The following is a 72,089-nucleotide window of genomic DNA, read 5'->3' as shown; positions in this document are numbered from 1 at the left end:
TAATGTTGATGAGGTGATATTGTCATCTTCACTTGGTAAGTTAAGTGGTAAAGAGATGATGAGTTTGATCCGGTACTTGGGGAAGTGGTTGGAAAAGTATGAGAGGTTTCCTCAAGCCATTCTATGTCCGAAGGCTTCCTCTGCTTTGGGCTTGAAGGCCTGTGATTGGATTCCCAAGCTTGAAGATGTTGTGAAATGTCTTGGGTTTGTTGTGGATGAGAACTTCTCTTCATTGATGTTGCATCCCGAATTCCATGAAGAACTTAAATCTATAGAGGGATTGGTTAGTTCCCTAGCCTTTGAAGCAAGATTTTGTTGTTTGATGGCAAATGTAATTGAGAAGTTGAGAGCTGGAGATATGCTGAGCTAGGAATCATGGTAATGTTATGTTGACACTCTTTCTATCATCTGTACTGCTGTTTTTCAATCTATCTGTGTCAATGAGACTTGTGTTCCATTTGGATTTAATGGAACTTTTTTTTTTTTTACTATTTTGGGCTGCTCATATTTAACCATTGATAGCTTATGGTTGCTTTGTTAGTTTTTTATCTTTTGTCAAAACTGTCTATCTGTAAGTTGAAAGATCTTTATCTTGGATAAGTTGTGTATCCTTGTGTCTATTTCGCGTAAAACATGTGTAAAACATAAAATTGTCGTGTTAAATTAATGTCCCGTGTCAAATACAAAACATATTATTTGGTTTTTGTCAAACTCATACGGATTTTGATAAAATTTTAAACCTTGTCACTTTCATATTCTTCTTCATATCGTTTTCACCTCCTATCTTCATGTTGTGTTTAAAAATTTGTCATATCTAGATTAAGTTTATTAGTTTGCTCATGACACTGGGATTTTAATTGTCCATTTAATATCCACGAGAACTCCTAAAAGTACTATGAATAGAGAAGCCAGGCATGCTTTATTTCTTCAGTTTTATGATCATTAGCTAATCAGCAATTTCCCTTTCATCCTCATAAAATGTGATCTCAATATGAAGAACCAAGATCAGTTTTTGTATTAATAGAATCCATCCAAGTTCCTCACCTTAGGACGTTGAAGTTTATTAAAGATGATGACTTACAGATAAGAATGGGCTTCACAGATCCAACCATTGATCTTGTTGGTAGAAACTACACCTATCTACAAAAGCAACAAATTTGCCGAGAGCTGAAAATTCAGTGGAGACCCATTTGATGTTAACCAGGAGGAAAAAAGGGAACAATTTTCATTAACTGATGAAATAAAACAATTTAATTCAGTTTCTTTTTCATCCATAAATGCCCAAGGCCTCAAACCACTTTTGCAGAATAAAAAAAAATTGATAATAATAACACTTTTGCCTGAACCTATCATCAAATTTGAGTAAGCATAATTGCTACACTACAAAGTTCCATAATGCCTTCTAAATAAAATATTAACTCTTAACAACAACAGGACAGAATTATGGACCACATAGATTCACTTGCATAATGACAAATATACAAGATCAAATGAGAGATCTTATTCTCAACTCCACTCCTTTAGAAACCTTCTGTAAGTGCAAAAACTCGGCCAGCCAAAGGTGAAGGCAGCGCAGAAACTGCTTCCTGGATAGTCTGAGAAAACGGGATTGAAGAATTAACTTCTTTACCAGAACATACTATGACTGTATCAACTGCAATCTTCTCGCAGACGAGTTGATTCAATCAGAAAGCGTCTTTGAATTTTGTTGATAAAAGAAAAACATCTTTGAACCAGAAGAAATTTGGCAATACTTGATTATAGATAGGGTACAACACACAACTTGAATACAATTACTGAACTATCTTGGTCACAAGAATGACACCTTCAACTTAATATCGAAGGTTGCAGATAAAATGAATCAGATACACCAGAACTGTCAGGCCATACCTCTAAAGCATAACGAGCAGAGAAGTGAATCAAAATTATGGCTCTGTTTTCAAACTTGTCTGCATAATTAATTATCTAGAAGCCCATCCATAAAAACAACACAAACACAGTTAGGCGTCCTGAACCGAACTATACATTGTCATATACATAAAATACAAAAGGATTTCTACAGACTCAGAAGTCTTACCTCGGACAGATGAACGTGTCCATAATCTCTAGCATGCTCAACTGATACCGAGTTATCTACGAATGTGCTCGCAGGTCAACACTGATTCTTAATATCTATGATTGATAATCTAATACATCAAACAGTCACCATTTCCAAATTCCTTAAAAACTAAACTCATTTTTTAAAGCTAAACCGCAGTTCGGAACTCCATTATTTTAGAATTTCATTGACACTATGGCTATACGTGTAATAATATGAGTTTCCTCACTTCCTCAATGAATTCATTACCAAGGGCATAAAACATGATACTCTCACAAGTACTACCCATAAAACATGATACTCTCACAAGTATTACCGGGTATGCAACCATTGTGAGTCAGCACACTCAGCAAAAGAGGTGGAAAGGATTGAAGATTTCACTATTTGCAAAGGCAAACTATAACCATTTAATACATGCAGGATTGTGTTCTGGATATCATTAAAATAAGAATCACAAATTGTATCATTAAGATAAATTTGTAGCCTATGCTTAACGTTTATCAAGAGTACAATTCAAGATTGCTTTTATGGGAGTGGTTTCCCATTAGAATTCTAAGTTTGGCGTTTAAGTAGCCTGCTTACCAAAGGGAACTGACTTATCTCTAAAATTCAGAAGAACAAAGCAAACCAATTTCTAACTCAGAAGTGGCAAAAATAAAAGAATCCCAGTAATGCATCTCAACAACAAGAATACTTGCCCTCAAAACATCAATATTAGCTTTGTCAAGTATAAAGTTAGACGTTGTATCTCCAGTAAAAGCAACTTCTGGTGCTGTAATAGTGTTAGTAATCTGCCAATACATGAATTCAACCAAGTTAAATACAAGCTTTATAAGAGAATTAAGTGCAGATGTAAAAGGATGGATAACATTTCGTATACAATGATGAGAAATTTTAAACACAAGTAGTTTAAAAACTCTTTGAAAAACCACTTGGGTAATTTTACCAATTATTATCAGATATAAACTATAAAGTTCCAATGATGCAAAAGTACTTCCAAATTTCAGAAAGAAAACAGCACTCATAAAATTAACAGATTTTTTTTTTCTTGAAAGCACATACAAATAGATATTATATTGATTAATCCTTCTGCAAACCAATTTTTGGAAGTTCGACATATCATACTTCTCTCTGTCTCCCTCCTAAGTTGGTTTCCTATTTGAACGAAGATGTTTTTGCATTACTTTTGAATTTATCTTAATTCAGGGTATAATTTGTCAAAGCAATTAAAGACAGAAGGCAGACTTAGCAGAAGTTTAAAGCCTGATACTAAATATGATGGATAACATATTCTTAAACTCTGCACCAGTTGTAATCTTCTTATCTGAAGAATTTCTTTTATATAAATAAAGAAAAAAAAAAAAAAAACAGAAAGAAGTTTTCTGGTTGACGAGACCAATACAAAAAGGAACAGCAGTAACTTAAGAAGTGAAGGAAACAAAAGGCTATCAACCATCTTTGGAACTTTAATTAGTTTATAATTATGATTATCAAGACAAACCTCCACACCTGATGACTTCAAGTTCTTGATCTCATTTCCAGAATGGCCAAAGTACTCTCCTTTAAGTTTTTGTTTTATAGAGTAAACTACATAACCCTGCTACAATTACACCTAGGAAATGTGAAGTAAAAGTAAAGCCACAATCAGGATCCCAAAAAAGAAAGAAATATACTAGAACTGGATTTATCCACCTGGCTTGGTATGACATGATAAGTCCTAAAAGCTCTTACTTTCAGGTCCCTTCTCAAGAAAAACTCTTCTCCTGCAAATATAAGTGGTATGCAATTGAAGAGAAAATATATGCAAAAGAAATGATGAAAAAAAGGCTAAACTTTTTAAAAATTTGAATCACAGTTGCACATTACCAACATCCAAGCCTATCAAATTATGCTTTAGCTCTGATTGATCGATCTTTCTGTGCACCTCAAAGAGTTTCTCAACATCTTCTTTTATAGCAGTAGGTACAATAATTGTTGGGGGCTTCATACCATATAAACCCCGTGTTGCAACATACATTGGTAGGCCACCCTGATAAATAAAACCTGATTTACATAACTAGCACGCAAACAAGATAGATAGCAAATAAACATTCATTGGACATCAAAGTATCATAGGAATCATCATGAAGACAATGGGACATCAAAACGAAAGGAAAACTAGGAAAAAGCAACAGATTTTTCTTTTCTGACACAACTGAATTTCTTTAATTTTTTTTGGTGTTTTAAGTTATCATGATTTAAACTCTGATTACAGAAACTAAGAGTCCATTACTCTACCACCAAGCTGAATTTCTTTAAATTTGAAACAATCTAAAGTACATGCAAACAGAGACTAACAAGAAAAAACCTTCCAATTCTACATTCAAATAAAAACATGAAGCAGCACAGTCTCACTGTCAAACAGTTAAAAAAAGGGGGGAACCCAATTGTAATGAACAAGAAACAAGAATTAGACTACCAAAGCAATAAAACAAGAAAGAATTAAAACAGAAGAGAAAGAGAGAGGGAATAAGTAACTAACAATGTGATCCATATGGCCATGAGAGAGAAAGAAAATCCTGAGAAAGGGCACGTTGTGGGCATCGACCAATAACAAATGCTAAGTTAAGAGCAGGGAAAACAATGCAAGTTTCATGCCCTCCTATTGACAACCCTTCCACTTGGTACCCCACTATTTGCGTTCCCTTTTTCTTCTTCTGGTTATTGTTTTCTTCCTTTCCTGATTCTGGGTTCTTAGATTTTAGGCTTCTTTTATCCATTTGAAAGTTTTAAGAAAAAGAGAACAAGAACTGGCTTCAGTTCAGTTCTGGAAGAGCAGAGAGTTGAAAAGGTTTTTGGGTTTTGTTTGATCGACGGGACCGTTTTACATTGCTTTCCTGAGAATATGGAAATTGGAAAAGATAACTAACGCTTTTGTCCGGTCGCTGAGTCTTGCTAGAAAGATAGAGGTCGTTATAGAAAATTTGTTAATTTTATCAATAAAATTTATAATTATATTTTGTTTTGTAATTTAATTATAATATTAATAAATTTTTCATTATTATTATTATTATTATTATTTTTTAATCGAACAAAGCCTAAACTAACGGTTGATAAATCCCTTATTATGGAGAACTTAGTGCAAGGGTTTTTTTTTTTTTTCCTTAGTGAAGTTTAAAATTAGGAAGTCAAGTAGTATCCATATTTGTAGGGTTAGAAAAAAATTTGAAAAAAATTAAAAAATCGATTCAATCTAGGTGATTCGATTTGAATTTTTTAAAATTCGATTTGGATTTAGATAAATGACATTGTCAAAACTGCCTAAATTTGGATTGGATCAGTTATTCTAATTGGATTCTAAAAATTCAAATTAAAAAATTTAAAAATATTAAAATTTCAAAAAAGCCCAAATTTTCCTTTTTTTTTTAAACCCATTTACTTACCCAGTGCAATGCCTACTTGCCCATTTACTTAATTCATTCATGATTTCATTCAGACATTCACTCTCTATGTGCCGACACAATTCAAGTTTTAACTCAATCCCTAAATTAACTACACAGTTCTTACTCTCTCAACTACACATTTCAAGTTTCATTCACTATCTCGATCGTATGTTGCATCGAAGTTCAATAGCTCATTATCCTTCCATTTCATCGTTCTTTTTCAACTCTCTCAACAATGTTCAACAATGCATCTCGATCGTTCCTTTTACACTCTAGCTTTTCTCCTTCAAAAGAACATCACGGATCTTCAATGTAAACCTAATTTTTGGTATTAATAAACTTAAGTGTAGTTACCATATGAGTTTTAGATCAAGGGGTCGAGATATGGTTTAACATTTTTTATTTTTTTATAAATAAATAAACTTAGGTAAACCTTAGTTTATAAATAAACTTAGGTAAACCTTATATTGCTGCCATTATTTTGTTTTTAAGATATGTATAATATGTTATTTAACATGTTTTATTTGGCCCTTATTTAGATAGCTGGATAGATTCAACAGTATCAACCAATCCACCTAATAGTAATGCTATGCTCGAGAGTCAAAGTACTTGTAATGAGTCACCTATCACCAAGAACTTGCCATAAGTGATTGAAACTCATAATTTTGGAGTAGCAACAGTAGCAAATGATATAGGAAATGCCACTATTCATGTCTAATCAAATGTTAAAAGACTAAGTGGCCAATTGGGATGCTTAACATCTAAGGTATAGGATCATTTTACCAAGTTACGTTATAATAATAGAGCTAAGTAAAAAGCATCATGCAATTATCATTGTAAAACCATGAAGTGTCTTAGTATAATGAAACTACTGTATTGCGTAATCACATTATTAGATGCCGAAAAAACCTCTGAACAAACTTGATGAGAATAAAAAGATCGTAATATTTAAAGCTCTATCCGAGGATAATATGAGGAATAATAGGGGTTCATCACTTGCTATATGAAAATTTGATTAAAAAACTTGTAAAAAATATTGTGCTAGGATGATCATTTTGAATGAGTTACCTTTTAGGATTATCAAGCATAAAGGATTTTGTGAGTTTTGTAGTGTTATGCAACCTCAATTTCAAGTCCTTTAAGATTCACTACGGTTAAAGATTGCTATGACCTTTTTTTTAGTGAGAAAGAGAAGCTTTTTATGTATTTAAAAAAAATCAAAGCTAAAAGTTTGTCTTATTATCGAAATTTGAATTTTTAAGCAAAATTTCAATTATATGTGCCTTACAGTTCATTTCATTGATTAAGAGTGAAAATTACAAAAATGAATTTTGAGTTTCACTTTAATTCCTAATCATTCTAGTGATGTTATTGGAAAATGCATTGAGAAACATTTGCTTGAATGGGGAATAGATAAAGTTCTCACCATTTAGGTAGATAATGCAAGTAGTGATGATCTTGGTATCTAATATGTAAAAAAAAAAAAAAAGACTTAATAATTAGAAAAGTAGTATTTTAAAGAGTTAGCATTTGTATATGAGGTGTTGTGCATATATTTTCAGTCTTACCATGAAAAAATGTTTGAAATATTTGATGATTCAATCCATTCTGTTGTGAGGCATGTGAGGTCATCCCTTTCAAGGTTAAAAAGATTCAAGATTTGTGTGGAGGAAGAAAAAATAACAAGTAAAAGACTAGTTTTGTTTAGATGTGGAGACTAGGTGAAATTCAACTTTCTTAATGTTGAAAGCTGCTTTGAAGTTTCAAAAAGCTTTTGATAGCTTAGAGGAACAAGATGACAAATATAAAATTGAGTTTAGAACAGGAAAAAACAAAAAGCTTGCCTACTGAAGATGATTGGATTTATGTTCGTGGGTTGTTGCTTTTTCTGAAAAGCTTTTATGATTCCACTTTTTGTATCTTTGGTTATTTGTATGTCACTAGTAATAATTATTTTCATGTGGTGTTTGGTGTTGAAATATAAATTATTGATAGATTGTATGATCCAAATTCATTTATTCAGTTAATAGCTTCTCGAATGAATAAGAAATATTAGGGAAATGAAAAGAACCTCAATCCCTTGTTATTCATTGCTGTTATTTTAGATCTTAGATGCAAGATGGATTATACTATGTTTATTATTGATGAGGTTTATGATGAAAAAAATACTGCAGAGTTGCTAATCGGGTGAAGGCAGCTTTAAATACATTATATTAAGCATTATGTTTTAGTTGTTAATGACTTTAATGGAGAAACAAGTTCTAGTTCTCAAGCACCATTGAAAGTAAATGAGAAATTTAATGTTAATGATGTAGAAGCATATGCCTTGTCAAAATACAAAAGGAGAAGGGCAAAGTCATAATGCAAAGAGGGAAAGTTAGAATTAGAAAGGGATTTAGATATATATGAGCAAGATGATAAGAACTTTGACATTTTACTTTTGTGGAACGTAAATTGTTGCAAATATCCAATACTTGTTGCGATGGCACAAGAGGTATTAGCCATTCTTGTATCTATTAAAGCTTTCAAATCTATTTTTAGCATTAGAGGGCGTGCTCATGATCTACTTTATAGTTCTTTAACTTCGAAGATGGTTGAAGCCCTTATTTGTACATAGAATTGCCTAAAATCTGCACATTTGCCAGTTGAAAATAAGAAAAAATCGAATATTTGGGAAGACATTGATTGTAGTAAATATTTATAACTTAATTAGATATATTTAATATTTATGTTATTTTATTCATCATCTATCATTCCTTTAGTGATTTAATGAATTTTATCTATATTTTTTTTGTAGATTTTAAGGATTTAATTCTTAATGAAACAAAGATGGTCATTGATAATTGACTTGAAAAGAAAGAGGTAATGCTTTGATTTCATTTTCAATTATTTTCATTGCAAGTTAATTTTTTTTCTTTTATTATGGATATTCTTTTAATTTTATTTTTTGGAAATTAAAGATGGAAGGGATTTTTCAACAACAATTCAACTAAATATGAAATTATGTTTTATAACTTATTGTTATTAATTTCATATCATTGAGTGTTATAGTTATGTTTTTGGATAGTTATTTTATTTAGAACTTGTTTTCTAGTAGCCTAATAGGTTGATATAGTTTGGCACTTTAGCTATTGTGGAATGGAGCCTATTTGGTGTAATTGTTTGTAGTGTTCCATTGTGTTTTGTTGTCTTGTTTGGAATCTTTTTAATCTATTTTATTTATGGATGATTACATGTTTATTGTGAAATTATTTGTGATGTTTATTGGCATTGTTGGGTTGCTTCTTGAATTATTTGTTTATAATGGTGTATTTAATCAAATATATTATTAGTTTGAGAATCATTCTTAAAGAAAGAGAAACTTTAGCATTATTATTATTGGTTTGTCAGTTGGAGCTATTGTTTGGCTTATAATTATAATTTTGTCTTACCTTATTTTATGCAAGGAGAAGAAAAAACATGAACAAGGTATAAGATCAAGTTTTTAAAGTTTAGCAAATCTTTTGCATAAATTAGCTTGCTTGACATGCTTAATTTTTTTTTTTATTTATGGCAAAATAATTACATCATTTGGTGCCTCTTACATTGATTTTGTTGGGTTGTCTTTTACATTTTCTTGAAGGAAAATATGGGGAGATAGAATGATAAAGTATGATGGAAAGGACTACTTCAAATATGTCATATTAATTACCAAGCTTGGCACCATGAGCTTGATGTGGGTTTTTGGTTTATTGATGTTCTTCCACTGTCATAAAATGTGTCTATGAAAACTTATAGGTTCACTAATCCTAATTAAGGGAAAATAGATCACTCTCATGCATCTTTCCACTTTTCTTCCCCTTCTTTTAACCCAATTAAAGCTTAGGATTGATGTTCTGTGTGTGTAGACACCTAATTTTATCCGAGTCAATTGAGTTTGTTTGACTTTTACTCTTGATTTGATTTGACTCATTTAGATTTGATTCGAATTAACTGATTTGGGATTATTTTTGCATGGGATTAGGTCCAATTCAATTATTGGATCAATTTTGAATTCATAGTGGAAAGCCCAATAAAAAGGCTTAAAGTCTAGTTATGAGTATGGGTTTCTTAAAGCCCGATTCAAGTCATTAGAGCTTGAAAGCTCAAAAGTCTAAAATCTGATATTTGATATTAGATCCCAAATTAGTTGTTAATCTAGTTATCTTAATTAATTAAAAATCAATACAAAAATCAAATACAAAAAAAAAGGGAGATCAGTGGGTCAGCTATTATGAAGTAGCCTCCCTTCACTTTCTCTTCTTTCCAAATTACTTTTTCTTCCCCCCTAATTGTCAACCCCACTTTTAGCTAATATGTTTTTACCCCTAAATTTTTATCTATGGAACCATTGCAAGGATTTGTCTAAATCCATCAACCAAGAATTGCAGTAACCATTGCTATAATATCAAGCCCAAAACCTTAATTGCCTTTTCAAAAAAAATTAAATTAACATGTAAAAAGGTGAAAATTTTTTTGTGAGGTTCTTGAAAAAATCCTAAGGGAATTCATAGTAAAAAAAATAAGACTCAACACAAAAAAAAATTGGGCCACCATTCGACCAAAGGAAAACTGTCATCTCCATCCTAGCTAACAACACCATCCATACTGGCCTAACACTAGTCATTACTGGAACCCATCACCAATCTCACACCAAAACAACCTACCAAACCCACCCAAAAAATTTTCAACTCAAAACAACCCTTTGTGAATTACTTACAACCTAATTTCCTTGCAGAGCTATAACCACCATAGCTTCCAAAAATCTTACCAACATAAAATAAAAACCACAGTCCTTACCAGACCTAATAGCAAAAAATGTTTTAAAAAATTCTTGTTTGGTGATTCTTTGGGCACCATTCAACTACAACCAATAAAAGTAAAGAAAAGAAAGAGAAAAGAGAGAAAAAGAAGAAGAAAGAAAAAAATGATGAGAAATGAAAGTTGAAAAGTAAAAAAAGGGAGATTTTTTTTTTTAAAGGTGAAAGGAAATTATGGGGAAAATTCTGTTAGCTTAGGAAAGTAAAAAAAAAAGAAAGCTTTGGAAAAATATAAAGACTTTGAAACATGTAAAAAAAAAAGAAAAGTATTTTTAGAAAAGTAAAAAAAAAAAGGCTTTGAAAACTAAAAAAAAAAGTGCTTTAAACTAAAAAAAAAAGAAAAAAGTAGATCAATCCTACTAGTGGTTTAATTGGTTCAGGGATTTTTTAAACAGAGGATTTCATTTTAGACTCTAATCCAAAACTTCATTTTAAGGTATATTTTATTTTATTGTATTTTTTGTTTATTTATGTTATCATAGTTTTGATATCTATATTCTTATTAATTTGTTTATGAATGTCATAACATATAGATCCATGGACATATCGCTAGACATGGAATAAAAGAGTTGCCACCAATCTTTTTTGTTAAGGTGTGATTGGTCACTTGATCGAATTTGATCCATAAAATCAGATTTTGGGTTTGAGAGCACAGTTACGTGTGAGGAAGGTTATAACACTCTTATAATGCCCATCTCTAAGATGGTACCAGTTTGATTCCAAATTATCCAAACTTTAAAAATGTTTATGCTTTTACAAAAATATTTAACATTGAGAATTAATCTTAAAATTACTCCAATAGTTTGATAGCAATTTAAGATAATTCTCTTACTTCAGGAGTATTCAGAGAGACTAGTGTCCCACTCTGAAAAGGCTCTGTTGTCGGATTTGTTAAAGTTTTTTTTTCATTTAAAAAAAATTAGTAAAGTCTCCCAATAATTTGATAGGACTTAGTTAAGGCAGATCTCTAATAGTTTGACGAGATTTTATTGTAAAAGTATTTATAAAAGTTTTATTTATTATTTTTTTAGAAAATTTATTAAATCTCCCAATAGTTTGGTAAGATTTAATTTAAAAAGCAATCATTTAATCATTTGGAAGATAAAATTATTTTTTTTATTATTTTTTTTGAAAAAAAATGATTTATGAAAATTTCTAATAGTTTGTGGATTCCATTTAAAATAAATAAATCCATGAAAATTCTTCAATAGTTTTGTAGAATTAATGAATCTATTTTGTAGGGATTTTTATTTGAAAAAAAGATTTTTTTTATTTTTTTGTCTTTTAAACTTATTTGAAAAGGTTTTTTTATTTATTATTTTTTTGTTTTCCTAAAAGAAAAGATTCTTTTTTTTTAATAGATATTGAATTACTAAATGCAAGTAAATAAAAAATTATAAAATAAAATAAAATAAAAACTTAAAATAATGAAATAAAATAAAATGAAAATGAAAAAAGGATACCTGCGATTCGGGTTGGGTCAAATGAGGGTCAATGGGTCATGTGTGGATCTTGGGCTATCAAAACAACATCGTTTTGGCAACCTATAAAAGCCAACCTTTGACATTTTTTGGTTTAAAAGCCTTGGTCCTTTTTTTCTCTACCCTCGATTCTCTTCTTTCTCCCTAGAATCCATCAAGAATACCCACTAAAAATTGGGAATTCTTGCTGATTTTTGGAAAAATCATCAAAAATTCATTGAAAAATTCAAACTTTCACTTGAAAAATCATTGAAAAAGTCATGTGTTTTTTAAAAAACTATGATTTCCTAGAAAATCCTAAAAAATCCCAAATTTTTTCCAAAAAGCTTCAAAAATCTTCCAAAACTTTGATCTAAACTCTAGAAACCTAAATCCTAACCCCAAATTCCAAAAAATAAAAAAACTTTAAGATCAAAATTTAGAAACCCTATTGCTAGAAAATTTTCTAGACTTGTAAAACCAACAATTTTTTTTATTCAACCATAAATTAATTATATGTTATTTTGTGGTATCTTGTCTAATTTATAAGCCCCTTCAGTATAGATTTTAAGAATTGAACAGAATTAATCCGAGCTTGAATCTTGAGACTGAATTCTGCCCGAGCATGATCTTAAGCTATATCCTTGCTAATTTGCCTGGGTGGAATTAAAACTTCTGATTTGATTCATTAACCATTGATGGAATTCAAAATTTCAGTTTCAATTTCCTTAATTCTTGCCACTGATCGAAACAAGAAAGGAAAAAAGGAAATAATAATAATAATATCATGATGGTATAATAACATAATATAATAAAACAATTCACTATACTATAATAATAAAATAATAGAAAAAATGGTATTAGTAACCAAAATCGATCTGACTGACCTTAGACACAGATGAATGTCTATAGTTATCCTTCTTTGCATATCTCTATGAGACAAGGATGATGCAAAGACCTAGACACTCACTCTATTTTGGTCAAAAAATGATAGTCAAATCAATAAGCAGGAATGACAGAGACTAAACCACAAGTCAGAAAAATGATCTAGGCTAAGTTATAATCGAAAAGCCAAAAAAATGATCTAGATTGAGCCAAGATCGAAAAGTTAAAAAGATGATCTGAATTAAATTGAGATCAAATAACTGAGACAAAATAGCAAGTTTGAAAGATAAAGTAACCAGAACTGTGTCGAGGTCAAAGATGAATGAACAGGACAAAATCGTGAGTCAAAAAAATGATATGAACTAAACCAAGATTGAACAACTGGGATGAAACCATGAGTCTAAGAGATAAAGCTACCAGGACTGAGTCAAGGTCGAAGACGAATGATAAGGATGAAATCATAAGTCAGAAAAATTATTTGAACTAAGTCGAGATAAGACGATTAGGATAAAACTGCAAGTCTAAGAGATAAAGCGACCAGGACTGAGTCGAGATCACAAATGAATGATCAGGATGAAACGTGAGTCAAGAAAATGATCTAGACTGAACTGAGATTGGACGACGAAGATGAAACCATGTGTCAGAAATATGATCTAGACTAAATCGAGATTGGATGACCAAGATAAAATCACAATTAAGAGATAAAGCGATCAGGAATTAGTTAAGGTTGAGAATAAATGATCGAGATGAAATCATGAGTCAAGAAAATGATCTAGACTAAGCTGAAATTGGACGATTAGGACAAAACCACAAGTCTAAGAGATAAAGCAACCATGATCGAGTCAAGGTTAAAAATAAATGATCGAAATAAAACTGCAAGTCAGAAAAATAATTTGAACTGAATCGAGATCAGATGACCAGGATGAAATCATGAGTCTAAAAGATAAAGAGATCACGACTAAGTCAAAGTCGAAGATGAATGATTGGGATAAAATCATAAATAAAAAAAATGATTTGGACTGAGTTAAAATTAGATGATCGAGACGAAACCATAAGTCTAAGAGATAAAGAGATCAAGACTGAATTGAGATCGAATATGAATGACTAGGCTAAAACTACGAGTCAAAAAAATGATTTAGATTGAGCTGAGATCAAATGACTGAGATAAAATCGTGAGTTTAAAAGATAAAGCAATCAGAACCGAGTTAAGGTCGAAAATGAATGATCGAGATAAAATCGTAAGTCAGAAAAATGATCTGGACTGAGCCAAGATCAAATGATCGAGATAAAATCGTAAGTCTAAAAGATAAAATGATCAAGATCGAGTCGAGATTGAAGATGAATGACCAAGATGAAACTACGAGTTAGAAAAATGATATGGACTAAGCTGAGATCGAATTATATGGGTGAAATCACAAGTTTAAAAGATAAAGTGACCAAGACTGAGTCAAAGTCGAAGATGAATGATTAAGATGAAATTACAAGTCAAAAAAATGATCTGGACTGAACCGAGATCGAATGAGTGATAAGTGATAATATAATAATGCAAATGTATGTTTTATCTATGATGCAAAGATAAATGCAATGTATGTAATGTTAATTCATGAAATTTCAATTGTGGTGACAAGTTTTTTAAGATTCCACTAGTCTTTCTTAACTTTTCAGTATTAATAATCTTATAGTAAATTTTGTTAGCTGATCAATGTCATATTTCTTATCTGATCACAACTCATAGGTATTGTTAAACAATCTATCACTGGATTCATCTTTAGGTCATTTGTGTCACTTTATTTACCTAATTTTAAATTATTTTCTTAGGCTTCTTTCACTTATCTCATCTTGGATTCCTTTTAAAAGAATGAAAAACTCTTTACGAACATTGTCGTTCATTTATTTATCATTATTCAAATTAGTGATAGACATGATACATTTCCTTGATTCATTAAGAGGATATTCATTTGGTAAATGATAAGAAAAATGGGGTTTTATGAAAAGAAATGTGGTCAAAAGTGAACCAAGGAAAAATATCGACTGTTCAAATGGGATATCAACATCCAAAAAAATGATTGCTTAGACAATTTTGAATTCTAACTCAAAATTCTCTTTCAAAAATACATTCTATTAATATCTTCAATTTTTGAGCCAATTATCATTCTTATTCTTGGGACCCTCACATGAAGTTATGTCTTCGAGTTTTTATATTTACTTAAACTGCTTTTTCGAGTTTTCAGTTTAAGTTTTCCTTTTTTCTCATTTTTTTCTTTTTTTTTTTCCTTTTTTTTTCTCTTTTTTTACTTTTTTTCTTTGGGTTTTCTCTTTTTTTTTTTAACACTTCTTGCTTGTCTTTTCTTTTTATTATTCTTTTTCTTATGGTCCATCAGTGACATAAAGTTTCAAACAATCTAATGGTAAATCTGCCTTAACTCAATTCATGATTCTCTAAATTTAGTATTCAAATTCAATCAAAATAAACTTTTAAGGGACGTAATGTAGGTTAGGGTAAAAGATTATGAAAGAAATGGATGGAATGGCCTAAATTGTATTTGAAAGGTAATTATACCAAATATTATTTCTTTATATGAAGCACATTGATTTTACCCCATCAATTTCTCTTTCATTTTTTTATTTATTTTTTTTTTTATCATTCTTCAAGAAACTTGAGCATAAAAGGGTTTTGCCTCTGAAATTACTAAATATGAATAAACGTTTCAACTTTTACCCTTTAATTTTAGGGTGATTCTTGGTTAGGGTTCCTCGAAAAAAATTTTCAACAGGCTCAAATAGGGTAGTAAAAGATAATTTTACTTTTTTTTAAAGGATAGAAGAAAGATTGGCCACTTTTTATTTTGAACTTGAATACTCTTAATAAAGAACATTTATTGACCAAAAGCAGATTTATGAACAATTGCAAAAATCATGTGTTGCATCACTTTTAAAATTCTTTTCTAGATTTATCTTTTTATTTAGTAGTTCTGATAAATCAACAATTTTCATCTATCAATCAGATCATCAAATGATGTTGTCAAAATTGAAATCTAAATTATTGTCACAACTGTTTGAATGTTCATTATTGGGATTGAAAGAATGAATATGTGCAAAAGATATGAGAAGATTAAAGTAAATAATGGTGATTCACACAAAAGAGGAATACCATGAAAATGCATCAAACATGTAACTTTATTAAAATGGTGAAAAATAATATGAAATCCAAGTACATAAGAAAAATTCCTATTCTCAAGAATCTTAAGAGGATAAGTATTTCCAATCAACCTCCCAAATTCATGCCTCTAGATGATTAGACGATGAGCTACTACTAACATTAGATGTCATGTTTCCATCGATGTCAAAGTTTATCAATCATTCTTTAATTAGACTTTGCACTTTATGTTTTAAAAGGATACAATTTTTAGTGGAATGGCTAGTCATTCTATAATGATAGTCATAGTGAGCAATGAAATCATACCATTTAGGATAAGGATGTTCAAGTTGTTTTATAGAAACATGAGCAATTAGGTGATTTTTGTAAAGTTCTTGGTATAAATCTATATAGCTCATAGGAATAAGGTCAAATGTAGGGTTTTCCCAATTTTGTGATTTTTGCACACCACTTGTTGGAGTAATTAGATGAATAGAGGACCTTGGTATGGATGGATAAGAAGGTCATGTCGTTGATTGGTAGACTATAGTAGAAGCATAACTCATAATAAGATGATATATGGGATAGAATGACTGAGGGTAATTTCTGAATTATTGCCTGAAAAAGTTTATAGCTTTACTCTCACTTTTTTTTTTCTTAGACATCTTTTTAGTAGCAGAAGATTTTCCTTTTTTCAATTTACCGTTCTTGATTGCATTTTCAATAATCTCCCTTGAAATCACTATATCGATAAAATTTTTAGTCACGTTTCCTATCATTTTCTCATAATATGATGACTTTAGAGTACTTACAAATAGCATTATTATTTTTTTCTCTATTAAGGTAGGTTGTACTTGAGTAACGACATCTCACCACCTTTGGGCATATTTCTTGAAAGATTCAAATACTTTTTTCTCCATTTCTTGTAATGAAAAGTGATCAAAAGCCATATCTATGATGTGATGATATTGGTTGATGAATAATCGAGTCAAATCCTTTCATGATTTTATGTAAGTCATATCTAACTAAACATACCATCTTGTAGTAGACCCAGTCAAACTATCTTGAAACACATGCATGAACAGTTTCTCATTGCTAGCATGTGTTGCCATTTTATGACAATACATTGTGATGTGTGTAATTGAGCACTTAGTACTATCGTATTTTTCAAATTTTGATACTTTAAATTTTGGAGGAATTACAACATCCAGCACCAAACAAAGGTTTGCAACATCCATGGATCCGTAGAAATTAATGCCTTCTACAACTCGTAATCTTTTCTCAATCATGCTCATAGCTTGATCGGTCTTAGAGTCTTTTAAGGGTGTAACAATTTGTAACTTCACTTTTTTTTATCTTATCTATTTTGGAAATTTGGATGGGCCCATTTACTTTTTCAGTGAAGACAGGATAGGTATAACTCTAAACATTCCCTTGACCAAATACATAAGGCATTTTGTAATTCGGAGATGTGGTTTGCTTGGCTAAAAATTTGGAATGATCTAGGTTTGGTGTGGTCCAAAGCCTGTAAGGTATAGCAATTCAGTATCTTCATGTGAGGTATCTTTTTCTACCTATTTTTCTTTGTTTATCTTTTTTAAATCTTCAAGGATCTTGTTTAATTTTTCTTCAAGTATCTCATAGGCCTTTTCTATTCTTTGAAGATGATTTGCATTATCATGCTTTATTTTTTTGGCTCTAGCTTGAGTATAATACTAATATTGAGCTACCCTCAAACCTTGATTTCCACAATGTGCAGATTTAAAATGATGTTTATGAATGCAAAAACATAATATATGAATGCAATAAGGAGAATTTACCACAAAACAATTGTTATCAATGAAAATCTTTACTAAATTAAAAGTTATTTTTATTACATCCATGAAAAGTCTAAAACTACTAAGAAAAGAAACTTATAACCCGTCAATATAGGCTTTGCACTTCATTAAAGAAATTTATCACCTTTTGACTATATGCCTCCACTGGTGGCATCTGTACCTTCCATTTTCCAATCATTTCAACCATGTTTTTGGCTTTGTAAACAATCACAATGATTCGATCCTGTAAAGACTTCAACTGATTATGTTTTTTCATATATGCTTCCTTCACTTGCTCATATTCTTCAGTCATAGCCTTCATTTGTGCTTTGATTCCCACCACTACTCCATTTAGCTTTTGAATATGCTTTTAGGCTTCAAAGAGCATTGCGTCTATATCTTATAGTTTTTGCTTGCAACTGTCTATTTTCTTGCAAAAGTTGAGTCAATTATTGATTAGTGGATGATTAAGTTGGATTAAGATCGATGCAAAAACTCCTCCATCCATCTTTTTCTTGTTCTAGTGTTTGGACTTCCTATTTTAGCTTTTTGTTTGCAAGCTTCAACTTTTCAAACTCCCTTTTTAGGCCAATAAAGAACTTTGCTAGGCTTTCTATGAATATAACTGAGATTTTCCTTATTAAAAATTATTTCATGGCAAATATTCCTTATGATAAATCTAATGACATGAGTGCATGGTAAAGAAGAGGGTTAGTAAATATATAAATACAAAGGCTAGCATACAAAATTAATAAAAAAGATACACAAAAGACAATACATAAGCTTACACGTAAAATAAATACCCAATTGTGTGCTTATTTTGGAAGATAGTTCTAAGTACTGTTGCTAGAGATAAGGAATAATAACATTTTCCTTCTTTGTTATGCAATTGTTGAATAAGAAAATAAAGAAACTTGGTCTTGGTTCTTGAATTTGCTACATCAAGAACTTGGTAGTTTTACTAAATTATGATTAGAATTTATATTTGACCAAGAAAAAGTATCAATTGTTACCGTATTTAGTTGCTATGTTTTAGGCATGTTATATATTTTATTATATCTTTTTTATATAGGGTTTAGATTAGATATCTGAAGAAGTGTACCTTCAAATTGAGCACAAGTTCTATTTGAGGCATTTATATACAAATTTCAAAGTTCACTTTAAGAGAAAAGAATATAAAAATGTTTTTTGAAAGGCAACAAATTTAAGGTTAGTGAAAGAATAAGAGAATGTTCTGTTGGTGCTGAAAGAGCTTGATAGAATAGAGGCAACACATGTTTGGGTGAGTAAATTAAATCTAAAAACTTGGACAAGGTCTCATTTTAGCTCTATGAAGATTGATTTAGTGGTTAATAATCTTATAGAACCTTTCAATACTTATATATTGAAAGGTAGGGATTTGCCTATCTTTAACATGTTAGAATGGATAAGGAAAATATTGATGAAAATGTTCCATTCTAAGAGGGTTGGTATGGAATCTTATAATGGCCTTATATGTTTAGATATTCAAGATAAGCTTGAGAAGATTAAGAAAGACTCTTTTAATTGCTTTTTGATTCTTGGTAGTAGATTGAAGTATGAAGTTGAATGTGGCACAACCTTGAATGTTGTGAATTTGGCTAAACAAAATTGTACTTGCATGGTTTGGGATTTGACTCAAATCTTTTGTAAACATGTTATTTTTTCTATTTACAGTAATAAGAAAAGACTAATTTATTATGTTTATTCTTGCTACTATAAAGAGACATACATAGCTACATATGATGCCATTATTAATTATATTTCAAGACAACATGAATGGACTACAAATAGTAACCCTACTTCTGTCTAGACCTAGTAATTTTTAATCACGATATGAAAACAACACAAAACAAATCATATGTATTTTAGAAAAATATGTTTTGTGTTTACTTGTGTCAACATAAATTTTAACACATCACAATTCGTGTCTTATATATATTGACACATCTAAATATATATAAGTTATGAAAAACATATTTAGATAAAACATGTCATATGGATACACATTTAACACGTGACACAATATGAAAAATATGTTTAATTTAATCTTACTGTACAAGTACATATTTAACACGTTAACATATTTTTTATATTTATTTTAATTTAATATAAATATATAAAGATTATTTTAAACATTTAATTATGATACTAATTTAATAATTATTATAAATTTATTTTTTATATTAATAATATAAATACAATATAAATATTAATATTAGTCATATATATCATTATTTTATCTTTAATCTTTAGTAGTTCACCATTTTGAATTTGATACTAAAAACTAATATAATTAAGTAATATATATTAAATTTTAAATATATATATATATTTTAAATACATATTAAATGGGTATCAAAATTTTTTATTCTTTTTAATATGCAAGTACTTTTTTATATTATTAATATGCCAAGTTTATTAAGTTGTAAATGATGAATAGTTTATAGTTATTTATTATTTTACTCATGTTTTTGTATATATTCATTTTAATCATGTCTATTCGTGTATATCTGTATTAGTCGTGTCTATTTAAGTATATCCATATTATTCATATTTATTTGTGTCATATTTAAATAGATTAATTATATACATGTTAATCGTGTCATGTTGCGTATAACACGTATAATAAATGTGTCGTGTTTGTGTTTAAGATTTACACATGTTTTATAATTCGTATCATATTCATATTTTAATAATTCATGTAATTATACGTGTCAAATACAACATGAGATACAACATTGAAACATGAATTGTTAGGTTTACTTTTACCCCTCTAATCATGTATAGACCGTCAAGTAAATCAAAAAATTTAAAAAATAAAGCACTTAATGAATTGCAAAATCTTCACAAAATGTCACTAAAAAACCAAGCCAATTAGATGTAGCAACTATGGTCAGGTTGGATATCATATTAGATGTTGTAAGGCACCAGTGGTATGAGAGACTCTATGGCAAAAAATGATGAGATTAAAGGAATCAAACAAAATTCTTCTTCAATCTACCAATCCTCAGACAATTAGCTTCTTTAAATTAAATTGATCTTCATAAATTAAATTTAACATGAAAGAGGTGTATTTGACATGTTTCTCAAAGGACAAATGATAAATCTTCCTTAAGAACAAAAATTGATACAACTAGAGGCAAATCCAAAGAAAGACTTGTTACTACTGCTGCTATTGGAATTGAGTTACAATCAAATATTACTAGAGGAAATGGAGCTAGCAAAAGTTTAAAAGGAAGAGCTATTATTTTAGTTTGAGATTTCTACACAAGTTTAAGAGAATATCTTATTGGAAGAGGAAGAACAGTTAGATTAGTAATAGAGCTAAAGCATCTGGTATTGGTTGTAAAAGTAGAAGTTTTGAATCTATTGAAAATGTTGGACAAAAAGATGCTAAAAATGTTGGACAAAGAGATGTTGAAAATGTTGGTAGAGGAAAAGGTGATGCTAAGGCCAAAGTTACTCTAATTAGAGGAAGAGGTAAAAGTAGTATCTCAATTTGTGTTGGTGGTTATGCACCTATTAGTTAAGTTGCTAATTCTCAAGTATCTAATAATCACAATGTTATCAGCCAAACAACTAGTAATCGAGCAGTTGATAGCTAAGCAACTAGTAGTTAAGGTGTTTTGGTACAATTTGAAAAAGGCTTATATATGTTATTTAGGTTGATACATTAAACTTATAAATACTATTTGACTTGTTGGTCTTACAAACTGATGTGTAGCCATTTTATTTTGATGTACAAGCTTTTTATTTTGTTATTTAGCCAAAGATTGTTTGTGCTTTATGTGATGGTTTTATAAACTAGTGGGCTTTTTTTGTTTAATAGGAATGAAGAAATAGCTGATGACTTATTTTCAATAAAATGACCTTATTTTGTTCAATAGGAATGCTAAGTTTTAAGGGTGTATTTTGGATTATACTTCTATAAATGGATGTGGTAGTTCTTACAATTATGTTTCTAAAAACTTTTAAAAACTTACCAATATGGTTGAAAGTAGTATAATGCCAATTAATAAAAAAAAGAAAAAGAAAGGAAAATAAAATTTTTTAAAAGAAAATAAAAGATATATATATATATATACCTCTTGTTTGGATAATTAAAATTAATAAATGAAAGGAAAAGAAAAGAATTCTAACAACCATTGTTTGATAAAGAGTGAAAAAGAAAGGAAATGATTCGTTATAATATTTTTTTTTCAATTATAACCTTTCATTACCTATGATTTTAGAATACCCTTGAACCATAAAATATTTGCTATCTTGTATGGCCTCATAATTGCTACTATATCAGTGGTTTTTAATCAAATGACATAGAAAGATGCTTTACAAATATGCATTGATAGATTTTTTGGTCATTGTCAAAATTTCAGCACATTATCACTTTGATGATGTATTCATATAAAAGCTATTAAATATAAAAAATGCAATAACATAAAAACATTATATCTCATAAACTCAAAAAATATATCTATTCATATTCAATCATTCATCAAAATTAAATCACCAAAAAAGTATAAAAATTTTTATATCAGAAGAGACATGTAAAACCTCCTTGAAAAAAGAGATGACTTTGAAAAAAATTATAGAAAGAATGTGATGTAGTTAAGTTTTTTTATTAGGTTTTTAGTATTAATAAAATATTGAATATAACAATCTTTTTATAAAAATAAAACTTTTTAAACTTTGCTTTCCTTAGCTTTTCCCCAAATTTGAGATATTAAAAAAGTAAGGATTACAAGGAAAACCAAAAGTTATTGAGTTTCCACCTCTTTTTTTCCTTTAAATTAAAAGTGTTACCAATTATTAGCAATTTTATTCAACAACTTTCATAGAGCACACATATTTCAAGCATATGAAAGATTCATTCAATACATGCATAAAATGATAGTAATAATCTTTCATAAGCTGTCCTATCCAAACAAGAACCAAAAGCTCATATGTATATAATAAATCATAAGTATTATGAGCAATGAGGTTCAATTATCATCATGTCATAACAAAGATTATATAAGCATGATTCTCTAAACATGATGAGCACATATGCTATAGCAAAGAAATAATGAAAGCATGATTATTCAATTATAATCCAAATTATTTCAATGCATAGAAATGTAATTAATCTAAGCATATGCAAGTAATCAAACGTATATTTATTTCAAACAAAATCACACAAGCATATGCAAGAACATTTCAAAACATGTATAACAATATACAAAAAAAAATGTAAACTTTTAGACACAATATGGTATATGCTATCTCAATGGACTCAATCAATGAACATGTTCAAAGAAATCAATCTATTTAACTCATATCCATGTCCAAATATTCAAACGAATATTCATGCAATTAAAACTATTAATCAAAGCAATCAAGAACTATTCATGAATATTAATGAATGTGAATTAATCAATCCAAGCTTTAAAAAATGTTAGAACAATATCTACCAAGTAGCTTGGTGATTAATTTGTGCAATGTGTTCACAAAATAAAAAACAATATCTCATTTTTGCACCTATAAAAGTAAGCATTTATCAAATCATGCATTAAACATTATAAATCATAGGCACATAGCATAGATTCAATACAATTACCTCCATCCTTATCAAGCTATGTTATTGTACTCATTATAGTTGAGTGAGGCTTTGAATCCTCCAATCCACATCATTTGAGCTAGTCTTTTATGTATTTGGGCTTGATTGATAAGGATGACATGCTTTGCTTGCTATACTTGAAATTCTAAAAAGTAGGTTCATCCATGCTCATTTCAAGTTCTCCTAGCATAGACTTAAAAGAATTTCTTAACAAAAGATTTTCATTAGAAGCATCAAGAAAATCAATTGATCAAAATTATACCAATTGTTAGAAAATAATTTCATATTCTAAGTCATTATAGGTAAAATAAAATTTATTCACTAAGCATAAGTTACCAATTGCAAGGGAGATATATACTTAAGCTAGAGGTTATATATCAATTTAAACATCGAATAGCACAAGAATGGCACTAAAGCAAAAGTTGTTATGTAATATGTAAAAATCAAACTTTTTAGATCAATCATGAACACAAAATAGAGATATTCAATATTCATATATATTTAATAAATCACTAAGGAACATGTCAAAATAATTTTTAGGCCATATGAAAACTAAAAACTCAAGGAAGACATTTATCATAAAAAAGATATTGAAGAAAATTTTAGCACAAAAGCACAAATATGTCTACACAAATTATAGGCCATAATCAACAATAACTTAAGCTAAAAATAAGCATTATAAGAAATTCATTTACTTAAGTCATGTTGCAACCATGTCAAGTCAAGAAAAATCACATTTATCATATATGCACACACTTGATAAGAGCAATAGAGGAACCAATAACACATATCATTTAAAATAATAGTTCATCAATTTAAAAACATAAATCAAGAGATAAGACATTTAAGCACAAAAGCAAGCATATCACAAAGGTATTAAACAATTTAATCACTTTCAAATCACATGTATTAAGGTCAAGTTGAATCAATCATCATATGAGTACATATCTTGACCAAAAACCTAGATGAACAATGAATCAATATATATCTTTTAAGCACATAAAGTTCATTAATTTATCAACACAAGAGAATAAATCTTGAATTAATAAGGATAAAGAATTGAATCATATTTCAAGATTATTTCATAAGAAGTCAAGAGATGAACAATCAAATATCAATATATTTATTTAAGCACAAAATGATCATCAAATATATATATATATATATATATTTAAATCACAAATCAAGAGTTAAAACAATTTAAAATATAATACTCAAGTTTAAATAATATTTCACAAGATCCAAGCACTATAAACAAATTGAGCAATTTTTAAACATCATGGTCATTCATGTTAAAATCATTCAAACAAATATATTTATGCAAAATAAATGCATGTTCAATTCAAGCTCACATATATCAAATAAAATTGGTATATTCAAGATATATCAACAAAGTATATACCAATATCCATTAAGCATTCTATGTCTAACAAGAATAGGCAACCAAATCAATCAATCATTCAAATTTCATCAAGAATAGGTAACCAAATTTAAATTCTCTTCAAATAAAAGTTTAGAGGTTGCCCACCTCCTTTGTGTGTCTAGAGTATTCAATATTCAATCTCACATTGTAGCTCATTGCTCTAGCACACCTATAAGAGACAATCTCATTTGATTTTTGGTACCTAAATTGCTTTAGGCCATTGAGAGTTAGTTACCAAGTCTCTTGTTACTTTTGAAACCCATTCTTGCCTAATTCTAAATATGATTTTTCTTTTAATAAGACAAGTATGTGTAGTATGACAATAAAAATTACAAAAATTACATTTAATCATATTACTACTTAAACTTTTGTTTAAAAGCTCTTATTTTTTATTCATCAAAACTTCAAATTTCTTTCTCAATTCTAAACTCTCTTTTTCTAAAATTTCATACCTATTTGGAGAGGTTTCAAAATCTATTTTCAATTTTTCATTTTTTTTTTCAAAATAATTTTTGCATTCATTAAAAACTCGTTCTCTACATTCAACTTTGAAATCATTTTCTTATATTTCTTCTTCATTGATTCACATTCAACATATAACTCATTATAAGCATCTTGCATTTCATAAAAAACATATGAATTTGAATCAATAGAATTAGAGATTATCTCCAAATCTTCAAGAGCCATGAGGCATGATGCATTTTGGTTGAATTATTATCTTTCATGTATTTCCTCCAACTTCTTTCATATTTCATTTAAGGTTGGACACTTTGATACCAAATTGAATTTGTGGGAGTCAAGAGCTCCATATAGTAAGCACTTGGCCTTGACATCATCTATCACTTGCCTCATGTAGTTTGCATCATTTGAAGGAGTTTCAAGTCTTTTTTCAATCACATTCTAAGCTCTAAAATCTTGGATCATAATGAACACCTTCATCCTCCTTCTCCATTCATAAAATTCAAATTTATCAACATAGGAGCTTTGAAGACTTTTTCACCATCATGGAACCAAAATTGAGCCATATAATCTTTTCTCAATGTGGTTAAACCTACAAAAAGAGACCAAAGCTCTGATACCAATTGTTAATTTTATAGGTTAGATGGTGATCCAAGAGGGGGGTGAATTGGATCACCATCTAACCTATAAAACTAACAAAAAGTTTATCCAAACAAAAAAAGTATATCCTTTTCTTTGATTTCATTATTTTCTTTTCTTTTTCTTTCATTTTCTTCCCTTCCCTTCAATCCAAACATAGTGTAAAAGTTTATCCAAACAAAGGAATGGTTTTTCTATTTTCATTACTTTCCTTTATTTTCTTTCCTTTCATTCCATTCTTTTTAATCCAAACATAGGGTTAGTAAGAAATAACATTACGTAGCTCGTTTCACAAAAGGCAAACATTCATTCGATAGTTAAATAATAAGTTCACATAGACATTTCATCAAATATTGGATATTTCTATACACTACACCCTAATAACCATTACAATCTTCAACACAACTAAACCATACCCTATTTCCTATACACAACAAATCCAGAATAAACTACTAACATCAATTTATCAACTTTAAAAAGCTAGTTCTTAAGCTTCTTTTACCTAAAGGATTACATAAAATCAAAATCAACTACACCATAATACTACCATAAACTAAAGCACCTAACTATTTTTTGCTTCGAATTTTAACTAGTTAATGCTGCAATTATAACTCTCTTGCATAAGATTCAGCTAGTTCATTTCAAATTTTTTGTTTTTTATTTCAAGTTTCAACAGGTTTTTCATTGAATTTCAGTTTTAACTTCATCTTTTTTGTTTTGATTGGTTGTTGCAAACACAACTCTTTTACCAAACAAATTGTCCATGTTTCAACTAATTCTTAATTCTTTGCATTTGATCTTGAAATCTCATTTATTTCTTTTAATTTTAGAATCTCTTTCCTACAACATTCATATGGCATCTCATCAACCCACTGAAAAAATTCACATTTTCATACTCCTTATAAATGCAAAAATCCAAAAATTAAACATTTTTTCTACATAAAAGCTATATCAATAATTAAAGAAATCTTATCTTAAATTTTTACAACCATAAAACTTTCACCTCGATTGTCACTTGTTCTATAAGTTCTTATTGGTGATTGTACACTATAATAACATAATTTTCTACTATTTGATCTTTTACTTTCTGTAGATTGTAAAGAATCAAAGTAGATGGGTTCATTTAATTTTTCAAAGTAACATGATGAGAAGAGAAAAAAACGGAGAAAATGAAGATACAAAGACATTAATCGTGGAAGGAAAAAGAAATAGAGACTTATTGTGGCTATTTTTTTAATGGTGTTCAATAGATGATAACGAAATAATAGTACAAGGTATTTATGTATTACGTTTTAAACCTTAGTGAGAATTTTCAATCCGCCTTTCACCATAATGTATATTTATGAAGTTTACCATTTATAAATAATATTTTTATTAATAAAAACATATATACCAAAATAAAATGAAATAAAAATAATTAAAAATATAATTGAATATATATAGTCAAGACAAGACGAAACATCATAAATCCGTTTACGCCTCGATCTTAATTTTTGAAAAAAAAAAAAAAACTAGATTCAATCACAAATAAAATGCTCACCTATAGGATTTGGGCCAATTGAAACTTAACAAATACAAATTGTTTTGTTATTTATACCTTTATTTATTTTTTTAAAATAATTTATTTATTAATTTCTTTTTTTGTAAATGATCAAATTTAAAAAAAATGAAATAGAGTGTCATCACTTGTACACATCCATGGGATTTTTTTAATACAATAATCTAATTAAAAAAATAAAGGAAAAAAAAAAGGGAAGAAAGTTAACATCAACAATGATAAGCTTTTTCTAATATCATTTTTTTAAAAAAATTATCAAATTAAAAGAAGAAAAAAATTGAAAAAGAAGAAATAATATTTTTAATCAATAATATTAAATGGATTTCATATTAAAAATTTTTAAATATTAAAAGAAAATATAAATATTTAAAAAGGAAAAATGGAAGAAATGTAAATCGAAAAATGACAAAAAAAAAGTAACTTAACAATCGATATAACCCTATTATCAAGTTGGCAAAATAAAAAAAATTTTAAATTTCTTAAAAATATTTATTTAGTATATAAAAATTAAAAAGAATTTAAAAAGACAAAAACAAAAATGTGACACTTACTCTTAAAAAAAGTTTTTAAACTAAAAAGAAAAAAAAAAAGAAAGTGGATGACAAAAAATGAATTTGCAATCTAAAAAAATATTTATTAAATATATCAAAGAGAAAAAAAATTATAAATACGTGACATCACTTTGATATCAAATGGGTTTACACAAACTAGAATCAAAATCTAAAAAAAAAAAAAAATTGTGAAAATTTTTTTAAAAGGTAAACCTAAAAGGTAAAAAAATTTTGGTATAAAGTGGATCTTACCTAAAAGATAAAAATCTTTAAAATATTCATTAAATATTAGAAAAAAAAAAGTAAAAAAAAAAAAGCAAAAACGAAAGGAAAATGAGCAAGTGTTACTTAACACAACTTAGAGAGATCATATATTAAAAGATTAAAAAATTAAAAAGTTACAAAAAATAAAAAATTTTAAAAGAATAATAAAAAAAAAAGTCTCATGGACACTTGATTTAAATTGCATATAAGAACAAAATTAATCTAACGCATGAATTTAATAAAAGGGAAATTTGCAAAAAAAAAAAAAGAAAAAAATTTCGCAAATTGAATTTCATTAAGAAAATTAAAATTTTTAAAAATTTATTCATAAAATTTTTTTAAAAAAAATTGAAAAAAAGTGAAAAGAAAAGGAAAAAAGGAAAATATTTAAAAGTAAAAAAAAAGGCAAAAAAAAAAAAGGAAAGAAACTATGCCACGTGGTTAATGTGAGGAAGAGAGAGGGGTGCCGTACATTGGTAAGTTTAAATGTATATATATATGTATGTATGTACATATGTATGTATGTATGTATATGTTATTGCTTTTGAAAGGAAATGAGATTGAAAAATCTTCTTGGACAGTGCAAGAATATCCTCTCTCGGAAACTAATACAAATTCAGAAGAAAAAGTCCAGATATGGGTTACGTTTGGAATAAAATGCGTATATAGCTACCTTCACAAGAAATTAATGCTTGATGTTGCACCATAACAGCATGCATCAATTACCTATATATGAACCAAAAACAAAACATGACCCTATAAATATTGCTTATATAGCATAAAGAATCCTATTCCTATACAGTTCATGAATGGCTAACCTCGGAGATCGAAGACCATCTGGTGAAAAGTTTGTGCCTGCTTCAGATTGGACGCAGGATGCCAAGGCCCATTATCTCTTTGTTGATCTTCCTGGTACAAAATCAACATCTCTTTTTCTTTAAATTAATGTTGAGAACAAAATGTTTATGTTCATGTCTTGTGGCATGTGTTTTGAATTATTAGGTTTTAAAAAGGAGCAGCTGAAACTTGAGCTTGCTTCCACTGGTCATATAACCATCAGTGGAGAAAAGATAGTGGATGAGAGCAAACGCATATATTTCGAGCAAACCTTCGCACTGCCAGAAAATTCAGATATGGAAAACATCAGTGGAAAATTCGATGGTGATTTTCTCCATGTAACAGTCCCAAGGAAATCAGTGGTAGAAGAAGAAAACAAGCAACAGGAGAGAGGGAATGGAAATCATTCCAATAGCATTGGAGAAAAGATAAGTGCACAAGAGGAACCTAACAAACATGGTGAAAATCAAAGTGAACATGAAGAAGGACATGGTGATCTGCATGAACGGTGTTGCGATGACGAGGCCAAAGGAGAGATGATTAGCAATGAAACTTGCCGTGTTGCAGGTTTTCCCAAAGAGATGATAAGGAAGTGGGAACAAGAAGATGGTCCATTAGAGATGGCAATGAAGTTTCTGAAGAAAAATAAAGGGGTTATTCTTTCAGTTGTTATAGCGTTTTCGATTGGGGTTTTGGTGTATCGAACGTTTGAATCAGGTGGAGAATAAGGAAGCAATTTGTGTTCATGAACTAATGATACTCTGATGTATATGTTATATGCATACACATTTGCTTCAACAGATGTAAAGAATAAAAGAAAGCTGAATTTCGAATGAAGAACTCCATTTTCTTTGTCCTTTAAAGTTTTCCATTCGAAATTAAAAAAAAAAATTTTATGTGATCATGATCAATGAAATCAGCATGCAAATGTACCCTGCCATAAATCAATTCAAATTGACAAAAACTTCCATACTCTAAAATAAATCATACTATTCCACCAATGATCAAAATAACTTCATCTTTCCTTTTTCCTTTTTCTTTTAACAAAAGAAACTATAGCCTGGAAATAAAAAAAAAATAGTTGTAGATATTGAGATTTAAATCTCAGATCTGCTGGATGCCACTTCTTAAGGATGGCCTCATGAAGCAACCGAGCTAAAAAGGCTAATAAGAGATTAACCCAGAGCAAATATTAATGTACTCCACTGAAAAATCTTCAGGGACAGTAAAAGAATAACTCTTTCGTATTCCCTCTAGGAAACTAATACAACATAAGACAGCAAGGTCTAAACATGGGCCAAGCAAGGAATAAGGATACATACTTCACAAGAAATGTTGTATGAAAGCATTAACATGTTGGGGAGTCAAAATTAGCTATATTATTTTCAGTCCAAGGCCATTAAATTATACCTGGCATCAGCAAAGCTTCATCAACATACTTCTCTTAAAAGTTCCATCTTTTGGTAGATCAATGGGTGATATTCATGGAACAAGAACAGCTGAAGAGTTCATACCCCATTCGAATTGGTCAGAAGACTTGATGGGCCATTATCTCTCTGTTCATCTTCCTGGTACCAAATCAACATCTTTATCTCATTCTATTCTTTTGTGCACAATCATTTGAATAAACATCAACTGATCAAGACTCGAGAGTATGGATAATGAGAAGCCTTTTTCTTTTCATTTTTGCTTTAACCCCCTCTAGGCATAGTTTGTTTGCCTCTTTCAACTGCTTTCTCTCCAAGAAAAGCCTGGCATTGTTTGAAATTGGTGACTGGTGACGGGCAAGAATAGTTGTCAAAAGGAATCACCGACTCTGTTTATCCAGATTTCAGGCAAAAGTTCTCCATTTCCTTGATGAATCATCATCCTTGAGTAGCTATAGACAATTACTATTCAATTTCACATGCAAACTAAAAAGAAAAAAAAAAGCCCTTATTCATGCTTTAATCAACAGTTATTCACCAATACAAGCAAATATTTTTCTTCCTTGAACATTAAGTCTCTTTGAAAACTTGAGAAATTCGAAGGGATTATGACTTCATTTTAAGAATGCTAATAAAAAGTGTTGACATTCCTGTCTCATGGAATCTTAATTCAGGTTTCAAAAATGAGGAGGTGATGGTTGCACTAGCTTGCCCTGGCTACGTAACAATCAGCGGAGAAAGGAAAGTGAATGATGACAGATGCATATATTTCGGGCAGGCCTTACAACTACCAGAGAATTTAGATATGAACAAGATAGGTCAAAATTTTGAGGATGAAATTCTTTGTCTAACTTTCCCAAAGAGAGTAGAGGAAAATAATGAAAATGATAACCCTGCTACAGAAGAGAATGCACAAGAAGAACTAATCAATGATGAAAATCAAATAAAACATGATGGACATGGCGAAGCAGAGAATGAAGAACAGAGCAAGAAAACTGATGGTGATCATGTTGTTAGTGTTCACAAAGAGATTAGAACGAAGGGAAGTAAATTGGAGAGAGGTATCAATTTGCTTAAGAACAATATGATTCTTGCAGTTGTTTTAGCATTTGCATTGGGAGTGTTTGTGTCTCGAAGGTTTGAATCAAATGGACAATAAACCAGCAATTTGATTTGCATGCTTCTTATAAGTTATGATCCTCTAGTGTGTTATGTAACCTCCACTCGTGTAAAGAATAAAAGGAACTAGCAATAACTTCAAATACATGAACTCTGTTTGATTTTTTAGCATTCTTCCTTGACATGCATCTAATAATTATATTATTCTACCATGAAAAGAGAACATAGATTAATCTAAATTGACATAAACACTTGAGTTCATAGATCCAAAATTACACATCTATAGGACTGATCCAACATCAATTGCATCAATCACAAGTCAGAGCAGTAATTTGCAAACTAGATATATATGTGATTTTTCAACCTAATAAGCTGAGAAAAAAACTGCAAACATGCAATTATCCACTATCTATGAAGTTTTTAGACTTCAAACGACATGATTAGCAGGGTCACACGTACCCATCAGGATATATTAAAAACAATAAAATTAATAAAAAATGGGACATGTGGTAATCTTGTAACACCGCTTGTGGAGTTAAATGTATTGAAAACAAACTCATTACTAAAATAAACATAAGAGCATTCAGTTATGCTCCTAAAAGTAGATTTCATTCTCTAAGAATATAAAGTGAAAGGCATTGAATTCTTATCAGGAAAAAGAGGAACAACTGAAAGAGAAAAGAGGTAGATGCGCAAGGAAATGCAAGTTTAACAGGACAAGGATCAAATCTAAAAACAGCTTGAATACACAAGTGGAAATAGCGAACTTGTTTCCCCCCATTTAGGCTGATAAAACCAAAAAACATATCACATCTTATAATGATATGTAAAAGTTAATTCAAGACAGTAATTGGGTTTTATCTCTTGTCAAACTGAAAATGGAAAATTAAAAAAGGATAGGAATCCATTCTCATTGATGTAACACTGATATTTCAACAAAATGGCATTAGAAACTGATCTAAGTTTATGGTTAAATGAACATGTTATGTAGAATGGAATCATGAACATATATTAAAACACAATACAATCTAAGTTTGTTTATTTTCTCTTTGTTATACAACTCCTCACAACAAATAGAGCAATACCTCAGTGGAAACTAGGTCCTTACAACAAGTTTGAGAGGGTTTAGAGCCAACATAAATTAAAGAACAGATAGCATTGAACTGATACAGTATAGAGGAACATAGACATGGAACCAATTCGTTGGCTATTCCTGTTCTCACCAATATTCTTCTATGCGTTGCAAGCACTTTTTGTTGATCTAATCCACTAACCACTCACAAAAACATCCAAAACTCAAACAGCATCTGTTCAAAAATTACTTTATCATATAGGATCAGATTCCATAAGCAGCCCACCAATTCAAAAAGGGCAGAATACCATCTAAAAGGAAATTGGGAGGGAGAAGCTTCTTTGACATGCGTGCCCTATGGTCCCAAATAAGAATGCTTAGCATTGGTTGGTGTGGTTTTCTACTTATGCTTAAGTGGGAATTAGATTTTCTATTAGTCAATAACAGATTGTTCAACCTTATGAGTCACATCCTTCATGTCACTTTTGTACCATCATGTCTAAAAGAATAATAAAATAGCCTTTAATCAAAAGGTAAAAAAACATACGTGGATTCATTATATATGTTGATCAAATCACCACTCGCTCCCGTTTTTGCTTCTTTATTTATGCAAAAGATTTTAAAAGATTTATGTAGGAAAATTTACGTGAGATAGTTAATAATGAATATAGTTCAAAATCTTAACTCATGCTTAAAACGGATCATACTACCAATAATGAACTAGGTGAGTTTATCTTCTTGAGAATAATATCTAATAGGAAGGTGAAGGGAAACATAATTTGAGGACGAAAACAAATACTAGAGAGGGTATATAGCAGCTTCTGGAACACAAGCGCATCCTGAGATGGAGATGGTAAGAAAAAAAAGGTTAAGTATTTGGACTTTGAGGTGTGTTGACAAGGGAAAAAGAGAAAGAATAAGAGGAAATAAAGTTGATGCTTTGTGGGGATGAACTTTATTCAAAATGTAGGTTCTTTTGACAAAAAGGAGAGGGCCACGGTTTGGAGGTAGAATTATGTGCCCTGCAGAGGCAACTAACACCAATGGTGCTTTTATCATTGTGTAAGTGGTTTCATTTCCTCAATCCTGATTATGTTTGTTTCCCAAACTCTTCTCTCAACTAGTTCATACCACTATCATCATAAAATGTTAGTAGTAGAAATGAAGCTATGGCATAGGGATACGTATATAAATCTTTAAAAACAAAATGAAGCAGAGAAAATATAGAATTAAAAAAACAAAGGAACAACAGAGCATTATAGCGAGAAGGTCAAATTGGGAAAAATGAAACAATGGAGAGAAAATCAAGCGTAGTGTGTGAATAAAGCTGGGTTTGGTTTGAAACAAAGTCCAGAAACGAAAGCAGCCTGCTACCCAATACCAAAGTAAACAATTATAATACTAGTTATTACCAAAATAAAATAAAGATGTGGTGGAAAACGAACGAACCCGTAAACGAGGGAAGCCGAATGCGCCTACTAACCCAAAACCTTCGCCAGAGAGAATGGAATCTCACTTCCCATTGTCTCACCAACATGCACTGCTCACCAACATTCTCTCTCTGTCTCTCAAATCTAAAATAATCCAAACAAAAAAGTAAGAATCAAAATTATGCTAAGCAGCCGCATATTAAAAACAAAAAAGCGAACCCGGCCTCCGCTATCAACGCTTTCTCTTTCTTCTCCGCCCCTCAAAAAAATCCAAAACAAAATTCCATCTTTCCTTCTTCTGTACTTACCAAGAGTTCACTCAACCCCCCCCCCCCTCTTTTTTATTTACTTTGCGAAAATTAAAATGAGAGCATGACGACGTCTTCTCAGCAGCATCCACCGCAACCGCCCAAGACGGTGAGGAAAGTGATCGTCGAAGTGGTTGACGCGCGTGATCTTCTTCCCAAGGATGGTCAAGGAAGCTCCAGTCCTTTCGTCATTGCTGATTTCGACGGTCAAAAAAAGAGAACTTCCACGAAATACAGGGACCTTAACCCGGTGTGGAACGAGCCGTTGGAGTTCACGGTGTCCGACCCGGATAATATGGATGTGGAAGAGCTGGAAATTGAGGTTTTTAATGATAAGAAATCTGGGAATGGAAGTGGCCGTAAAAATCATTTTTTGGGGAGGGTCAAGTTGTACGGGAGCCAGTTTGCCAAGCGAGGAGAGGAAGGGTTAGTTTATTTTCCGTTGGAGAAAAAGAGTGTTTTTAGTTGGATTAGAGGTGAGATTGGGCTTAGGATTTGTTACTATGATGAGATTGTTGAAGATCAGCCTCCGCCAGAAGAAACACCGCCACCGCAGCAGCAACAGCCTCCTCAAATGGAGGAGCCGAAACCTACCTCCGTGCTTGTTCTTGGAGAGGAAGGTTCTGTTCCTTATTATCCTCATGGACTTAATGGCTATGGTCACGGTCCTGTTCCTTGTTATCCTTCGCAGTCCGTTGTGGTTGTCGAGGAATCTCCACCACACCTTGTTCATGTTCACGAGGAGCCACCGCCACCAGCGGAGCCAACGGCTGTGCCACCAAATGTGGCGTCGGGAATTCCGGTTCCTGAGGTACATTTTCCTGTGCCAGAAGTGAGGAGGATGCAGAGTAGCAGAGGCGAGAGAGTTAGGATTTTGAAAAGACCAAATGGAGACTATTCACCTAGAGAAATTGGAGGTAACAAAACTCAAGGTGACAACGCCGGCCCTTCCGCCTCCGCCGGCCCTGAGAGGATTCATCCATACGATCTAGTTGAGCCGATGCAATATTTGTTCGTTAAAATTGTTAAAGCGCGTAGATTAGCTCCAAATGAATGCCCTTATGTTAAGATCCGTGTTTCCAGCCAATGCCTCAAATCAAAGCCGACGATTTACCGTCCAGGTGAGCCAAACGACTCGCCCGAGTGGAGCGAGGTGTTCGCTTTATGTTACAATAAACAAGAATCAGCGAACGCGACGCTTGAGATCTCCGTTTGGGACACTCCGACTGAACATTTTCTCGGTGGCGTCTGTTTCGATCTCTCCGATGTTCCCGTACGAGATCCACCGGATAGTCCTTTAGCTCCACAATGGTACCGGCTCGAAAGCGGTGCGGTCGATCAGAATTCCAGGGGCGTTTCCGGTGATATCCAGCTTGCTGTTTGGATCGGCACTCAAAACGACGACGCTTTTCCAGAAGCAAGGACTTCAGACGCCCCATATGTGGCGCACACTCGATCGAAAGTTTATCAATCTCCCAAGCTCTGGTACTTGAGATTAACTGTGATTGAAGCTCAGGATCTTCACATCGCGCCGAATCTGCCTCCTTTAACAGTGCCTGAAATTCGAGTCAAAGCACAGCTAACGTTTCAATCTGTACGGTCTAGGAGAGGGAACATGAACAACCATAGTATGTCCGTGCACTGGAACGAGGACTTGATCTTCGTCGCCGGTGAACCTCTAGAAGATTCGTTAATTCTGTTAGTAGAAGACCGTACGAACAAGGACGCGATTCTCATCCTCGGCCACGTCATGATTCCTTTGATCTCAATAGAGCCACGAATAGATGAGAGCCACGTGGCATCCAAATGGCTTGGTTTGGAGGGAGGAGCAGGCGGTGGAGGTGGGTCTTATTTCGGGAAAATTCACCTGCGGATGTGCTTAGAGGGTGGTTATCACGTGTTGGATGAAGCGGCGCACGTATGCAGCGACTTTAGACCCACGGCTAAGCAGCTTTGGAAGCCGGCTATTGGGATTTTGGAGCTCGGAATTCTTGGGGCTCGCGGCTTGCTGCCGATGAAAAACAAAGGTGGGGGCAAAGGGTCCACCGATGCTTACTGCGTTGCGAAATATGGGAAAAAGTGGGTCCGCACTAGGACCATAACGGACAGCTTTGATCCACGCTGGAACGAGCAGTACACGTGGCAAGTTTACGACCCCTGCACTGTCCTAACTGTCGGGGTTTTTGACAACTGGCGTATGTTTGCTGACGCTTTAGAAGACAAACCCGACTCCCGTATTGGCAAAATACGGATACGTATATCTACCCTGGAGAGTAACAAAGTGTATACCAATTCGTATCCATTATTGGTTTTGACAAGAATGGGGCTAAAGAAAATGGGTGAGATTGAGTTAGCGGTTCGATTTGCTTGCCCGTCTCTGTTGCCGGACACATGTTCGGCTTACGGGCAGCCATTGCTACCAAGAATGCACTATCTCCGCCCACTAGGGGTGGCTCAACAGGAGGCATTGCGTGGAGCTGCTACAAAGATGGTGGCGCAATGGCTCGCAAGGTCGGAGCCACCACTGGGGCAGGAGGTGGTGAGGTACATGTTGGATGCGGATTCTCATACATGGAGCATGAGAAAGAGTAAGGCGAATTGGTTTCGGATTGTGGCTGTTCTTGCATGGGCAGTGGGGTTGGCAAAATGGTTGGATGATATTAGGAGGTGGAGGAACCCTCTTACTACGGTGCTGGTCCATATTCTATATTTGGTGCTTGTCTGGTACCCGGATTTGATTGTGCCAACAGGGTTTTTGTATGTGGTGTTGATTGGAGTTTGGTATTATAGGTTTAGGCCCAAAATACCTGCGGGCATGGATATCAGGCTGTCCCAAGCTGAAACAGTTGACCCTGATGAGCTCGATGAGGAATTTGATACAGTACCAAGTTCAAAGCCACCTGAGATAATCAGAGCCAGATACGATAGGTTGAGAATATTGGCCGGAAGGGTTCAAACTGTTTTGGGTGACTTTGCAACCCAAGGTGAGAGGCTTCAGGCCTTGGTGAGTTGGAGGGACCCAAGGGCCACAAAATTGTTCATTGGGGTCTGCTTAGCCATCACTTTGATACTCTATGTGGTGCCACCAAAAATGGTGGCTGTCGCATTAGGATTTTATTATCTAAGGCACCCCATGTTTAGAGACCCCATGCCGCCGGCTAGCTTGAACTTTTTCCGGCGGCTTCCAAGCTTGTCGGACCGGTTAATGTAGAGTTGAAGAAGAGTTGATACATATATTAGTAGTAAATTTTTAGATACCAGATCATGGGGATGTGGTGGGGAAGAGGGTGAAAAACAAACAACTGTTTGTGTTGAAAAAGTTGTCCCTAAGCCTAAATAACATTGTAACGAGTGAAAAGGGATTAAAAGGGCTAGTGGCAAGTTGTCATTACATCTTTTTTCGGTATTGCAATTGATTGACTGACTATTGAAAACTTGGAATAAGAGAAAGGAGTTGGGGGACACAGTACAGACAATTGGGTGAGGAGGAGAAAATGGAGTGTTGAGGTGAAAAAGGGATTTGAAACAAGATTTTGATTATTGTAACGATATCGATACATTCAAATTGTTTTCTGACGTATAAAAGCCCACATTTACTTACTTTTATTCTATCCTGCCTACTATTATGTTTTATTTTTCCCATTGTGGAAATGCTGTTTTTTTTTTTTTTTTTTATAATAGCAAATCAACACTTTCATGCCTTGTTCTCAAATGATCATATTATTTTCATCATCACTTGAACTCTGGTGTATGTTCTAATCAAAACGCCATCTACTGAAATATTTAATGACTCTTCAAAGACATATTCATAATCTCCAATTTCTATCTTTCATGGATTATGCAAGCGTTTTTTACTTTACTTTTTCTAATGATGTCGTTTAGTGGGACAACTGAATTCCAGTCTCCACTGTTTACAGTCTGAGGTTTCTCTCGCAATGGGGTAAATACAAAATTTAGTGGGATTGCATAATCCAGGGCATCCATTTGAAAACATAATTTACAACGCCCTATGGTGTCAGAGAGAAAAATGATGGTTATAGTAGAAGTCAAGGTGTATGGTTGGCACTTGGCAGCTTTCACAGCATACTTTTCCAAAATTTTGATTTGGGACCAACATGTAGGCCTACCATTTGCAGGTACATCCAAAATAGGACACTATTGGCATCTCAGTGTCAATGCTATTTTGAAACCCCAAAATTTCCTAAATCCTGATCAATGGTTGGTTCTTCATCAATCTCAATGGATTGAATAATCTACATGAATGGGCCTATCCTTTTTCAAAATGTCCATTAATCCAAAACCTCAAAATAGTAAGAAAATAAAGAAGAGAATGAATGTTTACCATACCAGGACTTGGTGCATTCATATGTGGATACATTAGTTTGATGGATTAGCATTGCAATGCTAAAATAAGGACAAGATCACAGATTATAAGAGGTGGATTATTGAACTAAAATTATAAGCCCACCCTGCCTTTGTATGAAGGATACAAGGGTGGAAATCAGCACCCCCAGAAGTGCAACAACTGAATTTAATTGAGATTTCCGGGTCTGTCAATCCATTTTCTCCTACTTGATTCATTTATGTTCTAAAATTGCATTAAAAGTAGCCTCAAGTCGGTTTGGAATTTAGAAAATGAATAAGAGAATTGCTGAAAATATATCTGTTTTCTATCTAATCTATCAACATTTCAACTATAGAGCAATTACCGGTATTTCTATAAACCTATAAACACACCCATTTTGGAACCCGCTTAGCTCACTAGATTGATGCATTCACTTTTAAAAGATGATATTCAGTATATCTGAAATACCTGCAATCCTTTTCCCAGATTCTTTTGTACCAAAAAAAAAACACACCCCTCTTCACATTTTGGAATTTATGACTTGTTTACCTTGGTGCATGAATTATTTTAATCAAAATTTGTTTCTTGTTTCACAGAGGAAGCTCAGTAATCTTATATTTACACTTTGGAAAGTATGGGTGAGACAGCCGATTCCAAGAAACATGACGATCATAAGGAAAAATAGGGGAAGCATGAGAAAGAAGAGAAGCGCGAGGGAGAAGATCATAAGGAGGAAAAGGGAGAGAAAAAGGAGAAGAAGAAGAAGAAGAAAGACAAGGAATGTAAAGATAAGGAGGATAAAGAAGATGGTGGAAAGGAGAAGAAGAAAAAGAACCCTGAGAAACTAAGAGCTAAGCTTCAAAAGATAGAATCCAAGATACAGGCATTAATCCAAAAGAAACAAGAAGTTTTAAAACTACTCGAAGAAGTCGATAAAGTTGCTGCTGACAACTAGGTGTTTGAGCCTGGCAAAACTCCATAATTCTCTTCAGGTGGCACTTGCTGCATTAAGTCCAAGGGCCTCAAATTTAGTGACTAGATGCATATGATAAATGTGACAATAACACTGTATATGCTGCAGGAACTAGGCTGTAAGTAAAGAAATCAGCTCATAATCATAGCGTTCCCTGATAATTACAAGCTAATAGAAATTGAGTAGTTTTCAGATAGAATAAGTCAGTAGATCATACCAAAACAGGTCAACTTTGACTGATTGATAGTTTGATAACTTATGCGGGGAATGAAGCTTGGTCCGGGAGCAATGCAGTAAGCAAAAGAAGTTGCATTAGTCCCGGACAAAGCTTTATTCCTGACATTGCAATTAACCTTTGTCTCCTTAGAAGCAGCTGATCCAGTGCCAAAAGGCTATGGCAGAGTTCTCTAGACAATGGCTATCTGACTCCTCCCTTCTTATGTGGTTCTGAGCAGTGGCAGACATTATCTTGCTCCACTTAGGGTTAGCCCCTGTATGTAGAGGTGCAAGATTCATAATCTGCATGTTGATCAATGCCCAAAAAAACAGATAAAATATTCCCAATGACCAACTAATTGACACTCCACTAATGTCACTTTGATTAGAAAGAGATAATTAAGTTGGTGAAATTTTGGCCTTATATCTTGCTTTGGTATAACACTCTGGTTTGGCATAGGAAGAAAAACAACTTATTATGTAATGAGACATTGTTTAAATGAGACAAAAGCCGAGGAATAAGAAGCACTCAATTTCCATCATAATTTCTTCCTAAAAATGTCAAACTTCAGCCGTATGTGAAGAATGGAGCACATTCATTCCAGGCATTAAGTTTTGAATTAACAGAGAACACTGCAACCCATAATGCAGTTTTGTACTTGAAATGATGGAACCGTCTAATGGTGGAAGTAATTTTAAAGCACTCTCTCTATTGATATCGTGAGTGTGCTGATTGATGCCAAATGAGTCATTGTTTTTTTGGATCAAAGAACGGCTATAAATCAACAGCCCCCATTTCATATAAAGTGTCTGGATTATCATTAAACATATTTTAAGGAATGTGTTTGTAGTATGCTTTTAAAGTATCTTTCATCCTCATTATCTTTGGTGATGGAGCTTTTAGCTATATCCAAGGAACAATGATTCATGATTTGTCATGCAAAATTGACTTCCATTCTGTTTCTGTACATTCACTTGCTGTTAAAATTTCACTCATTGAAAGCTTTTCATGAATGTCTGATTGTACTTGAGAAAAGAAAAAGATCAAATTCCTATGGAAAACCATTTTAGATCTAAAGAATTTAGGACCATGACTTACAGGGAAATATTGGACAGTTCTCAGAAAAAGTAAGGCCACTAGTTCCAGGAGATCAAACGAACATAGATAGCAATCTGAATAAACCAGATCATTTTTCTGATTGGTCCATTCATAATTGGAATGTTAAGGGAATGTCATACAAGGACATGAGAAATGAACCTTCAATTTGACATGGTAAAGGAACCTTAATTCAAGAACATATTATACAAAAATAGTAATATAATCACCTCAAGAGTAAAAGAACCTGTTTTTGTAATCCAATTTATGCCAGGATTTATGTTATTGGTTCTACTGCATACTGATTTAAAAAAAAAAAAAAGACAAAAAGATCATATGATATGACTTCTGAACATCAGAAATTGTCCTCTTATTACAAATGGCAACATTTTAAGGGTTTCAAGATGTATTTTTGCTGGTATTTTCAGTGCTTACAAGACTATTTGCAAAATGACTGAAAAGCAACTCAGAGAAGCAAATCCAACCGTATGTCTCCATCCCGCTCACTGTATTCAATTAAGTTGTCACTTAACTTTGAACATAGTAGCCAAATCCCAGATGAGAAATTTCATAGCCTGGCATTTTCGGTGGACAGAATCATCGAACACGAATTGGCTCTTGGAAATTTCGTTTTGTACAGGGATATTTTCTTTGTCAGTACTTAAGAAGCTTCCCTTTTGGCTGATTCTGTCATTCTCAATAAATTTTCCTTGAAAAAAAAAAAAAGCAGCTTGATAAACAAGTTGAAATCCACTGTTTGAAAGCTTGAACAACACAATATTATGAATCCTGGTTTATATTTTGCTATAGGCAAAAAAGCTGGACATAGTAACATCTTTTGTTCTTTAATACAGATTTAAAATTGTTTCTGGAAAAGCAGTTCACATTCTTCACATATTCCTCCCATCTGAACTTTGGTTGGATCTTCTCTACAAGGATTATGCTCAACAACAATCACTACAGCTTCACTACCAAAGTTTCAACCAGAGTTTTGACTTTTCATGCCAAAGTAATGTTTCTCCTCTTAATCTCTTGATATTTTAAGTTTGATTTCTAGTATTCTATTTTATACTAATGTCTTTAGATGAAAAGATTATATAACGAACCTAGAATTTAACTCAATTGATTCACTTTTAAGAGATAGCATCTAACAGGTTAGAATTCAAATTCCAACACCTATAACTCTTTACTTTATCTTAGGTTGTGACCTTTTTTGTAAAAATAATGTATAAACACTTCAGGCTTGCTTGTAGTTTAATTGACATGTCTCTGGAAAAAAGTGTCTAGAAATGAAATTGGAGAATGTACTACCAATATACCATCTATGACCTGTATTTATGTCTCTTACAGTCTGTATTTGACCATTTATTAAGTTGGTCATCAAGTTGCATATTGAACAATTTAGTGGTTGTCATTCAAGTATGGTATACTGTAGAATTCGGGTCTTATCAATTTGAATTGTAGTTTCTAACATCCCAATTTCATGCCGAGGTATTCCAAGTATCAGCTATGATATATATATATATATATATATATTTAAATATATATTTACGAGGTCTTTTTTGTATGACAAAACACAAAACCATAAGACTTCCGGGTTTTGTGAGGCAATACTTCATTGTTGAGCAAGGATCTTTAGCAATCATCATAGAACGTATATAAACACACCTCCATAAATCGGTCTAAACAAAGTAAGGCCTATGCTAATTGCATTCGTTAGTTCATCATATCACTTTTCTTGCTTTTTTTCACCATGGAAACGGTAGATACATGAAGTCAATAGTTATGGTAGTATCTATCAGTATATATTTTCCAAAATGCAGAAAATCAATGAGCTTTGGCCTCAGCTTGATGTTCTCCAGCAATGCCAACTCTGTTAAGAAGAAAGAAGAGAAATCAGTCCTTATAAAGTATAATCATGATTTCTTCTGGACATATGTATTTATCATGAATAGCATCAATAACACACTTGTGAGGATGATTTTCCCATTAATGGAAAATGGAAGAAGTTCAACTGAATAAGGAGTTACACCTGCCACAAAGAGCAAAAATAAGAGCCCACCCTTACTACAGACTTTTCTAAAGAATAACCAACAAAAACCAATTCACGCAAAGATATGGTACAAACCTTTTTTTTTAGGTACAAATGAGGCCACAATTTGAAGATAGAAGATGGAGTCGCAGGTATTGAGATTTAAATCACAGACTTGCTAGATGCCATCTTTTAATGATGACATCATGAAAAAGCAGAGTTAAAGCTGAGTTCGCCCTTTCTCAATTTTATGATCACAAAACTCCTATTGCAGAAGAAGAGGCAGGAGAAATCCTTGCTCTATGCTTAAGGAAAGACTTGTGTCAGATGTTGTTGTTTGTAGGAAACTCAGCTAATCATATCTATATCCTGACTTACAAGATTTTTATGGTTTTACAGTTGAAGAGGTTTTGCCTGGAGTGAATACAGTTTTCAGAGTAATCATTCCAAAATCCGGGAAGGTGCTTAATACCTTTCAAGTTTCAATTTGCATTCATGTGAAACTTTCCTGGATCAACAGTTGCCTCCCTTTTTATTACATTTTGACTAACAAGCCGGTTATAGTAATTCACAAGAACCTATTATTACATATGCATAGTTAGAGGTATAATTGATCAATTTTGAACCGATACATTATTAAGCTTGAGCTTAATTTAAAATTTGAGACTCGAAATTCGATTCTAATTTGATCGAGTTTTATTTTTTAGTTTAAACTCCATTCGATATAGAAATTGAGTTACTTGAGCTCATCGATTAAACTCAATTAATATGTAAAAATAAATTTTATTTTTATATTCAATAAAAATTTGATTGTTTGTACTCAACACTTAAGTTTAAGTTCGAAATAATTTATTAATTAAAATAATTAAAATATAAAAATTTGATTAGGCTCGTAAGCAACTCAAATCGAGTATAAGCATACTCGAATTCGACTCGATTAATAAAATGAGTTATTCGAACTCAAATTCGTCTCGATAATAATCAAACTGAATTAAAATTTATTCGAATCGAAATCGAATAACTTACGAGTACTAATATATTATTTACCCTCTTATACACAGTGCATCATTCTCACAGCAATGGTTATTGCAATAATAGGCAGAACTAAAATACTTGCATAACTTGTGGGGTTTAGCGCTGGAGTCGGATTGAAGGCAAGCCTTGCTACAGGGTTTGACCCCATTGCAAACATCTCGGCTGTATTAGGAAGCACTCTGGTCTCTCTTGGGGCCGACCTCGGCATTGACATAACAACGACTCTCAACAAATTTAGTGCCGATTTGAGCTTGAATAGTACCTTATTGCTTCCATAAACTAGTGAGCATTTGGTATTAAATTAGAGAAGAAAAACAACAGTTAGAAATAATTAAAAAAATGACGGTTTTCATTTTAGCTTTGAGTAATAGTATCATTCATTTGTATCTCTGCCCCTTCTTTCCCTTTTCCCCACAATTTTCTCCCTTCAGATTTTTGGTACAAAAGAGACCGTAACTTGAAAATTGGGAAAGAGTTGCAGGTACTATATTTTGAACACAGACTTACAAAATGTCAAACGACAACATGAATTAATTAAATTAAGCTCCGTATTCTTTTCCCATGCGATTTTACTTCTACCTCATTTATGAAAATTAAAACACTACCTTAAACCCCAACCAGATTGCTTAATGCTCTTAGCATTTGTGACAATGCAGGAGTAATAGTTTTGACAGTGTAAAAACATCCTTTTACCATCCACTGAACCCCCCAACTAAGACTGCAACTGCAGCTGAGTTGAAGCATAGGTTTTCAACGGCTATTGCCGGAGAGATTGATTTAAGGGACAGCAATAACATCCGTAGAACAGGACTTTCAATGGCTCTCAAGCCCTAGGACCATTCTTTATACTGAAGGTCTGAAGTGTTCCTGACATGATTTTATGTCACCAATCACAGTAATTACTATTATGTTCCTTGATTCAATCCAGTTTTTACATGCAAAGGCTCCTAATACTAGTGATAAATAATGTAAAAGCATCAATGCTGAAAATTAAGTTGAGGTGATTTTGACAAGGGATTCAAAAGTTGTAAGGAAAACACACCAGGAGCTAAACAGGCAAACATCAAAACCCATTATTATTCCCACCCCCCCCCCCCCCCCCCCAAAAAAAAAAAAAAAACGCCAATAAATGCTTGTCCCAAGCAAAACCCTATATAAGTCATCGAAAAGGCATATAGTTACTGATGTGCAGCCTGGAGGAGTCCATCACGAATCTGAGTAGCAACATCACGAACAGCTCCAGGACCATGAGGGATAAACACAGCCGAAGATTTAGAAGCAGCACCAATTTCTTTCATGGTGTCAAAGTACTGAGTGACCAAGACCATGTCCATGACATCCTTTGCAGTAGTCCCAGGGACATTAACAGAGAATCCAAGCACACTATCTCGCAAACCATCGACAATTGCTTGTCGCTGGCGAGCAATACCCAGCCCTGACAAATATTTAGACTCAGCCTCACCTTCAGCTCGTTTGATTTGCAGAATTTTCTCAGCCTCTGCCTTCTCATTAGCTGCCACCCTCAGCCTTGCAGCTGCAAGTACACGACAATCAGAAGATAATATTGAGGAAACTGTTACAAGAAAAATAACCAAATGCCAGAAAGATTCCATATTTACATTAAAATCACATTATAAAAAAAAAACCTATGTTACTCTGTTGACATTATCACAGACAGAGCATTGCAAATTTGCAGTAACTACAAATTTATCTGCTTCTGGAATACTGAAAAGCTTCCCACCGGGTGGGTGAATGTAGAGCCATCTGGTCTTTTTGGTACAAAAAATATATATTTTATTTACCATTCATCCAGGAAAAAAAATAAAAACCATAAAAAAAGGCATGATTTGATGGGGATTAAAACACCCAATTATAGATATCCATCTCTGTAATATACTCTAAAGCTAAAAGGTTTAGGCAATAACAGAAGACCAAAAAGTTGACAGGCCAATGTCGAAAGGTAAATTCATGAGACCCAGCGTTTTTTTTTTTTTTTTTGGCTGAAAATTTCATTAGGCCTGGTGTTACTCTCATATTTCTGTAGTAGTATGATCTATTTGCTGCATATATGCAGAATACAGCTAACTGCTCAGAAATCCAGTGCACAGTTAGCCTATCCTACACAACAGCAAGTTTGAAAGAGCAACAACCAAGAGGTAGTAAGTATTTTACCAGCATTGATTTCATTCATTGCACGTTTCACATGGTCATCAGGTTCTATGTCCACAATAAGTGTTTGAACAATCTCATACCCATAGGCAGACATTGCCTGTAAGGAAAAGAAGCGGCAACAAAATTAGAAACCTGTTTACATATCAGCTTCACAATTGCAGCAATTTAACATAACAAAGTCCTAGTCCAATCACATGGGGTTAGCTTTCACAGCATAAGATCAATGTATACTAAATCAAGTTGGTTACCTTCTCAAGTTCTTCTTCAACAGCTTTAGCAATTTCATTCTTTTGTTCAAAAACATCATCCAGATTTAGCTTTGGAACACTTGCTCTAATAACTAAAGGTATAAAAAATGTCAGCTTCTATCCTCCACTTTGAACGACTAAGTAATTGAACATCAGAAGATGAAAAATGTTAAAATATTTCCCATGTGATTTTGAATATAACATGAATACAAATGTACTGAATGAGTTCAGATATACGTATGTGTGCATGGTATGAGGGCAATGTGAAAATATAAACCACAAAGTATTCTTCATACCATCAAAAACATAGGCTTGAATTTGTGTCCTTGTGTTGGAGAGTTTGTAAAAGGCATCATTTGCCTTATCTGCCAATGCCCGGTATTGAATAGATGCAACAACATTGACAAATACGTTGTCCTGATAAGATGACCATAAAGACCAGTTAGTTTCCACTACACAAGAGAGGCATATTATGGTCCAAAAATACTATTTGATGAGTTTAAGCCATCTGAAAGTCAGATAACTAGAATATTCCATTAAATTTATGCTGCTCATGATATGAAAGTCCTTGACAATTTTATTTCTTCACAATTATGCATGTCCTTTCCTCCACCTCACATCCCCACACTCCTCTCCTAGAAAACTATAAGAGAGAGACGGAAACCGATGAAAGAATTAACATGGCGGAACATACTATTGTTGGAGAAAATAATAAGAGTACACAGGTCTAAATGGCAATTTATTAGGAAGAATACTTCATCCTAAAATGTCTAAGAGTTATACAGTAAAGAAAAGTCATAAACTGAAAAACTACAACATAAAAAAGCAATAGATGGACCTTAGTCTTGGTCTCACAACGAACATCCAACTGCTGCAATCTCAGCGACAGGTGGCCAGCAAGCTGACTTCCAAGAAACCAGGGTAGGCAATGGCATCCAGGTTCGAGTACATCCTCAAACTTACCGAATCTCTCCTTGATGGCTACAGTGGACTGGTCAACTTGTACACAACAAAATAGATTACCCATTTTCTCTTTGTTCTGACAGTCCAATGGTTTATATATCAGTTTAAAAGAACTCAATCAAACACCGGTGCTATCTATGAACTAGCATATTAAAGCATACCACATATATCAAAATCAATGATTTCAACATTTGTAGGACATAAATATTAACCTTGCAACAAGAAAATTGTTATCATAAAAATAGGTAATATATGTACATGTTCTAATAGTAACACTCAAGGATGAAGGAACATAAAATAGGAAATAGATTATCAATAGAAAAGGTAAAATAACTAAACTTAGATGGTTGAATCTAAATTAAATCCCTTAAGAGAACTAAAGGAATTTACACAAGCTAGGGACAGGAAACAGGATGCTGCCTCACACTGGATAAAACCAAACATAGGTTCAGAACAAAAGATGCAGTAACTGCATAGCAGTTACTACAAAACAAGTTCAAACTATCCAAAAAGTATAAATAATTATAAATACAAAATAACCTTCCTAACTCCAATCCAAGTAACTTCAAGTGGCAATGTCAAAACAAGCTTGGCAGATCACCCAAATCATAAAACCAGCCTAACTTTCAATTTATGTCAGGATAATATAGAGACGATAGATAAGAGCATATAAAAGGACTTAGAAGACTTACAACTTAACTTAATAAACAAAGGTAGACAAAGCAGAAGAAAACAAAGAAAACTATGAAGAGATAGAGAACAAAACTCAAATAGAAATGAAGTATATAAATAGAGTGCTGCAAGTTGGCTTGGAAAATTGCCCAGCCGTAGTTTCTCAAAACACATCCCTTTTGGAATTTCATTGAAATTGTATGGCAATAAAGAAGATTAACATTGACCTATAAAAGCCAAGTCAACAAAAATTCCAGCTTCATTCTTTTCTACTAAATCATAACAAAAAATTTTAAATATCTAGCAGTCCCCATCCTATAGCCAGAAAAATATTCCCAGGAGGCTTCACGATATGAAAAGAATCTTCATTGTATACAACCCACAAAAAATATAGTTATTATTATTTGGATGGAAAATTTATGGTTCCATTTGACACACTCGACGATTTTATAAACTTTAAAATTGTCGTCATAGGTTGTCTCTATCAAGAAGAATTCATAGGAAAAATGAACAAGCAACCAATAAATACTCCAAAATTATATTAAAGTAAAACAAAAAAAAAAGGTCTTCAATTATTGGACTGTGACAGCTAATCTCTTGTTCGCTGGCTTAAACAGCTAAATCAACAAAATGGATTTGTTGAATTCGGTCAATTATCATTAGTTTCATTGATGAAATCAAGTATAAAGCTTTTATGGCTTAATTGATAGATAAAAGAAGAGGGACAAGAATGAAAAGAAAAAGGAAAAAGTGGGTTGCATTTAGAAGAAATTTTTCATAGAGGAAAAGGAAAATGCGAAGAAACCCATATGTAAAGTTGAGATGGTCAAGATATATGTACCTGATTTAATTATAATTCTGTTTTTCTTGTGATTTTTCGAAGGAGAAAAGTTGGAGCTCTTACAAGGAAGAAGAGAAAGAAGCGCGTGAAACACTACCTAGCGTAATTCGGAGGTTGATGGCATCATTAAAAAAAAAAAAATTTATTCTTAGCATTAATCGAAAAATTTTACTTAAGTGCCCTTTGATATCGTCGGGTGTTTCGTATTTTTAAAATTTTGTTTTGTTTTATTTTCTTTTTAATTTATTAAATTCAAACATATATTTAAATAAAATATTTCTGTTTTAAATTTGTAAAAATAAAAATAGTAAAAAAAATTAAATTTTTTATATTTTATAGGGGAGATATTCGAATTTAGTCAAAAGCAGAAAGTTTGATTTGTAACTATAATGATACCGTAGTCGAATAAGTAAACAGTATTCGTGTGATAACAATGATAAAATTATTTTTAAAAATTCTGAAAATATTATTTTTATTTTCAATCATTTTTAAAATTTTATTTTTAATTTTTAAAAACAAAAATAACTTATCAAATATATTTTTATTTTTAATTTTTAAAAAAACTAAAAATAAAAAAAATGAAAGCCATATCAAACTATCCCTATTTTCGAAATTTACAAAGATAAACTAATGAATTTAAGAATTACTTACTCTAATATTGATCTAATTTCTCAAAATATATTTCATGAACTTTCAAATTTTAGCTTTCAAATTTAGTTTTGAACGCTTTCTCGATCTTCTTGATTATGAAACAAAGGTTTTTGGTAATAGGAAGAGCTAAACTAAAGAGAGTTTAAGAGAAAAAAAAATGATTTATGTAATTATTTGAATTTTAATTTAATTTTTGTGTGTATATATATATATATATATATGATTATAGACACTTCAATCTATTTGAGGTTTTATTCAATATGATTTTTGTTAAAAAAATTTAAAAAAAATGAAATATGACAAGTTAAATTTGTGTGAAATTGTATGTGAAGAGTTTAAATTGAATTTAAAGATTGAAAATGAAAATTAAAAGAGAATTAAATTATGTTCAGGTATAGATTCTTTTGATTAGAACCTTATAAATAGATGTTCTCATAAACACACAAAAATACACAAAGGAACACAAAGATCATAGAGAGTTAGATCACATAAAAATGCAGAAAGCAATCAAAAATTTTTTTGAAGATTTTTTAGGTTTAAAAAGAAGAATTTTTTTTTGGAAAAATCTAAAAAATTTTCATATTCAGGCAAAAATTTTCAGTTTTCAGTAAATTTTTTGACGCAGGTTGAAATATTCGATGAATTTTCTAGTACTAGTTGAATTTTTTGACAAGCATCACAGAATCCGGTTGAAGATTTCGGCAGGCTTGAATTTTTTAGTAAACGTCTGGCAAACCAACCAAGATTTCAGTGACTATTTCTAGAATCTAGTGAAGGATTCAATTGAAGTTCATCCATTCTAGAGAGAAAGGGTGAGAAAAATAGGAGAAAAGAGAAAGAGGTGAAAAAGATCTGGCAAAAAAAGACTGAATTATGAATTCTATACCCATTCCAAAACGACGTTGTTTTTACCTTAAACGGTCCTAAGACTGACATGTTTTTATTAGGGCTAACTAGACCAGAGGGCAACCTACTTCTGTCAGTCTAGGTTCCACCCGATTCCTATAGTTGAGCAGAGCCAAGTCGAGCCTCTGAGCTGAGTCGTTAAGTCGTTTTTTGTACTTGAAGTCAAGCCGTTCCAACCGAGCCATTTCTAATTTTTTGGTATTTTTTATTTATTTTATTTAGTTATTTATTTATGTGTTTGTTTATTTTTAAGGTTTTTTTTGCATAATTAAATTTTAAAAAAATAAAAATATATAAAAATAAATTATTTTTTGAGAATATATAATAATTATCCAATAATAAAATTTTTAAAAATTTCAAATGGTAAATTTTTATAAATTTCTTAGGTGATAAAATTTCTCTAAATTTGTCATAAATTGTGAAATGATTTAGATAAAATTTCAATAATAACAATTAATATTTATTTTCAAACCAAAAAATAAAAAATAAAAAATTTTTGGTTGAAAATATTTGATAATTATCCAATAATGAGATCCTTAGAAATTTTAAATGATAAATTTTCTAAGATATCTTTAGGTGAGAAATTTCTTTAAATTTGTCCCACATGATGAAAGAATTTAAATGAAATTTCAAAAAAAAATAATTGTCATATTATTTTCTTTAAAAAAAAAAGAGAAATAAAAAAAAATTCTAAATATGCCCAAATGGTAAAGAATTTAGAAATTAAAAAAAATAAAAAAAATATTTTTAATTTAGCTCAAATAGTGGAAGAATTAGATATATTTTCACAAAAAAACCTAAAATAAAAAATATAAATGATCAAAAATAAAAATAGTTAAACATTTTTCCAATAACGGAGCCTCTTCAAGAAAACAAATGGAATTCTTGAATACTTTTGAGGTGAGAAAATATTTTTAAGAATTTTACCAGATTAATAGGGAGTCTTAAGAATTATTTTCAATATTTGAATATTAAATTTTAAAACTATTAGAATTAAGACCTTATGATAAATATAAAATAAAATGGTACTATCCTTTGAATAGGCATGTGGGGGTGCTATAATCTTTTTCATATATAACCGAACTCGCAAACCTTGTTTTAGTTAGTAGGCTTGAACATATTCTTTTAGAAACCCTTAATCGAGCTTAGGAGCTTCTTAAAAGGATATATTCTTTAGGTGGCCAATCATATCTAGTTAAAAAAGCTTGGTGACGACTCCATTTGTGAAGTCTAGCTATAGATTTTCAGATTTATATGTTATGACAGTTTGACGACTCCACTGGGGACAGTCATAAAGAGTCAAGTTTTAAATTTATCCTATTCTTTGGTCTAATGGTTTTAAATTGCAATGATTTGTATTATCTGTTTACTAACATTTTTGTCTTTTTTATCTTTTATTTTTAGGGCATGAAACCTATATGTTCCTTCACACACACTATCACATACATTTGTATTACATGAGATATATATCCGATTTCATCTCTCTTAGGAGTGAGTAAAGAACTTACGCTCTCATAAAATGATAATCTCCACAATAGCTAGTGAAATACTATAAACATCGAATTTTGTCTAGGTCTATCAAATAAAATCCCACGTTTATTTTTTGTTTATTAATATTAAAATGATTAATTAATTATAATGGTAAATAATAATAATACTAATGGTAATAGTAATATTAATAATAAAATAATAAAAATTTTTCTAAAACAAAAAAGATGATGGGACGGGGATAGACATGGTGCCGTACACAACACTAGCCTGTCCAGTCGTCCTACCACCATTATACGCCCTATCAGACCAGCTGCCTTGTAGCCACTTTCAGCCATCCCTACAACCTACCCTACTCATACCTCCAGTCACCATCTACTCCACCCATTGTTCCAGACAATCGACCCCTTAAAGCACTTAGCTTTCTCTCCTTTCAACTTTGGGGGGAACATAGACTCAAACGCCCAAAAACCTCATAGCACCTACATTCAAACTAAGTCTTCCACATCAAGAACCCCAACACTTAATACTTGACACCACCATAGCACCCTCAAAAATCGAGGGACCAAACCTTCATCGCACCATATTAGAAACCCAAACCCACTGCCACACATCCACTCTTTGTGCTCAAAACCACCACATCAGCACCCAACAAGCCCTCGACCATCAATTCTCCACAATACCCATAAAAAAAAAACACCAAAAAAAAATCCACACAATAAAACACAAAAAAAAAAAAATAGTCCTCTTTGTAGGGAGAACCCAGCGCTGAGCTATATGCAATAAAAAAGAAAGATCATTAGTTTGAGTTATAAAAAAAAAAAAACTCAAAAACTTTAAACCTTTATCTACGCTAATCGGGGTTATTTCTCACAAAAAAGGGTCTGGATCTATGCTCAAAAGATCAAAGTGAGTTTTTTGGTGACATTTGGCCTTTTTCGATCACTGACGACCATGGACAACGACCACTGTCGACGACTCAGGCAACAGCAGCCGCGATGGTCCAGCAACGGATTCTAGCTAAGCCAGAGAGTTTTCAGGAACTAAAAAATTTTTTTTTCTGAAAGGAGGATGAAATGAACCAAAAAATTGTTAACTTTTATATAAAAAACTAAAAGCAAAAAGGAAGAATCTACGCATGGACTCGGATCCGACCAGAGATCTGCGTAACTGACCCGCTAACCTGCTTTTTTCACAACCCTAAACCAGTTTAATTAGATCGGATCGAATGGTCTGTGGATCCGTTTGAATTGCCTCAGCTCTGAATCGTCAAACCAGACCGAATCGACGTTGATGGGATCGGTTAGGTAAACAAAATTTTTAAAATTTTTTTGTATCTATTATTTATATCATTTTCAACTTTATTATCATTAATATTTATGCAAGTTTTAAAACTTTTAGAATTTGCTAGAATAAATATTCGTTGTTTTACAATAATTAATAATAATAACAATAATAGTGATAATAATAATAATAATTCAAATGAATTTAAAAATTTTAACTCCTTTTAATGTCTTTAATAATCCAATTATTAAATAAATAATAATAAATATATATAAAATGATTATAAAAATAAAAAAAAAAAATTTGCTTAGATGTTTGAGGGATTATAATAATAATAATAAATTTACCTAGATGTTGGAGAATTATAAAAAAAATAATTAATTAATAATTTTATTAATAATAAAAATAATAAATTTTCATAAAAAATTTATGAAGAATTTTAATTAATTTTCAAAAATCATAAAAATCGAACTTATTTTAAAAGTTCGCCTAAATGTTGGAGATTTTTAGAGATGTTCGTGTTTTCAAAATTCAAAACGAAACCCTAAACTCTCCAAACCCTAAAATTAAACTTTAAATCCTCTAAACCTCGAAATTGAGCCCCTAAACCCGTCAAACCCTAATATTAAACCCTGAACCTTCAAACCTTAAAATCAAATCCTCAAACCTCAAATCCTAAAATTGAAACATTAAATCCTCCAAAACCTAAACCCTAAACCCTAAAATTTAAACCCTAAATTCGAAACCCTAAGTCTTCCAAACCTTAAAATCAAAACCCTAAAATCTCAAACCCTAAAATCAAAACCCTAAATCCTTTAAACCCTAAAGCTAAAACCCTAAACCTTAAAGTCAAAACTCTAAACCTCTAAACCCAAAAATCAAAACCCTAAAATTAAAACCCCAAGTGCTTGAAACCTCAGACTCCCAAACCTCAAATCTTAAAATCAAAAACCTAAACCCTAGGATCTAAAACTCAAAACCCTAACCCTAAAATCCAAAATCCCAAACCTTAAAATCCAAAACTTTAAAATCCAAAATTCTAAATACCTTAAATTTGGTATGCATTCCTAAATCATTACCAAAAAAATTCAAATCTTAAAACCTCGACCTAAACGTATACTCAAAACATTTTCAAAACTTTAATGATACGTGAGAAAGTCTCAAGTAGATTAATTTGTTCTCGAATGTCACCTAAATGATGAGGTTTTAAAGAAATCTTATTCTATTAAGTTTTTCTCATGAGTCTTTAATTCGCTTTAACAATGGGGTTAATAATTGAAAAATAAAAAAAAAGTATAATAATAAAATGAGATCTTAAATATAAATAATTGCACCTAAGCTCTGCTTAGATGTTGGGGAGTCAATGTGGTCTCATTATATTTAAGAATCCAATTTTAAATTTGCATTTCATTATCATACACAACATCTATTGGTTTACATGCATTTATTTGTTACTGTTTGCACTTGTTTGCATTTTTTTGTTTGTAATTTTTACTTGCTATCTGATAATACCATCATTTACTTTTTCACACAAAATATTTTTTTATTTACTTATTTTTAAAATTGTAATATTATAAAATAAAACAAAAATAACATTCCAAAGGGAATAATTCTCGATACTTTACCTAAATGTTGGAGAGTCACCAACTATCATTTCTTGCAATGAGCGTTATTTTCATTTTAAGGGATATTGTATTAAATCTCAAGTGAAAAGAGTTATCTTAAATTCTACCTAGATGTTGAAGAATTTTAAGATAATTTTTTAACTTAAAGATTTTCTCAACATTTTTAAATAAAGAATTTTAGCAAAAAATATTTTTTTAATGAAGAAAATTAGTATTAAATTTCAAATCATAACATTTCATCCAATATCGAAAATAGTGCATGATTAAATGGTACCAATTTATGGGCATTGTAAGGGTGGTAATCCTTCCCCACACGTAACCGACTCCTAGACTCAACTTGGTTGTTGTAGATCAAAATTTATTTTTTTGATAAACTTTAAACCCGCTTTTATAGTTTTATTAAAAATATAAACTTTTGGGTAGCTAATTACACCCTAAAAAAGATTGGTGGCGACTCCTTTATTTTTCTCAATTTTAAAATTCTTTACTTCTGACAATTCCAAAATCATTATGATAGCTTGGCAACTCCGCTAGGGACTGTTTGACAGTCAGGCAAAATTTTAATTATGTGCTATTGACAATGGTTGGATTTAATTGGTTTTATTTGATATTTAATTTAGTTTTTTATTTTAATTTTTAAAAATATAGAAGTTAATAAATAAAATAAATTGTATGTTAGTTATTAATTTATTTTGATTTCGTGTTTATGATTTATTTATGTTTTTTTTTATTGATACATTACTTTGCACACACTTTGCATATTCACTCGCATGCATGAGCTCTAGACTTGGGCTCTTTTCCTTTTAAGAGAAAGTAAAGTAATTACACTCTCATGAGGTGATAACCTCCATATTTGCTAGCGAAATTCTTTCACTAAGATTGAACCCTTTTCGTTAGTAGCCTATAATGGGTGAGATCGGGAGCCCTTATTAGTCTATAATGGACGATGATGTGAGGAATGGTCTGGGAACCTTTAGACCCATAAATCCTAACCCAGCATATCATGAACCATAGGGAGCTTGCCTAAGGTAGAGCCCTGATGACCTTTTTATAGAAATAACCTAAAAAGGTATTAAAATTAAAAGAAAAAAGAAATGGATAATAAAAGAAAAGCATTTTCTTGAAAAAAATAAATTTTCTCTTAATAAGTAGTTCATTCACTTGGTAATTGTCCAAAATTTGCATTTTCATAAAATATTTTAGAATAAAATGATTTTTTTTTATCATTATCCAATAAGCAAAAAAAGAAGCAAAAAAAAAAAAAAGAGTTTTCAGAAAAAATTAAAGATTTTTCTTAAATGCTTTGTTTATTGGCCAAGTAAAAATTAATTTTCAAGTCCTAGTTATTTTGTTTTTCCTTTTCAAAATTTCTTTTTCGTATTTTGTTTCATTTTATGCATTTCATCCATCATAATAAATAATACATGTATCTCATCCCAAGCACATCATAATAGGATAATGTGAGCATTCCATCCCATCCATATCAATGGATAGTACGTACATCCCATGTTATGCACATGTTGATAAATGATACATGTCTTTCATATGCATCTTAATAGGTAGTGCGCACACTCTATTTCATTACATATTTAAAAGTAGTGTCAATTTTCACTAGGTTGGCATAATACAAACATTGCATTCTATGTAAAAACATAATGTGCACTTGATAGGTTCATGCATTCCATACAAGTATGTTGTGTTAGTCATAGGTATACATCTCATCATTTATGTATGTCACTGCATTTCATGCATATGGATTCATGAATGGTAGGGTTTTTTGGAACATACATTGCATTTCATATCTCACCATTTGCATAACATTACATTCCTTACATACACATTCATGGTTGATGAAAATTTTCGTTTGGGTCTTTGTACCTATAAAATCCATTGTCATAGGCATATATGCATTTCATGACATTCTGTAGTCTTTATATTCATGTATTCATAAACATACTTTGTGTGCCATGTAAGTTAGAAATTATTTTTGTGGCATTCATTCAATAAGGGTAGTAAACTAAAATTTTTGGTCTAAGTCCCAGCATAAAATGTCTGTCATGGTCGAAATTAGAATGAAAAAATGGGAGATCAATTGGAACCAAAGATTAGTGCTTTAGAGTTGAATCAAGCGAAATTTTGGCTCGAGCTTTGGGAAATGAAACAATAAATTGCTTAATTGATAGAAATGGTTAAAAGTAGTAATATGGTTGAGTTTATTGCTCCTCAATGATCATTGTCACTTTCATCAAGTCAAGGTCAATTGGCTCCTATTAGTTCTAGCACTTTTTCAGAGCATAATAAGGTATTAGGTGATTTGAACAGTGATCAAGGTTTGGGTGAACTCAAGAGAAGAATGGGTGAACTAGCCACATAAATGACTAAGCTTAAAAGTTTAATTTTCAAGAAGGAATCACCTGGCTTTAAACAACCATCACCAACTATCCCGAGTCAAACTTACACCTAAATCCTTCTGATGACTACTTTCAACCTCTTTTCTAAGCATCTAGGATTAGGCCTCCAAATTTCATGCAACCTCTGAGCATTTCATACCTGAATCTATGTTCATCACCTCACATTTCATAATTACTTGTTCAGCATGCCATCCCATCGCCATTTTTTCCACCTAATCTTTGACCTAGAGTTTCTGAATTCACTTTAAAACCAACCATACCACCATCTTTTCAACAAAGCAAACCAATCATAGGATAGGAAAACTCTGACAACACCAAAAGAAAAACCCTTATTGATCCAATACCCATGTCTTACATAGAGTTATACCCATTGTTCCTAGAAAACTACCTTATTGTCCATATCTCTGCTAAACCTCGCAAACCACCTATTTTGAAATGGTATGACCTTAATGCTCGAAGTGAATACCATTTTGGTATCGTGGGCTATTCTATGGAAAACTACAGGGTTTTGCAACATAGGGTATATAGATTGATAAAAGCTGAATATCTGAGTTTTGATGTTAAAATAAAGTAAATTATTCATAAAAACTCTTCATTGATCCATGTCGAGATAGGAGGCAGTGCTGCAAGTAATAGTAAAGTTGGTCATGATGATGAATAAAATATAAAAGTTTTTAAAGAAAAGGGTTGTCCTCTTCAAGAATCATGTCAACTATTTTTGGATTTCTTAGGCGAAACGAGAGGGAGTAAGAGCAGGTCTAGCACTTTTTAACCCCAACATTAAAATGGTTCATGATGTGTAAACTCGATACTTTTGAGAATGAATGAGAACTTCTTTCGACCTGAATTTTTTATGAATTAATGCCTCTGTTTATTTTTAAATAATAGTGTCCCTAAAAAAAACCTATGAGAAAGCAATGGTTATAAATATGCTCTTATTGAACTTTTAAAGAGGAAGAAATATCTTTAGATAACCCAGCTAGAATATAAGATATAACTCAAGTTTCCTTCAACAACAATAATAAAATCTGACATGCATATCATGTATTATTTGTGTGAATTCATTATTTTTCATGCTAGGTAAGGACAAAATGTTGACTGAGAATATGCTTTTGTTTAACCTTCAATGCCAAAAGATTTTTTATAATAAAATTCATGTCATGCATTTTTTACTTTTGATAATTAATAAAAAAGTTCAAGGATAGCTATCCTAGAAAACGAAATCAGTTAAGTCTGCGCACTTATAGCACTTAAGTTGGTACTAGAATCATAGAAAATGAAGATAAAAGTTGGATGGACAGAGTAGAAAAGGCCCAAGAAGAGGTTAGAGAAACAGTTATGGGAATGCAACAGAACACGAACAAACAATTGACAGAATTAAATCAGATGTTAGTAGAGTTGACAAAAAAAAAAAGAGTTGTTGAAATATACAGGGCAAGGGAAGAAACAATTGTTAAGACACCATTGTATCCATCTAGGTTCACATATGTTCAAGACCCCTCATATACCACAAGCACCCCTAACAACTCATTAACCTTATACTGGCCCTTCTACCAAGCTACCATCAGTTTAGACAAATGTCAATCTCGAGTCTACTCCTTACGACACCACTACTGTGCCTAATGTGGATGATCCTAACAAGTTATAAAAATTAAAAAGGGAGCCAAATCCATTAGAAGACATAGTGATTAAAGATAAGTATAACTGTTGGAAGAGAGATTAAAGGCAATTAAAAGTAATGATGTATACAAGAATGTTGACGTCAGTGAATTTAGTCTGGTGCCTGATTTTGTTATTCCATCAAAATTCAAAGTCTTAGATTTTTAGAAGTATGATGGAATGAAATGCCTTTTAATACACATCACTATGTACTATCGAAAGATGATAGGCCATACTCATTATGATAAATTATTGATCTATTACTTTCAAGATAGTCTTACTGGGTTTGTAGCAAGATGGTATGCTCAGTTGGATCGAAATAAGATTTGTTCTTCGAATGACTTGGCTAGGGCTTTCTTAGCACAATATAAGCATGTTGAAGATATGACGCTAGATAGGATGTTTCTGTAGAACATAAAAAAAAAGTTAACTGAAACTTTTAAAGAATATGCACATAGATGGAGAGACATGGCAACCCAAGTACAACCACCCTTGTTAGAGAAAAAAATCACTGTTCTGTTTGTCAATTTCTTGAACACTCTCTATTATGAAAGAATGATCGAGAATGTCTCAAAAAAGTTTTCTCACACGGTGATTTTTGATGATATTATAGAAAATGTAATTAAAAATGGTAAGATTAAATTAAAAGGTGTAACAAATGTTGAAAAGAGAAGTATATCAAAAAATAATGAAAGAAAAGTGTAAGCAGTCACAATAGAGAGGCATCTACCCAATAGTTTTATCTCGTACAATCTTTATCATTTTCATCAACCTCATCACATAGGTAATATCTTTTAAAACCCATATCATTGCCAACCAAGCTAGTATTTGGGCTTTTCAACAAATTTTCATCCTCAAATGGCCATTCATGATCTTATCCCTATACTTGAACCTACCATTTGAGCAACAAAGAACCGAAAGAGACCAGGGAATTATCAAGAGAAACTACCAATCTTTATTTTTTACCTTTTACCTTTACTAATAGAAACTTGGTATCTCACTCTTGTGCCTCTAAAAACAACACTAAATTTATCTACAATGAGTTATGATCTCAATGGTAAATGTGATTATCATATGGAGGCAATCGATCACTCAACTGAAAAATACAGACGATTGAAAAAAAGGTTGAAGATCTTTTCAAGAGTGGTATTATGACTCTAGAAGTGATAGAATAATGAAAGTTGACTCTATCGAATTGTCAAATGTGAGGAGAAAGAGGTCTAGAGTTTTAAAAAATCAAAATATGATGATTTTCTTTTGAATCTTTTCATTATTTATGTGTGATATGTGCATAGTATACCTATGAGTTATTTAACTTATTTTGGAAGAATTGAATACTTTGGATATTTTTCATGAAATTTTCTCTTTATGAATCTGTTTGAATAAAAAGTCCCACATAAGTAATTTTTAAGAAAAAAATCAACAAAAAAGTTTTTTTTATAATAAAGATGGAAGGATTCTTAAAGAAAATGGTGATTACTATTAGGAAAAAGCTCATCAAATACCTTTACCTTTGTTTAAATACTTTCATGTCCCTAATCAATCAAATGATTTGACTTATTAACCATAGCCCTTCAAGGAATGTAAGTTTGAATTGTGACATAAAAGGATGATACCTTTTCTTGGGCAAAGAACAAAAGAGGTTAATTATAAAAATTTGTTTTGAATTTTAAAAATCAGACACTTTTTCAAATTTTCAATTGGTAATTCAATGTGTGTCAAAATTTTGCTATGACCATAGACATAAAAATGCCTGAACTTTTTCTCTTAAGTAACCATTGTTTCATGTCTTAAGGTGATTGATTAAAAAAGCAGACTCCTTTTTTGCCTAAAATAATATGTTTCATACCTTTATACTTTTTCTCCTTCGTTCACCAAGAAAATAAAAAAAACATTTGGAGCCCAAAAAGCCTTTTTGAACTATGCGATTGATCCTATATGACTTGATCGTCATTAAAACCTTGAATGGAAAACAAGATAGGGCATCACAAAAAAAAAAGTAAAAAAAAGGCAAAAAAAAAGCAAAAAAAATAAAAAAAAAAAGTAAAAAGACATCTTCAATGATTTGCTATTTTAACAAAGTGATCGTGTTTAAAATCATGAATAGTCATCTTTCTCTATCCTTTTCGTACATAAAATATTATCCACTTGCCTACCCATTTAAGCCTATTAATTTTTTATTCTAAAATAAACCTTAGCCAATGATCATCTTTTACATTGGGGGTTAAATGAGGATATATTCAAGATCAACTTTAAAAAAAGTGTCTGATATTGAAAGCGTTTAGCATGCCCCTCAGAGATAAAAGTATAGGGCAAAAAGTGAATAAAGCTTCAATTGAAATCCCAAGAATTCAAGAGAGTAGACAGTTAAAGATGAAGTTAGATATTTTCAAGGAAGAGTAAAGAAAACTTGGAGATAAGAATCTGAAGCTTAAGTTAGAATTCCAAAAAAAAATAAAAAAAAAACAAAAAAAAACAAAATATGTATCTCTAAAATGAGAATTCAAGGCAAAAAAGTGAAAAAAAGTGGATAAAGTTACTAAAATTAAAGGTAGATATTTTTAAAAAAAAAAGTAAAAAAAGAAAATCAGAGAATGCTCCTTAAGATCTTGGCATAATTACCTTGAATAATATATTTTGAGCCTATTTATCCATTCTTTCAAAACCCCTAACCTTGACCTACATTACATAACTTGAAAAGTCTATTTTGATCAAATGTGAACACTTGGATTGAAAAGCAATGTCTTTAAATTTGTATATTCTTGTTGGTATTTGGTAAGATTTCATCAAATTCTTCATTGATAGAAAATATAGTTTTAAGGTGAAAACCTCAAAATGGTAGTTTAGAGCTAAAATCATTATTGAGGCTCAAAAGAGTTTTAGAGTTTCAAGATTCTATCCAAAATAAAAAAAAAAAAAATTTCTTGACACAAAACTTTTTAAAAGATTAATACCTATTAAAAACCTTACATTTCAAAAAAAAAAGAAAAAGAAAACCAGCATTGTCCTCTTCCCATATCTTGTTTGGAAGGTAATGGCTAGTTTTGACACACATTGAAGTATCATGTTTTTAATAAAAGAAAAGTATTTTAAAAAATTATCTCTTCCGTGAGCCCAAGAGAAATCCTTGTAACCCTCGTCAAGCTTCCTATAAGATATGCCCACCAATGAAAAGAATTGAATTGGCAATTACCCTTCCTATAGACCTTCCAAATAGTAGTAATCAATTTTTAAAAGATTCAGAAGTCTTGAGTTTTAAATCTTTTCATTGTAAAGATACTTTATGTGGGGTAATTTTTTTATCACTTTTAAAAATTTTAGAGATTATTTGAGCATTTTGTACATAATACTGAGATCATTTTTTTTTTTCGTGAAAATGAAACATTAAAAATTTGAACAGAGATTTAAAAAAAAATAGGAGGAAAAAAGAGTCTTCGCATTTACATCACTAAGAAAGACATTTGACCTACAAATGAAAAAAAAACAAAAAGAAATGTCCGTAGTTGCATCATTTGCCTGTGTATCACGAAAATGAACATTTGCATTTGCATCACTTGCATTTGCATAATAAGAAAGACATTTGACCAGCAAATGAAAAAAAAAAAAAGAAATGTCCATAATTACATCGCTTGCCTGTGCACCATGAAAGGGACATTTGCATTTGTATCACTTGTATCTGCATCATAAAAATTCGCATTTATATCACTTGCATTTACACTTGTATAAGATATTTGCATTCGCACCATAAAAAAAATTTGTATTTGCATCATGGCATCTGTATCTTAAGAAAAGCTATTTGCATTTACATGAAAAGAACATTGTCATTGTCAAATATATTTGCATCAAGTAATCACATTCTTGCATTTGCATTGACATTTGTATTCATATCGACATTTCCATTAGCATCATTTGATGAGGATAGACATTTGTGTCATGATTACATTTATCAACTTTGATTGGGGGAAAGACATTTTCAATTTTTAACATTTTAAAGTTTTATGGCCTCTAATTAGAGGAGTATTCAAAAATTTTGAGATTTGTAAGACCTTCAAGCATATTCCTAAGACCTTCGAGCGTAATTTCTAAGACTTTAGGTATAATTTTGATTCACGATGTTATCCTAATCGATTTTTTATTTTTTGACTTGCGATATTGTCTCGTTCGATTCTGTAAGACCTTCGGATATGATTTCTAAGAGGTCCAAGAATAATTTTGATTCGCGATGTTATGCTGATTGATTCTTTATTTTTTTGACTTGCAATATTGTCTCGATCGATTCTATAAGACCTCCGGGCATGATTTCCATAATCTTTAAGACCTCTGGGTATAATTTCAATTCGTGGTGTTATCCTAATTGATTCTTTATTTTTTGACTTGCAATATTATCCCAATTAATTCTATAAGACCTTCCGATATGATTTATAAGACCTTCGCGCATAATCTTAAAGACTTTCAGATATGATTTCTAAGATCTTTGGGTATAATTTTTAAGATCTCTGAGCGTAATTTTGATTCACGGTGTTATCTCAATCAATTCTTTATTTTTTGATTTACGATGTTATCTCAATCGATTCTATAAGACCTCCGAGCATGATTTTTAAGACCTCCGAGCATGATTTTGATTTATGATGTTATCCCGATCAATTCTTTATTTTTTGACTTGCGATATTATCCCAATCAATTTTGTAAGACCTATTGGCATGATTTCTAAGACCTCCGAGCATAATCTTTAAGACATCCGAGCATAATTTCGATTCGTGGTGTTATTCCGATCAATTCTTTATTTTTTGACTTACGGTGTTATCTCAGTCAATTTTGTAAGATCTCTAGACATGATTTCTAAGGCCTTCAGGTATGATCTTTAAGACTTCAGGGCATAATCTCTAAGACTTTCAGGCACAATCTCTAAGACCTTCGAAAATAATTTTTAAGACCTTCAGACATAATTTTGACTTGCGATATGGTCGCAATTGATTCTTTATTCCTCGATTTACGATGTTATTCTAATTAATTCTTTACTATTCGACTTGCGGTGTTGTCCCGATCGATTTTTTATTTCTTGCCTTGCGACATCATCCCGATCATTGTCTTTATCGCTTGACTTGTGGTTCAATCTAAAAAAAAAAAAAAACTTTTGAAAATCCTTTGATTTGCTTTCCGACAAAATTGACGTCTTTATCTTTGCCCTATTTCTAATTCTCAGCAATGTGCAAAGAGGGACAACTGTAGACAACAAATTTTATTCGGGTTTATCAGATAAAATCCCATGTTTAGTTTTTGTTTATTAATATTAAAACTATTAATTAATTATAATGGTAAATAATAATAACACTAATAATAATAATAAAAATAATATAATAATAAAAATTTTTCTAAAAAAGAAAAAGATGGATGGGATGGGGATAAGCATGGTACCATACACGGCACCAACCTATCCAACCATCCTGCCACCACCATGCATCCCATCAGACTAGCCACCCTGCAGCCACTTTTAGCCAACCCTACTCATACCTTCAGTCACCCCTATAGCCACCATCTAGTCCACCTATTGTTTCAGACAATCCCCTTAAAGCACCCAGTTTTCTCTTCTCTTATCTCTAGGGGGAACATAGACTCAGACGCCTAAAAACCTTATAGTACCTACACTCAAACCAAGTCTCCCACCTCCAAAACCCCAACACTCAATGCCCAACACCACCACAGCACCCTCAAAATTAAGGGATCAAACCTTCACCGTACGCTACCAAAAACCCAAACCCAATGCTACACATCTACTCTCTGTGCCTGAAACCACCACATTAGCACCTAACAAGCCCCCAACCATCAATTCCCCACAATACCCATAAAAAAAAAATGAAAAAAGATCCACACAACAAAACACAAAAAAAAAGTCATCCCCATAGGGAAGAACCAACGTCGAGCTACTTGCAACAAAAAAGGAAAATCATCAGTTTGAGTTTTTAAAAAAAGGCTCAAAAACTTTAAACCCCGATCTACGTCGATCTGGGTTGTTTCTCACATAAAGGAGTCCGGATCTGTGCTTAAAAAATCAAAGGGAGTTTTTTTTATGACATTTAGCCTTTTTTGATCATCGACGACCACAGACAACAACCGTCGCTGACGACTCAGGCTACGACCTACGCGATGGTCTGGCAATGGATTCTGGCTAAGCCAGAGAGTTTTCTGAAGCTGAAAGATTTTTTTCTAAAAGGAAGATAAAATGAACCAAAAAAAAGTTGACTTTTATATAGAAAGCTAGAAGCAAAATGATGTCATTTTGCTTAAGAGAAGAATTTACACGTGGATCGGACCGACCCGAGATCCGCGTAACTGACCCACTAACCCACCTTTTTCACAATCTTGAACCAGTTCAATCAGATCGGACTAAATTATCAATGAATCGATTTGAACTAGTTTGAACCACCTCTGCTCCGAACCGTTAGAAGCAAAATGATGTCGTTTTGCTTAAGGGAAGAATTTGCACGTGGATCGGATCGACCCGAGATCCGCATAACTAACCCACTGACCCACCTTTTTCACAATATTGAATCAGTTCAATCAGATCAAACTGAATTACCAATGAATCGGTTTGAACTAGTTTGAACCACCTTTGCTCCCAACCATCAGAAGTAAAACAACGTCGTTTTACTCAAGGGGAGAATCTGCACGTGGATCGGACCGACCCGAGATCCGTACAACTGACCCACTGACCCGTCTTTTTCACAATCCTGAATCGGTTCAATTAGATCGAATCGAATTGCCAATCAATCGGTTTGAACCAGTTTGAACCACCTTTGCTCTGAACCGTCAGACTAAACCAAATGATCGAACCGTTGATCAATCCGGTTCAAGTAAAATATATTTTTTTATTTTTTGTATATATTATTTATATCATTTTCAACTTTATTATCATTGATATTTATGCGTGTTTTAAAACTTTTAGAATTTGTTGTAATAAATATTTGTTGTTTTACAATAATTAATAATAATAATAATAATAGTGATAATAATAATAATAATTCAAATGAATTTAAAACTGTTAATTCCTTTTAATGTCTTTAATAATCCAAGTATTAAATAAATAATAATAAAAATATATAAAACAATTATAAAAATAAAAAAAAATTTACCTAGATGTTGGAAGAAATATAATAATAATAATTTCGTCTAGATGTTGGAGAATTATAAAAAAATTAATAAATTAATTAATAATTTTATTAATAATAAAAAATAATAAATTTTTATAAAAAACATATGAATAATTTTAATTAATTTTAAAAAATCATAAAAATTGAACTTGCTTTGAAAGTCTGTTTAGATGTTAAAAATTTTTAGAGATGTTCGTAATTTCAAAATTCAGAATGAAACCCTAAACTCTCCAAACCCTAAAATTAAACCTTAAAACCTCTAAACCCTGAAATTGAGACCTAAAACCCGCAAAACCCCAAAACTAAATCCTAATCTTACAAACCCTAAAATCAAAACCTCAAATCGAAATCTTAAATCCTTCAAACCCTAAACCCTAAAATTTAAACCCTAAAATCGAAACCCTAAGTCCTTCAAACCTTAAAATCAAAACCCTAAATCCTCCAAACCCTAAAACTAAAACCCTAAACCCTAAACCCTAAAATCAAAACTCTAAACCTCTAAACCCAAAAATCAAAACCCTAAAATTTAATCCCCAAGTGCCTGAAACCTCAGACTTCCAAACCTCAAACCCTAAAATCAAAAACCTAAACCCTAGGATCTGAAACTTGAAACTCTAACCCTAAAATCCAAAATCCCAAACCTTAAAATCCAAAACCGTAAAATCTAAAATTCCAAATACCCTAAATTTGGTACGCATTCCCAGATCAATACCAAAAAATCATTCAAATCTTAAAACCTCGACCTAAACCTATACTCAAAACCTTTTCGAAACTTTAAGGATATGTGTTTAAATCTCAAGTGAAGTAATTTGTTCTCAAATACCGCCTAGATGATGGGGTATATAAAGAAATCTTATTCCATTAAGTTTTTCTCATGAGTCTTTAATTTGCTTTAATAATGTGGTTAATAATTGATAAATAAAAAAGGTATAATAATAAAATGAGATCTTAAATATGAATAGTCACATCTAAGTTTCGCCTAGATGTTAAGGAGTCAAGGTGGTTTCATTATGTTTAAGAATCCAATTTCAAATTTGCATTTCATTATCATACACAGCATTTATTGGTTTACATGCATTTATTTGTTACTATTTGCACTTGTTTGCATTTCTTTGTCTTTAATTTTTACTTGCTATCTGATAATACCATCATTTACTTTTTCACGTAAAATATTTTTTTATTTATTTATTTTTAAATTTGTAATATTATAAAATAAAATAAAAATAGCATTTCAAAGGGGATAATTCTCAATACTCTGCTTAGATGTTGAAGAGTCACCAACAATCATTTCTTGTAATGAGTGTTATTTTCATTTTAAGGGATATTGTATTAAATCTCAAGTGAAAAAAGTTATCTTAAATTCTACCTAGATGTTGAAAAATTTTAAGACAATTCTTTAACTTAAAGATTTTCTCAATATTTCTAAATAAAGAATTTTAGCAAAAAATATTTTTTTAATGAAGAAAATTAGTATTAAATTTCAAATGAAAACCATTTCATCCAATATAAAAAATAGTGCATGATTAAATGATATCGATTTATGGACGTTGTAGGTGTACTAATCCTTCCCCACATGTATCTGACTCTCGACCCAACCTGATTTTTGTAGACTAAAATTTATCTTTTTGATAAACTTTAAACCCGATTTTATAGTTTTATTAAAAAGATAAATTTTTGGATGGCCAATCACACCTAAAAAAGATTGGTGGTGACTCTTCTATTTTTTTCGATTTTAAAATTCTTTATGTCTGACAGTCCCAAACTATTATGACAAATACTCTTACTCAAATTAAATCATTTTTGTTGGTAGTCTATGATGAGTGAGGACTGGACTGCCTTACTAATATGTGATGGATGATGATGTAAGAAATAATTTAAAAACTTTTGGGGGTCAAAATCACTTAACTCAGCATATAATTTACACTTAAGAGGCCAACTCTAAGATAAGTTATTCCTACCTATTGATAGTATACCCCGAAACTAGGACACAAGAAGAAACAATTTGTGTGATATATTGCTTATCTAACCATTTTGTTTTTTTGATTTTGTACATTTGCATTTGCATGTCATGCATCATTTTCATTGTCATATGTAACATTGCATATCTACATCATTTTTATATTAGATTTCATCCATGAAAATGTACATTCCATTTGTGCATTAACATATCATGCATAAAGCATAGCATTTCTAATGACATAATTGTGGTGCAAGGTTCAAGGATAGCTCCACCAACCAAGAATCTCACACATTCAACTCACCACTACAACACAAGAGCTCGAGCCAGATAGATGGAATAAAAAATTTTTAACTGTCTCAAATGGATAGAAAAAGCTCAAGAGAAGCTTAAAGGGAAATTGAACAGGATTCTAAAGGCTTTGAATAAGTTGAACAAAGGGAAGAATGTCAAAGAAAATGCTAGCCAATAAGACCATTTGTTACAAGAGATGATCAACCATATATATCCTTATAATTTTGGGCCACAACAAGCCCAGTCTACTCAAGATGTACCACTCTAGCAATTTAAATATCCTATAGGGTATACATACTCCAGAATGCCATCAGTTTCAAATCTGAGGTAGTACCTGAGTTATGTAAATCCTACCTTTACTGAAAAGGTAGTAAAATCAGTACCAATCCTTAATTTAGATGATCTATAAGAGAAAGAGAAACTAAGGCCTAAGAAGAAAGAGACTTTAGAAGGATCAAAAGCTTCACAGAAGATCAACTTGTTAGAGAAAAGGTTACGAGTCATAGAGAGAATTGGTTTTTATGGTTCAGTAGATGCTGCTGGGCTCTATTTAGTCCCAAATATGATTATTCTTCTAAAGTTCAAAGTGTTAGAGTTTAAAAAATATAATGGTACAAAGTGTTTGAAGATTCTCATTACTATGTACTATCAAAAAATGACTGTCTATGCTAATAATAAAAAACTATTAATGTATATTTTTTAAGATAACCTTACAAGCTCTACTATTAGATGACATATTCAGTTAGATAGGATCCACATTCATTCTTAGAGTGATATGATTTATGACTTTATTAATCAGTATCAATATATTATAGACTTAGCTCCTGATCGCTTATTTTTACAAAATATAGAAAAAAATGATTGAATCATTCAAAGAATATGCCCAAAGATAGAGGGATGTAACTTTTCAAATACAACCTCTTCTAACTAAAAAAGAGATCACAGTATTATTTATCAGCACTTTAAAATCTTTCTATTATGAAAAAATGATAATGAATGCAACAACAAATTTTAGTAACTTGGTGATCTCAGGTGAAATCATTGAGAATGTCATTAAAAATGATAAGTTGAAAGAAGGAAAAATTAAGAAAGCGCTAAAAAATAAAGAGACGAAAGCTTAAACCGTGAGCTTAGACAGATAGGTAAGGGGATATCAGCCCTATCCACCACAAGGTTATTCTTTATACTATCTTGTAGTAAACTATATCTCACCATACTCATACCAGCCTTCTATACAACCATCTTACCCATTAACTTATCAATCTGTTCTCATATACAGTCTTAACATTCAATCGCTCATAAAACCTCAATTTATTCTGCTAACCTAACAAGTGGTTCACGATAGCTACAAACTCCCTGAAAGAAATTCATCGATCCAATCCCCATGACTTATATGAAGTTATACCGAGAGCTTTATAACAACCACTTGATTGCCCCCAATCATCTAGACCCACTCAAGCCACTCTATCTTAAGTGGTATGATCCTACAGCCTATTGTGACTACCACTATAGAATTGCTGGTTATTTCATGAAAAATTACATTGCCCTAAAGCATAAGGTGCAATGATTGATCAATGATGGAATGACAAACTTTGATCAATGAGGGATAACAACACCTAATGTTAATGGTAATCCATTGCCTAATTACAATATCAATGCTTTGAGTGAAAATCAAGAACGAGTGTGATTTAAAAAATTGTAACGAATTAGAGGGTCAGATATCAATAAAAATCATTCATTTGATCGCATTAGGGCATAATTTTGGAAAGAAAAATGATGTTAAGGCTGGGTTTTCTTTTAAAGTAATGTTAGAAATTCTTTTATGTAATAAGATTTCATTTTTATCATTTCAATAAAAGGTAAAGATGATGCATTTCATTACATTTTCTCTTTCATCCAACCACTATTTCGTGTTTTGTTATTTGTCTAATCTTTTTATTTTCATTCTCAATGATGAATGTTTAGACAATAACAATAATAATTTTAAGATTTAATTTTGAAAACTCATTCACATTGATAAAGTTCAATCTGATGAGACTATCTAAGCAAAAGAAGCTAACTACTAGTAGATGTAAAATTAATATATCTTAAAGATGTGTAATTTTTTATAAAGATCCATGGGTTTGTTTTTATTTAATAGATGATCTTCAAAGAAAGCATTTATGTTTAGATAAAAAATGGCTATCTTTCTTTTATCATTCAAAAAATCATTCATTACTACACTTTTAAGCCTATAATGATTTCTTTTTCTAAAGAACCCCGATCAAAAATCACCCTCCACATTGGGGGATAGTTTTTTTTTTTTTTAAATGGAAAAAAGATCATAAAAGGTCTTAAAGATGGAAAGTAAAAATAAAATAAAATAAAATAAAGAGAGAAAAAAAAAATCAATGCCACACATGATTAAGGACAAAGTAATGAGAATCTTTTTGTGAGGGATAAGATAAATAAAAAGAGGAAAAAGTATTAAAATGAAATGGAATGGTGTAAAATGCCAAGTTGTATCAAATGATGAAAAATGATCCTTTGGTTTTGAACCTTTCAAACACATATTTTCAGCCTATTTTCATGACCCTTCACCATGGCCTATGTTATAACCTTTAAAAGTCTATTTTGATCAAGTGTGAATGCTCAAATTAAATGATTATATATTGGGCTAAGGTATGGTTATGATGGAATAATGGAATCATGCTACATTATTCTAAAGATTGATGTGTGAGAGATATCACTAATGGATGGAAAAAAATAAAAAAATAAAAAATGAAAAAAGAAAAAAAAGGGGAAAAATGAAAAAAAGATAAAAGGATGACTCAAATTGAAAACCTAAAAGGGTGATTTGGGTAGAAAAATTTTTGAGTTGAGAGTTGGATAAATAGTTCGCATGGATGAAAGGTTAAAAACATCTGAAGATCTCTCAAAGCTGAAGTAAAGTTCAATAAGCTCAAAATGACTTCAAAAGTCAATGGAATAAGTTTTTTAGAAAAAATTCAAGATTAATGTTAAGAATTGTCTAAGTATTCATTATTTGGACATTGAGATACCATTCAATACCATCTTTATTGATATGCTTTGAATTTGTTCTTTTGACCATTTGTTTTTGTACTCACTTTTCATTGATTACCCTTTTCTCAATTCACATTATGCTATCTTATTCTTGTATTCCCATAATAAATCGAGAATGTATAAATGCATTATATTTGTCATGATTTGAAAAAATAATGAATGAATGGTAATGTGCATTAAAGATTCTTACATTCTTTTAAAAAAAAATTCCAAGATGATAGTGGGTAAAAAAATAAAAAGATGGTAGAAACCTGAAAAGATGATTTGGAAGGACACATGGTGTGACTAAATGAATATGGTGATGGATTGATCGACATAACTTGTGAGATGTGATCAAATGATGAAAATAATATGGATCAGTAGACGAAACATATGGCTAGTGCTGAGAAGCTTATGAATAGTGATCAAGTAATGAACCTAATGTGGAATAGTTGATAAAATTGAATCTAAAATGGCTAATGCTGAGAAGCTAAAAGAGAAAAAAATGAGATGATGGAGTCTTGAGATCCATATTACTACAATTAATTAGAATTTTATGACATCTGTATTACATGTATTACATTTGCATTGTAAGTTGGAATAATACATATACGTAACTTGGTTTGGACATGCATTAGCCAGCAAACATTTAAAGTATAATATATGGCACCTGC

At 31.4% G+C, this 72,089-nt stretch overlaps 4 protein-coding genes, 1 long non-coding RNA gene and 2 pseudogenes across 8 annotated transcripts in view; 5 read left to right on the top strand and 2 right to left on the bottom strand.

The window, feature by feature from the left end:
• The window catches only part of LOC111283450 (uncharacterized), a 1,764-nt gene extending 1,108 nt beyond the window's left edge, over nucleotides 1-656 (top strand). Inside the window, exon 2 of the mRNA XM_022872026.2 lies at nucleotides 1-656. This exon is cut by the window's left edge and continues 829 nt beyond it. Within this exon, the coding sequence (XP_022727761.2) occupies nucleotides 1-370 (370 nt within the window). The 3' untranslated portion in view covers nucleotides 371-656.
• A 540-nt stretch (nucleotides 657-1,196) lies between these two features.
• On the bottom strand, nucleotides 1,197-5,086 carry LOC111283457 (tRNase Z TRZ1-like; annotated as a pseudogene). The gene is made up of 8 exons (XR_016329309.1): nucleotides 4,620-5,086; nucleotides 3,965-4,127; nucleotides 3,791-3,861; nucleotides 3,600-3,695; nucleotides 2,774-2,889; nucleotides 2,078-2,144; nucleotides 1,891-1,965; nucleotides 1,197-1,595 (listed from the first exon to the last, which is right to left on the bottom strand). The product of XR_016329309.1 is annotated as a tRNase Z TRZ1-like (transcript).
• A 23,730-nt stretch (nucleotides 5,087-28,816) lies between these two features.
• On the top strand, nucleotides 28,817-29,864 carry LOC111289292 (uncharacterized). Its single transcript, XM_022880220.2, has 2 exons — nucleotides 28,817-29,076; nucleotides 29,167-29,864. Exons 1-2 carry the CDS (start codon nucleotides 28,974-28,976, stop codon nucleotides 29,727-29,729), a joined length of 666 nt encoding a protein of 221 aa, XP_022735955.2. The 5' UTR covers nucleotides 28,817-28,973; the 3' UTR covers nucleotides 29,730-29,864.
• A 1,623-nt stretch (nucleotides 29,865-31,487) lies between these two features.
• On the top strand, nucleotides 31,488-37,963 carry QKY (C2 calcium/lipid-binding plant phosphoribosyltransferase family protein). Its single transcript, XM_022872017.2, has one exon. The coding sequence runs from the start codon at nucleotides 34,422-34,424 to the stop codon at nucleotides 37,566-37,568; it is 3,147 nt and encodes a 1,048-aa protein (XP_022727752.1). The 5' UTR covers nucleotides 31,488-34,421; the 3' UTR covers nucleotides 37,569-37,963.
• A 1,283-nt stretch (nucleotides 37,964-39,246) lies between these two features.
• Nucleotides 39,247-39,756, top strand: LOC111274927 (uncharacterized; annotated as a pseudogene).
• Nucleotides 39,757-41,167: 1,411 nt separating this feature from the next.
• LOC149514114 (uncharacterized) lies at nucleotides 41,168-43,401 on the top strand. Its single transcript, XR_016329308.1, has 2 exons — nucleotides 41,168-41,996; nucleotides 42,811-43,401. It is a non-coding gene; the product is annotated as an uncharacterized LOC149514114 (long non-coding RNA).
• Nucleotides 43,402-44,930: 1,529 nt separating this feature from the next.
• LOC111283425 (hypersensitive-induced reaction 1 protein) lies at nucleotides 44,931-49,107 on the bottom strand. Of its 3 annotated transcripts, none has more exons than XM_022871983.2 (6): nucleotides 48,951-49,107; nucleotides 47,313-47,513; nucleotides 46,771-46,891; nucleotides 46,475-46,566; nucleotides 46,227-46,323; nucleotides 44,931-45,588 (listed from the first exon to the last, which is right to left on the bottom strand). In XM_022871983.2, the coding sequence occupies exons 2-6, from the start codon at nucleotides 47,499-47,501 to the stop codon at nucleotides 45,233-45,235; spliced, it is 855 nt and encodes a 284-aa protein (XP_022727718.2). In that variant the 5' UTR covers nucleotides 47,502-47,513; nucleotides 48,951-49,107; the 3' UTR covers nucleotides 44,931-45,232. The 3 variants fall into 3 exon arrangements, with proteins under 3 accessions (XP_022727718.2, XP_022727725.2, XP_022727733.2); XM_022871990.2 differs by lacking the exon at nucleotides 48,951-49,107 and adding an exon at nucleotides 48,130-48,288; XM_022871998.2 differs by lacking the exon at nucleotides 48,951-49,107 and adding an exon at nucleotides 47,978-48,109.
• Nucleotides 49,108-72,089: the final 22,982 nt, after the last annotated feature.

Source organism: Durio zibethinus, chromosome 17, assembly GCF_047325235.1.
Source record: "Durio zibethinus cultivar Kanyao isolate XHJ-2024 chromosome 17, ASM4732523v1, whole genome shotgun sequence".
NCBI lineage: Eukaryota > Viridiplantae > Streptophyta > Magnoliopsida > Malvales > Malvaceae > Durio > Durio zibethinus.
Note: the sequence above shows the minus strand (reverse complement) of the source record. Positions and strands in the feature narration are given on the sequence as shown.

Excerpts from the sequence above, each read along its gene's own strand:
- LOC111289292 (XM_022880220.2), top strand. The coding sequence starts at position 28,974 with ATGGCTAACCTCGGAGATCGAAGACCATCTGGTGAAAAGTTTGTGCCT. Across the intron at positions 29,077-29,166 it reads TCTCTTTGTTGATCTTCCTG|GTTTTAAAAAGGAGCAGCTG; the intron begins GTACAAAATCAA and ends TTGAATTATTAG.
- LOC111283425 (XM_022871983.2), bottom strand. The coding sequence starts at position 47,501 with ATGGGTAATCTATTTTGTTGTGTACAAGTTGACCAGTCCACTGTAGCC. Across the intron at positions 46,892-47,312 it reads GTTGTGAGACCAAGACTAAG|GACAACGTATTTGTCAATGT; the intron begins GTCCATCTATTG and ends TCATCTTATCAG. Across the intron at positions 45,589-46,226 it reads AATGAATGAAATCAATGCTG|CTGCAAGGCTGAGGGTGGCA; the intron begins GTAAAATACTTA and ends GTGTACTTGCAG.
- QKY (XM_022872017.2), top strand. The coding sequence starts at position 34,422 with ATGACGACGTCTTCTCAGCAGCATCCACCGCAACCGCCCAAGACGGTG.